Genomic DNA, 72,089 nt, shown 5'->3' on the forward strand with positions numbered 1-72,089 from the left:
GTCCGCCATCAAGAAGGGTAAATCCAAGAGAGCTGGACAGGCCCTGGAAATTAAGCAAGTAATATGTGCAAATTTATACTAATGATAATTGTACTGTAAATTCTCTTTTAATGGGTTACTTTAAAAATTTTCGACCTGGGCCCTATTTTTGCAAGTTTTTGTGTCTACGTGACTGATGGGAACAACATTTTTTGAAACTGGGCAAATATTTAAGGAGAGGCCTAGAGACGAGAAACAGGCTGCAATGTAACCGCCAGCGACATTTTTGAACCTTCAGTTTTTGTCTGGTTTTGCCACTGACAGGCTCAGGCTTATTATTCAAAGTATCTGACAACATTATGGAAAGGATCCCTACAGAGATAGAACTTTTTGTTTAGTTTTACCAGAAACTAACCTCCAGACTCCATTTAAATAATTTTAAAATCGTATATACACTTAATTTAAAGCAAAAAAAATTCTCAAGAATTCAGAAAATCTGCTGGATCTATACATGCTTAAATTACTATGTATTATGTAAATGAAATCTGGTGGGTTTGGCAATGGTGATTTTTGGGCTGTTTTGGCTTAAACAAAAAGGATCTTACATTTAACAGAAATGTCCACCTCTGTAGGGCCTTTTCCATAATGTTGTCAGATGCTTAGAATAATCATTGGCACCTGTCAGTGGTCAAAAAAGAAAAAAAAAAAGCACTTATAATGAATGTACAATGATAGTGCTAACATCAGTCACTACTGACCAATCTTAAAATATGTAATTCACCACTTAGACACAAAAAGAATAGGACAATAGGGTCCAAATAAAAACAGCAACAACACAAACAAATTTAAAATATATAAAATATGAGTATCATTGAAACTTACAGTCACACGGCAGCCGCCGGTCAACACGGTGGGGCTCAAAGTGAAGCTGATGTTCTCACCCTTGAGGGCGTCCAGAGAAGTGTGGTTGGCTCTGATAAACTGAGGGGTGGTTGCCACAAGCTGGAAAAGACAGCATCACTAAACTGTATTCATTTCTGTCACGATGACTTAATAACAGACTCAAAGACAGTTTCTTTCCCACAGCCATAACCACCCTGAACTGCAATATGCACTTACCTCAGCAATTACATTTCTAGTGCAATACATTTCTCCATATTTGCAATGTCATTCTTTCTGTTTTTTTATTCTATTTATATACCATTGCTATTTGCATGTTAATGTATGAATGTGTTTTTTTTAATGTGCAAATAAGGTCGTCTGAGTGTCATGCACCTATTGGCAAAGTTTTTTAAATTTCATTATACAATGTATAATGGCAATAAAGGCTTCCTATTCTATTTCTATTCTATTCTACTGTATTTCTTATCTATGTAAAATATAATTTACATTAACAGAAGAATAGCTCTTACCGTATACTCAGGGCTTAAGGCTAGAATCTGTTGAACTACCTTGGTGCTGATTTCGGCACAAGGCGTTGCAAAGAGCCTAAAAAAAGAGAAGCTTGACATTTTAATGCTTTACAGAAGAGAGAGCATCAACAATGCTGAGTAAAATGTTCTTTGATACATAGTACATTGAACTTTTCTCACAAAATAATCCTGTCTTGATTCACATTCAAATGTACGAGACATAGAATGACCACCTCAGACCCAGCAATCCTAACTCACCACATTGCTCTGCAGAAGGCACGGTAAGGAACAGGGACAGGAACGGGGAAAGGAGCATGACCAGGGAAAGGTCCGGGGACAGGGGCGGCAGCCAGAGAGCCAAACAGTCCTGCAAAGAGAGCAGAGGCCAACAGCAAAGTCCTCATGGTTGAAATGGAGCAGGTTTCCTCTTCCTGAGGAGCAGTGGTGGAGTGAGAATGAGTGAAGATGCTTCCCCTTTCTGAGCCAATTTATACAAAATAACAGGCTTGTCATGAGGCCCAGTAATGATCCTTAAAATTGATTTGGTTGAGGCTGTGACTTGTGTGTCTTGTGGTGATTGTCTGAGTTGACAATAAAATGCCTTGAATTGTGAAAATACTGTTATCCCTTTTATTGAGGATAATCCAGCCTGTTCTCATTCCAAAGTCATCATATACCGCCGCTTTGTCAGTGATCAATGCCAAAAGCCACCATTCACGATGGTATGATACGCCACTGGGCAGCAACAGTTTTTAACATGGCCAGACAGAACCTTTTGCGGTGTTATGATATGTTGTCAGTCAACTGAACAGCACCTGTCGCGGCAGTATGATCTGTGGACCTGTGGCATCATTTCATAACACATTCAGACAGAACCCGTTGTGGCCGTATGATATGCCACTGAATGGTGTGAAGTTTAAACGGAGCTGGTAACGATGTAATATAAGGAGCTGGAAGGCCCCAGACTTTCACCTTGAGCCTGGTGTTCGCTTCCCAGTTGACAGCTTCTATGTAGGGAAGGTGGTGGGGTCATTTGCATGTAAGTGCGTAGGGTCCATTGTCTCATAATGGCCGTGGCTAAAACATAACAACGCCTTTGGATGGTGACAAAGAAAATTCCCTTGCAAGACTCTAAGATGCCAAAATGCTTGCTGCTTTTTAGAGGATTTTGTTGGTTACAGAAAGAATTCAGGTTGCCTTGTTTCACTCCACAGAGAAGCTGCATTTCGTTACAGACTCAATGTGTATCTTTGTCATTAAGAGTTGACATGTGTCCTTACACCTCTGACCAACCGCTACTTTGTAGAAGCGGTTTTTGTGGCCCTGGGAGGTGTTGCTGTTGGAGACACTAGGCCCCTGAAAATGAGAGGGTAGTCATAAGGAGGGAAACTCTGCCTGCATGTTTGCAACAAAGGGTCTTTCAGAGTACAGTACCCTCTCAGAGTCTTTAGGTGGAGTCCTGGAGACATTGCCGCTTGGGGACTCATTATTTCTGCTTGCCTGGGGACTTTAAAGAAGGATGGAAGTGAATGATTCGGATCCAAAACCTGTGCTAGTCATGAACTGACTGCTCTCAGGAGACCATGTGTCTTCATGGCTGTTCAAAAATGTGATCCACCAGCCAATGCTTGGCCCACAGATAAGACAAAAAAAAAGACATCATCACCTGACCTGGTTCTGGTGTTTAGACACTCAGTTCTCTATGCTTACATGTGTGATTAACCTTTTGTTAGGAGGACTCTGTTAAAGATCCCATGGTGAATGCAGCTATATAATAAAACTCATTCTTTAGCCATCCCATCATGCATGATCCACTCAACAATGTCACACAATTGAACAAACGAACTAACCAACACTCATCACAAGTTGTCACAGATTGCAACTTTGTCATTGGCCTTCTGTGTCTACATAATGCTCTAGGTATCATTTTGTGTCTGTTGTTGACATTCTGGGATGCTGCTACCTATGCCAAGATGTCAATAAAAGCACATGGTGGGATTACGCTACAAATGCACATGGTTATGTTCATGCAACAAAAGTACATGGCAACCAATACTGGGACATCAAAAGCACATACATAGGATTAGGCAGCAAAGTCATAGATGGTAAGGTTTAGGCAAAAACGACACATGGTAAGGTGTAAGAAAATCACATCACATTCAGACAGGAAGCAAATACTGTGAAAGTCCAGTGTTTGTTTGACCCATCCACCGTCCCTCCAAACCACCCTGTAGGCACCCTTGCACTCCTTATATTATGGCGTTACAGGCAGCATTTCAATCTGACGCCATCCAGCGGCATATCATGTGGACACCACCTGTTTGCATATCATGCTGCCGCAGCAGGTGCCATCTGGCTGACTGGTGATGTATCATACAGCCGCAAAGGGTGGTTATTGCCGTCGGGATCTTAGGGCGAAATCGCTGCAAAGCGGTGGTATTTGGAATGAGAATAAGCTTGTTAGCTCTACTAACCAATCGGGGCAGGGGTAGACAAGCAGCTCCTGTGTTTACAGAGGTATAATTACTGTATTTCTTAATGGAGTCTGGCTTTAAAAAAAACAACAGATTAAATTTAACTTTCTGTTTGGTTACTCCCTGGAAAGGGCTGTCTGTTTTGAAAGGAGGATATGACTGATAAATGAGACTTGGATTACACTGCACAAGTTGTTTGAGAATTTTTAAATGGATGGTAAGATTATGAATAGCTTTGCTTTTGTTACATGTACCCTCAATTACTTTAATTTATCAATTTTATTTCTGAGTTTGGATTCTTAACTCACTATGGAGGCATGAGAGAAAAAGGTTTTCTTCATGAATTCAGCATAACAAGTAATCAGTTGAGTAACAGATATACAAATGTTCATTTGGGGGTAAAGTGGGCCTGTTCCTTTAATGGGACCTTAAAATTCCATTAATCATAATATTAATTTTTTAATCAAATATTTCAGGGTTACATTAGAGAGCACACAGGAAATTTGAGGAGTGAGATGACGAATAACAAGCAACAAAGGTCCACAGCTGCAATCAAGGAAGATGTGATTGTATGTTCATAATTGTCCACCAGGGTTCCTCAGGACCAGATCTAATAGTTATAAAAGGAAGACAGCCTTTATTAGATTCACATCTTAGTTACACCCACTAGTGACACATTAGGTAACCACTGGAGACGCACTGTTTCCTTGTTTCTTGTTGTTCATTTCATTTGAACTTTTAAAGGCTTCACAGCGAGGGGCAGAGTGCTTCAGAGGACAACACCTCCAGCTACAACCAGGCTCCTGCTGCTAGCTGCCGACTCAGCTGCAGACCAGCTGACATTCTCATATAAAATTAATATATACCCATACAGCAGTACTTAGATTTATAATGACAAATAAATATTGTACATTTAAAGTAAAGAGGGGAGGGAATAAGTGTGTACTATTTTTTTTTTTTTAAATCCCTAAAAGATACAATAAATGCACAGATAGACAACATTAAACTGCTGGACTACTGATATATTAGTCCAGGCCAGTCCTCTATGTCCCAATGATGAGATAAGATGAGGTAAACTTTATTGCCCCAATGGAAATTTGTCTTGAGCAAAGAAGAGCTGCACAACATTTAAACAAAACAAGACATTAACTGCAGGGCAAACAATATACAGTGGACAGTATGGTATCAAATGACTTGGATACAAAAATGATAGCGAAATATTGCACACACCCTATAATAAATTACCAATACTATAATACAAAAAACACTATAAAAAGTATAAAAACATGGATTGTGATACTGAATAGCAGCCCAAAAATGGTCACTAGATTTTTAAGAACACTGAAGGTTTGTTCTTCATCAAAGTTTTAAGTGTTTTCTGGAACAGTAATTTTTGTCTGCTACTTACACAAATTAAATGAAAAGTGTCTTTCCGGATTGCTGAGCTAGGAAAATATTCGAATCTGTGGATGATAATTTTTGTTTTCTTCCATGTAATTGAGGAATTTGGTGATTTCACCCACGAAAGACAGGATCAGTTATGGTCACTGAAACTAAACAGTTGAAGCAGAGTAATCACATACACATTATGTAGTTGCAAAGGCTATCCTAAAAATGTGTCAATAAAGAATAGGTGACATCTTAAAACTTACTCCATGATGAATTTAATATAGCCAAAAAAAATCTAATAAATGATTGATATTTTTGCAGTATGACTTCTATGTATTTACTTTTTGTTTATGTCTGCACTTTTCTTTCTCTAAATTCTTTATTGATTTGTTTATTGTCAATTGTTTAGCCCTTTAAAACCTGGATCAACATACATTTTCGTGTGCTGAGTTTAGACGCATCTCACAAGTATTTAAATCTTTGAACCCTGAGCAATTTAGTTTGATTTCTTTCACAAACATAGGAAAAAGGTTATGAGCAACTTGGCAAGAAATGTCCCTCAAATTGCTAGAAATTAGTAGATTTGGATTTTTTTTACAAAAAGGGTCAAATGTCATTTATAATTACCATACTTATTTATTTAAAAGTTATGTTGCAGTATTCTTAAGCCTTTTTCTCAGCTAATTTCCTTGTATTTTTTTTTTTTTTTTTTTTCCTTTTTTGACTAATTTTTAGGGAATTTTCTCTTTTTAACTTTAAGGGTTTTTTTTGCTAATTTTTTTAACCCGACAAAGATCTCATTAGGATTGAAATGTTATTTTAATGAAACTCTTGTGGCATGGAGTAACCAAACTGCTGAGTAGTGTGACACTCCTCTAACTGTAAATTGGCGCCATGTGAGGCTCGTCAGCTGATTGAGCTCACCTGGGCCCTCATAGGCTATAAAAGCTGGTCCATGTGTTCACTCTGCCCCTCTGTTCCTACTCTTACTGCTTGCATGCAGGCTGCACGCTTGTCTTTTGTTTTTGTACATAAACGTCATACCTATGCTTCAATGCCTGATAAACTTTAGTTTTAGTAAACAACTTTTGTTTGAAGCATGACGTTCCTAGTTACACTGACACAGTTTGTGATAGCGTCCCTCTTTTTTTCAGTTTTAGGGTGACGGGACATTCTGATACTAGAGAATTATGGGCTACAGCCTCTGACAAGGTTGTGTTCAGTCTTTAAGACAGCACGATGAAGACGTTTTGTTTCTCATCCACAGCCTTCTCAGCTCTTAAGTCACCCTTGACTCAGCACTTCTGCATGCACCGTGACCTGGATGGCTGATAACCTTCACAGTCACTTTGTTGTGCACCTAGTCCCTTTTTTTGTGCACTTTTGTACCTGTTCTCACTCAGAGAGGAAGTGACTCAGACAAAAGGCCACAGAGAAAGTAATGAGTCATTGTGCCCCTCAAAGAAAGCAGCAATGAATATGTCCTGCACACTGAGTTGTCCATTCTGCAGGTATCAATATCAAAGATTAATCTGTAGTTTCTTACAAAAAACAAACAAACAAAAAAAAAACACAACATGTCCCGTCTCTCTACAGGCAACGCCTTCAAAAATGTTATTAAACTTTAATAGTTTGTGATGCTGGATTTGTGTGCGATTGTCCTTGGAAATTTGGCTTACTTGATGTATATTGAAATCTTATTTTGTGATGAACTTTAACATCCAGTTTAATCAGTTATTTAAGTATATTTTGTGGAATAATTTAATCCAAGTTTCCTGAATAAATATTCCTTTAAAGGAATACTTCACCAACAAAATGATCATATGTATATCAGTTACTCACAACTTTTAATGTTGAATTTGTGAAGAAATCTTTTTTTATGTGCATGCCTTTACACTGGGAACAAACTGAGAAAATTCTTAAAGAATTGGAGTAAGTGGGGGCCATGTTCAACAACAGCAAAACTTTATCAAAAAATCTGTTGACAAACTCTTATAAAACTTGTACACTGTAATACAAGTCTCATTTATACAGTCAAATGCTCAGGATTTCCCTAATATGCATTTCCTCTAAAACATTATGCTTTAAAACTCTTCACATAAACAACCTCATGCACACACAAGTAGCATGGTGAAGCATGTGCATTAAAACTCTTGCGTGGGTCCAGACCTTTAAATCTGCCGACTCAACTGAGTTCGAGTTGACAGATTGTGAAGATGGAAACAAATTGAACAAAGTTGTCCAATATCAGGCAATTAGGACTCTGCTCATGCATTCAATTGAGCAGAGTTCAACTTTTGCCCCTTTTTAAATTAAAATTCATCAAGAATTTCCTGATTTTTTAAAAATTATTCTTTGCTCACTGTGGAGGCATGCAAGGAAAAAAAAAAAAGGTTTTTTCCAGACTCCGATGTAACACGAGGTGACTGATATATTTTGTGGGTGAAGTACTTAATAATGTTGCCTCTTAAGCGGCTTATTATGTTCAGGTTGTCACTTTGTTGGAGAAGAGTACTTAAAGTGAAGAACTAAGAAACTTGTTTGTATTTGTGTGTGAGAGCACGATACCAGGAGACACTCATTATGCACTTGTTTTATTTACAACACACAGCATTTTCTTTATCCATGGAATGAATGGCTTCAAAACAAAATTCTCCCAAGCAGACAATAAACACTCTGTCTTTATGTACATATTATGCAATATGTTTACTTCTCATACACCTGGAGAATATACTGCATGTATCTGTGTATAAGATCTCAACTGCACTGATTACAAAATGCTCCCTGTCTCCTCCGCACCTTTGCCTCTCTGGCATATCGACCGCTGTCTAATCTGCCCCGTCTACTTCCTTGTAACGACACTCCAAATTAGCCCTAATGCTTAGCAGCGTGTGTCAAGGCAGACAAGAAAAAAAGCTCGGAAGAGTCTGGAGATAAACAGGGTCAGGCCAGAGCACTGAGACTTCCCGCTAACACTCTAAAATGTCGCATTTCAAGTGATAAAAGTGTCAAAAAAGAGCATTTTCAATATGTAACCTTTTCAAGTTTGTGATTTACCTCTGAAAAATGGAAAAACATTCACACCAGATGAATTGTTTGTTGAGGCAGTAACAGAGGGAGGATTACTTCACTAAAACTAGGGAAAAAAACCTTATTTCAAACCCATTTTATTGACAGCTTGTTGCCCTCGGTACAATGCAACGCAAGATTTCAGGTGCTGAGCACAGAGGAATAAATACGACGATTAATACAGTACCAACTCGCCTCACTGGCCGATTTTTATTCTTGCTGGAGCTGCCAAACCCTCATCACAAACACACAAACTGATAAGACATCACACACACACACACACACACACACACACACACACACACACACACACACAAAAAAAAAACCAAAAAAACAACTGAGCCAAAGGTTGTTTGCTTCCACCTTAAATTACAGTGGTCAGATCAACATTGATGTGCACTGGCTCGTTTTAAAGATTTTATCGCCTTTAGAATGTGTACAATTTTTTCTTCATCTGTTTGACAGTCGCTTGAAGATTGGAACAGGGAGGCTGGAAGTTTGTAATTTTACATATAAATGGCAGTTGCATCCAACAGAAACCTGCAATACTGATCAATCACTTAATTTAGCCTTAATGGAAGAGACTGAATGGTACAAGTGTGTTCGAATGATCAATGGCCTCTTAGTTTAAACAAACCTTTTGTAAGTTTTTATCCCTTACAAATGATGAGATAAAACCACATCTCATCAGTCACTGGTCCTACCTTTCATAGAATATTTTCAAATCAATTCCTTCTGTGATATGGCATAAAACGGCACTGCCTCGATATAAACAGAAGATTCTGTCAGACATCCTGCACAGCTGACGACCATTTCAAGTAAAACAGTAACAAAATCAAGGAACATAAATATTTTTAAGAAGAATAAATCACATCATGAATGCTCACAGACAGGTCATCTGGCAAACTCTGACAAACGTAACGCCACACTACCACTTTGTTACACGTATGGCATCAACCAAAGACAAACTGGCGATGTATTTCATCCAGGTTGTGTATTGCATTTATGGTACAACACATGGGAGATGCAGAAAAAGCTCAGTTTAGCTTTATGTGACCTCAGAGAGAGATTTTGGGGTGGGCGGGCAAGGGACATGTTCCCCTCAATATTTAGAACATGTGCATTTTAAATGAACAACAAAATGAAAGTAACAGAGGACTTTGTTTGCACAAAATAGTGCAGAAATATTCACCAGAGTGCAGGAAGTTCATTGTATGATGCTCAAAATTTCTTGACACGCCCCCATCCCCCACATTTCATATGCTTAAATGCAGTCTGCACCCTTGTTTTGTATCACTTTATTGTTTCTTAAACAGCTTATTAAACTCTTTGGAACATATTATGGTTAATGTATGATGTCCTATATATATGCAACATCATGATATATATGTGGGATATTTGTCATCAGACTTAGTTTTGCTACTTGTGGCTTTTTGATATGTTAATTCCAATGTTTGATTAGTTCTATAAACATTATTAGTAATTTGTTAATATTACATTAGTACAGTTTTTGAATGTTGGATAATTACAATTATATTGCATAAAACAACCGAGCTAAACTGGTTTAACTTTTTTCTTGACATTCTGAATTCAGACAAGTTGATTTATTTCTGTGGATTAATTCCTGTTTTTGTTTTTTTCTCTATAATTGTTTCGCTTTGCATTTTCTCAAAATCTATTTGCATTAAGTTTAATGAGAAGATGGAGCAATCTGGGCAAAAGCACTGGCTGCTTATACAACACAGATGTGATAACTACAGGTGTGGTAATGATTTTTTTTTTTTTTTAAAAAAGAGAAATACAGTCTAAGTCTCAGGCCCTGTCAACATTATACAGATACAGACACACGCCCTTCATTTCACAAAATATTTTTATCCACACTAGAGCACAAAAATGACCCAGGCGAACGTCACCTTTTTCAAAACAACTATTGGAGATTTCCTTCCAGTCCTCATTGACAACAATCCTACTCGACAACACTTTCTCATCCCAACTTGTCAAATATTGACACTTGTTCAGTGGACAATCATGTCTACATATCAAGCCCCTAACCCTAAAGAAAATCCTGCTTTTTTTTGTTTCAGCTGGAAACCAATTTTATGGGTTCTAAACAAATTTATTTTTTGGTCGAAATGCTCCAAAGGGTTTAAAGTTAGGTGCTGGAACTGGAACTGAACTGGTTCCATGTTCGTGGAAAAGAAGCAACAAATGAACATTGATATTTAGTGACCAAAAACAACATTTGCATGTGGATGAGAAGCCAAAACATTAAAGAAAATGTCTGTTTTCAAAAATATCTGTACACGTGTAGACAGGGTCTCAGGTTCCTCCTTTCTCTTCTCTCCTGTAGCTCTCTGTGTCCTTTGCCATGTGAAATATTATGTAAACCTACAAACCTTGTACAAAAGTTGAAAAGAAAACAACAAAACATGGATTAGGGACATTGTTTAAAACACATGGACTGACACTGTTTGGAGTATTTGCATCCAAACTTGTCAGGAAAAATAGGAAAGCGGGATATTAGCTGTTCAATAACTGACACTACTGCGCAGTACAGTACATATATAGTGTGGGTAATTACTGTCTCTAACGCGCACACACAAACTCACACACACACGCACAACTAACCTTCCCGTTCTCTCTCATCCCCTCCGGTGAGGCAGTAAATGAAAGCTGATAGCCGGCTTGCTGTCAGCTATTTAGCACTGCTTAGCACATTTTCAAGAGCAATGAACCCACTGTGGATCAAACTGTCCTTAACTAGTGGTTTTGAAGTTGCATTATGGGCAGTAATGAATGCCTTTTTACACTGTTTACACTCCTACTGTGTCATTCAGTATCCACACCAGAGAAACAGAGAGAGAGAGAAGGGAGTTTAAGCAATCTGTGATTAAGGCAGTCTCATAAATATTGCAAGAGAGGTTTTTGGCCCCCATTTTTGGAGATACACTGCCACAACAGTCTTGAGTTCCCAGCTCTTACTAACGGCTGCTTCCTTTCCCCACAGATTACAGAGCAGATGGGTGGACGTGAATACCAACGGCGAAAAAGAAAATCTTGATGCCACAATGTTCGATCCATGAAGGGAAAATATCCCATCAAAAACAACATCGAGCAGTAATCCTCTTTGGAAGAAAAGGTCATATTTGGTTTGTGTATCAGTCCTCCACACAATGAATAATCTTTTACAGGGACCCTAAATGAAAAAAAAAGCACAGCTCAGAGCGATTTTTAATTAAGAAATGAAAGTAAAGTAGAAGCCTATATCTAATTTGTCCACTGAAGTTAGTGCTAGGGGCTTTTTAAGCGGCGTGCAGAGACGAGGATAGACAAAGGTCCCACTGACAGTAGCTTAACTCTGTCTCCCTTAATTGAGTTCATTCCAAAATACAGAAAAAAAGTCAAAGCAGATACATACATATTAGTAGGACACAGGAGATGTGGCTCCCTTACTGTCAAGTTCTGCTGATCGTTTCGCTTCCTCTCAGCTTGTTATGAGTTCAAGCCGTTTTAAAATCTGCCAACATGGCAATCCTTATGTAGCGCACCCTTTACAGTGCTTCCAATTACTGTACTTAGGGCTTCAAGTAATAACTAGGCCTCTATCAGAGCTTCACACTCTTCTCTATACAGTGCGAACAGCCTCACACCCACTCCTGCATGGAGCGCTTGCAGTACAGTATGTGGCGCTGCGTGCTCTTCCTCCTGAACTGGAAAACGGTGTAGAGGAGGACCATCATGCACAGCGCCAGGACACAGGGGATAGCGATGGCCACAGCTTTCTCCGTGCCCCCAGCGCTGTCCAGTTTGATGACGACGTCCACGTCGCCGTTGTCATAGTGGCGCTCCTCCGCCACCGGGGGGCTCCAGTCCCAGTCAGGGTCGGCGGGTAAACCGTCACAGCCCATGAAGTCCCTCAGGATGGACCTCGGGTAGCTGGGCTCCACACGAAGCATCTGATTGTTGAACTTCCAGTACTCCTTTCCCTTGTAGAAGTAGGTGAAACCTGGAGGGACACAACAAATTCACGTACATGAATCAACTTTGCAAAGACCAAGTGCTGTGCAGTTGCATGTGTCACTTTATCACGCAGTTAAGTAACCAGATCAGTGGTTATGTGTTCATGTCTCGCAACAAAAACATAATCTGGAAAAAAAAATCACTCCCTGCTGTGTTCTTTTGATTGCTTATAAATGAGGCTGATCTTCTGAGATGTCGAGTGTTACAGAAAAAATATCAATTTTCTTTTTTTTTTAAGTGGCACATCATTTGTAGCAAGCACAACTCAGAGGGTTGAGAGAAAAATACAAAGAAAACACAAATTAAATTCTGATTATGCATCAGAGTCCCTTGAAGGAAAAGAAGAATTCATTATTCCCAAATCAATCTTGCAGAAATATTGTGCTTTGCTGATCTGAAGTGTTGGGCTGCAACACTTCAACAAATGATGATTATTCTTTTTTTAAAAAAAATCATATTGATTGTTTGGTCCAGGGGTAGGGAACATGCACCTCTTTAACCGTCTTCAGGGCTCCCTGTGGCTCTGACGAAACAAAAATATATGGAAATGAATAACAGTTATTTTTTAAAATTTTATTTTTCATAATAATCATTGTTGTAGGCTTAAAGTGATTCTTACATTCTCCAAGTATAAAAATATATAGCCTATTCACAGAATAACATTTTTCTTTTTTAATATTTTGTCAACTAAAATGTATGTACAGCCTGGCTCCTCTTCTCCTAAATTTGCTGAACCTCAGTGGCATTGGCTGTCTTGAGTCTTCATCACTAGGCTAGCTAAAGATTTAAAATTTAAAAAGTAAATGTCTTGGGGACCAATTTAGAATAAAAAAGTGTGTAGGCAGATTTTTTTTGCTTTCACCACCAACACTGCAGAGTTTAATGAGGGCTCATTTAGAGCAATTATTATATTGATGATAGGCTAATTTAGACTTCATAGGCCGTGTTCCCTTCATTATAAGACTCAAATATGTTTTGTGGCTTCAGAAAGAGTTCTCATTTTTTATAATTAATATTATTAATATATTGACCTAATTTTAATTCAATTTAAATTTTATTTATTTATTTTTCTTTTGAAAGTAATGGTTGCTGGCCACTGGTTTAGTCGATTGAACATTTTTTAAAGAAATTTAATATATCAAATATATAATAAAAACAAGCAGCCAATCCACAAATTTAAGGAAGTGGCACCAGTAAATATTTGATATATTTTGCTTGAAAAATACTCAAACAATCAACTGATTACCAAAATAGATACCAAAACATCACCAAATACCAATACCAAAAACTATGTTTTTCTTTTGATCTACTACTTGTTGTTGCTCTAATGTAGTGTATTGCAACAGCAGTGTATGAAATTAATTCCCTTTTTCCTTCCTTATCACTCTCCTCCTGCAGTTGATGTGTGCAGATGTTCTGGCCTCTAATGTGTTCTAAACTGAGACTTTTTTATTTGCACGGAAAATCAGAAAACAAAAACAGAAAATTGCAGCAGAAATGATGGCAGATGCTTTTCACTCAACTTGTTTTTCTTCTGTTGTGTTGTTGTATTCAAGGATAAAATGACAGCAACACATATCAGACAAACTAGATCTCTCTGCAGTATTTGAAGGTGTTACGTTTGATCTTTTATCTTACAAACAACGGTTATGTGATGCCATTGTGTAAAAAGTACAGTAGTTACAAGGTCCATAAAGCTGCCATACCGTTGGCCTTATCCACAAAAGCCCCCTGTGGAGAGTCAGGGATGCCCTTCCAGACGGTGATGGGTTTGGGATAACCCTGGATCCATGGTCCTCATGTCCTCATTGTACCTCCAGTACCTACAACAGGACAAACACTGCAGTTAATTCAGAGTTTTGTGAACTGTCGGTGACATGTACCTCCTGCAGTTTGCTGATGTGGGTCAATCCCGAGAAGGAGAAAAGACACGTTCTTGTGAGTTTAAAGAGATCCCCTGGGTCATGATTTCTGGAAAGAGACATTGCAAGTTTTTCAAATGTATCTTTTGGCGCTTTGAGCAACACAAGCTGAGTGCCATCTAGTCTTATTATATTGGAGAAAAGGAAAACATCTCTCTCGGCCAATATTTCCAAAACTCGACAATTCACAACAAAACAATCTAGACTGATAATTAGCTCTACAGGTAAAAGAGAAAATATGCATTTCTATTTTGGGATGAACTGTCCTTTGAGAAGATGTTATCGCCCAACTATTATATAGCTTTTTCGATCAGCAGGAATACAATATCCAAGTCATTTAATTGCAGAGCTCTGGACGTCTGCACGCTGTTTTTACAGTGACAATCTGTTTTACTGTAACTTGCATCCAGACTTTTGACCAGAGAAACCAGAGAAAGCAGTCAATCAATCATTCATACTGTGTTTTTCTGCTTGGCAAATTTGTATCAGGGGCTGTTGTGATTGATCTGCTTTTCATACACTCGCGCGCCACACACATATAAATCTTTCTGCAGAGTGTCATTTCTTTGAATTAGAACAAACACCACCCTGTCACAGAGAGAGAAAGAGATGAAATCATGTTTGAGACGATGGACAGAACGTCCTGTTTGTCATGATGTGCAGCAGCAGGTTGAGGGATGACAGTATCATGACAAAGCATTTTGTCAGCTTTCACCAACGGGTCCTCTGACCTCTTAGGATATGATTTATCATGACAGCTGAACAAACGTGAGTCACACAGACATACTCGCAAACTTTTAGACGCTTCCGACGCACATAGATAAATAACACATTGTCTGTTATGGTTGTTTTGGATGACTCCCTGGTTTCAATTCACATCCAACCACAGGTAACTAACTACAACCACAAATAAATCACTATTTGCACGCAAGCAGACTTAATAATAAAAATACTTAGTGTGCAGGATTTAGGAGGGTGTATTAGCAGAAATGGTGTACAACAAGCATGTTTTCTTTGGTGTATAATCACACTGCACTGCCATCTTTCTGCGGTAGCTCACAACAGACAAACCAAATGCTCGCTATGGACTGAGTGACTGATTGAGTGACATCACTTTTCTACTTTCAGATGCCTTTCACAAGTGATTTAGTCTTTGAAAATTGGTGCAATTTCTTTCAAAAACAGGGGAAAAATGTAAGCAACTAGGTAAGAAGTGTTTTACAAATTGCAAGAAGTTAGTTGATTAGATGGGTCATTTCTTCTTTCATTGCTCATTGCCTTCTTCTCATGGTTTTTAAGTAATCTAGTTGCTCAGGTTTCAAGGGGTTAAATAACCCATCTATTTGTTTTGGAGAGGAAGAGACCTCTATGTGTAATTCAGCTCCTGGTTAAACCAGGTTAGACCAATGAACGGGAATTCTGTTTCAGCTGGTTGTAATGTGCAAATCTCACTGCAAGCTGCCACTAAATCCCCCTAAATCTTACACACTGCTACTTTAAACTCTGAAGTAATGCAATTGCAATAACAAATGCTGCTCTAATATCAGGTCATATTGGGTTGAATGCCAATAAGCAGCATTTTTTCAGCTGTTCAACAATGTTTTTAAAGCAAAATGTGACAGTTTACAGGGCTTCAAGGATGCCTATCTGTGCAAAAATTAAGGATGCATTGATTAACAAACCTGTAAAATTATTATAAGTCTCAATGGAGGCAGTCCTAAAAATCATAATGTTCCAAACTCAGTCAAACTGAACCGGAGGGAAGGAGTCTCAACATAGCTACAATGTTACTTGTATATACCATTTGGTAACAGAGTCAATTTATTTGCATAAACAAAAGAGTTAAATAAAGATTTCAGAGATTGGTAATCCTCAGTATGTGTTCGCTCTGAGAAATTCCAGTTCTGCCCAACTACTTAACTCCATAACTGTGCTCATGATCGTTCCACACAGACCTGTCTCCTTTGAAGAAGTAGGTTTTGGCGACATCCTCCCACCAGACAGCTGTCTCAATACTCTGAGTGGGCATGCCGCTCCCGAACAGCGAAATGTCCTGAGGGTACGAAGGCTGGAGAGTTGTGTCCTTGAAGACCCAGAAACGGTTTCCTAAAATACACACAGCAAGTCAGGAGGCTCTGGCTCAAAGACATTATCATAAAGATGACCTCAAAATTGCACAAGACAAAACACTGCCAACTCTCAGCTTATCCAAGCCTTCTCCGTGTGTACTTTTTCCCACTGAGTATGTTCATTTCTATTCACATGATTTCAAAGGTCAGATGTATCACCTCGTTTACAAAATATCTACACAGCAGAAAATCTATGCAGTGTTATCTATAATACAATAAACAGCCAGATGATGCTCTGAAGGCAGCTCCACTGAGACTTGTTGTTTTCAGTTTTATTGAAGCTATTGTTGCATTTAATTCAGTTTGATCATAAGTGCCTCGGGCAGAGTGAGGAGAGCTGCTGTGGTGGTGTGCTTGTAGTAAGTAGCTAGACACTCACATGCAGTTAAGTCCCCCTGAGTGAATAAATAAAGCATGAGGCACTCTGATCCCACTGGGTGACAGATGTCATGTTAATCTGCCTGATGGACGGATGGCCGTACTGGACCTGCTCCCGCTCTGCTACCGCACAGAATGCAAAACAACCTCTAAGTCACCCGCTCAGATGCTATATGATAAGAGATTAGTGTATGTTTAAAGAGCTCACGCATGCACATGCACTGTAAGTAAAAGCGTTATTTTTAGTCAGTTATTACATTATTGTGGTTTAAAATGTCATAACTGCTATACATTTGTTATTAAGTAAATGATATGGGTAAAGCAATTTCAGTGTAAAGTTATGTCAGTTCTTATTTTGTTTGATCTTACACTATTGTTTATTTTTTTAAATTTTATGTCTTTTTCTTTAAAAAAAAAAAACATCTTTTGTTTTTTTTTATGATTTGTACATTCCAGTATTACGACATTTTTCTGCTTTGTTGTTGTAGATTAATGTTAAAAAAAATCTAATAAAAAATCTGAAGATGCCATGTGGACTTTTTTGTAAACAAATAAAAGTTATAAATACATTCACTGTTTTAACCAAAATGTCTGTCAGATGTGTTAAATGCATTTCCCTCTCCATAAAATATTTGCAAAGCTCATTTAAAAAAAAAAAAAAAAAAAATATATATATATATATATATATATATATATATATATATGTACATATAATTTAAATACTGCATTATTTACGTCCGTGTTTTTTAGCTGCCAGTCTTTTTCTTCTTTTGTTGGTGCGTTGTAACATTTCTTGGTAAGTGATCCACCATAAATAATCAAACAATGAAACCAGCAGCAGAAATGTGTATTGTGTTGCCTAGTGTACTGTCTCGTGGGCATGTGCATCAAAGTATGTTTGCACACTAACAGTACAAAAGCGCTGTGGTCAGAACCATCCGAATCAAGTCAAAGTCAAGTCCAAGACCAGGTCCAGTCAAGACCAAGTGAAGACAGAGTCTACAGCAAATAGAGTCCTGTTCAAGACCATAATGGGCAATAATAAGTAATAACACATTTAAAAAAAAACTAAAAATCTCTTGATTTTATTACCTTTGAAAAAGACAAACTTCCCTTCACTATTTTCATACACAGCATCAATTTTGGGAGGCAAGCCTTTCCAGAAGTAGTTGATTTGCATGGGGTAGCCAGGAACGACAGAGTTGTCCCGTACCCTCCAAAACCACTGGTCCTATAGAAATGGGTAACATATAATCATCATCACTCTCATCATCATTTTCGTTATTATCATCATCCCAAACAGTTTTAAAACCAGCAGCCATGTTCACTCAGACTGATAACTACCTTGAACACAAACAGCTCCTGTCGAAGGATGGCCAGGGTGTTGAAGCCCCCGTCACAGATGTTAGGTTTGGAGTTTGGGTTGGAGGGCTTGGCTCCTTGTGGAGGGCGATGGGGTCTGGCATGGCGGTCGTGCTTACGGGGGTCTGAGGGAGGGTGGAAGCGAGGAGGAGGGACCGTAGGTGGGGGCCTGGTCGGCTGTGGTGCTCTATCTGGTGGACCTAAAAAGACAAAAATTATTTCAACTTCCTTCCAATTCTTGGACTAATACACCTTTAACGCTGGCACGGATCATTTGGCCTCTTTTAAACCCTGTTTGTTGACTCATGTTGGCTGTCCTCTTTAGCAGCTGACAAATGCTGCTTACTGGCAATCAACCCAATATGACTGAATGTTGCAGCATTTGCAATAGTGACTAAGTGATTGCAGGGCTTGGTATTAATATTTTGTTTTTTTAAAAAAGTGTTGGAACAGTTTAATACATATGTAACATTGCTCTAAATGGCTTATCTAACTCCTTCTAATTACTGCTAGAATTTACAGAAAAAAGAGCTGATTGTTTTTGTTCAACTTCTACATCATGAAGAGAGAGACTAACATATGATGCAAGGGGTTACCATAGATTTTCTGGATGCCCTGTAGGTCATCGTGAGGTAGTTTGAAGTTCTCTGTGTCCATGTACTGGTAGAAAGGAGCCATTATAGCGGTGGGGTCGTTCGAGTGTTCCAGACCGAGAGCGTGGCCCAGCTCATGCACCGCAACCAGGAACAGGTCGTTACCTGGAGAGAGCAAGAGGACGTTTTTAATGCAAAAATTACCACCTTCTTTATTAATCTCTTGTGTGCCTAAAACATACACTAACATGCACCATATTTACATACACCCATCATAGCAACAACATCAATCCCTGATGGCAAAAGCCCCTCAGCAGGACAACGCACCATGCCACACCTTAAAAAGTAATCAGGAATGGCCCAAGGAGTGTGACAAAAAGCTCCAGTCATCCAACTGTCCTCCAAATTCCTAAAATCCCAATATGATTGAGGGTCTCTGGGACATGCTGGTACTACACCTCACAACCCAAAGGTCTCAAAGTATCTACCGCCAACAGGTAGCTGGTGCCAGGATGCTCCAAGAGGTCCTATGTCCATGCCTTGACATGTTAGAGCCAACTCCGACATAAGGAGACCCCACCAGTGATCTAGGGTACCAGTATGTCCCATAATTGATGATGATGATTATTTAAAAGGAGGAAAAAAAACTGGAAAAATTACTTTAAAGACATCTATTAATTCTGGGAAAAAATGTTAAATATGTAATTATGATAATTAGCAACAAATATAGTTTTTCACATGCTTTTTTAAATTTTTTCTTCCTCTAGCCATTTTTCCCTACCTTTTCAAAAAATGATTTTCTAAATCTACTAATTTCTCGCAAATTGTGGAACATTTCTTACCAAGGTGCTCATTGCCTTTTCCCCATTTTTTTTTAAAGAAATAGCACCAATTTGCTTCGGATGGTTCAAAGGTTTAAAAACTTGTGAAATGCGTCAGATTATATCACAAGAAAAGTGATGTTGCTCCAGATTTTAAAGGGTTAAGGCTTCAAATCGGTAGTCCACAAACCAATGGGTGTCAAAGCACTTACATCCATTATTTATATAGTCTATGGCAGAGACATGTGGGAGCCTACACAATAAAATCAGTCTTGCAGCGACTACTCAATTATTCTGCCATCAGAAATAAATCAGCAATAATTTGATCACCAGTTAACAATTTAAAACATTTATCAAGAAAAGAATGCCAAATATTTGCACGTTCCAGGGTTTTACATAGGAGAATTTACTTCTCTGAGCTGTAAGTTGACTACTGTTGGGTTTTGGACAGTTGGCTGGATACAACTTTTTGACATTTTATAGACAAACCATTACACCCATAATTGACAAATAACCATTTGATTAATCAGCAATAAAAACGATCATTACTCTCAGCTCTCTGGTCCACACTTAACTTCAGTTGAGTTAATGTGGTGCAATGTAGTGAAAGTAAAGATTATTGGAGGTAAATTGAACATGCACTTTTCCTTTTATTTTTTTGCTCCATACGAGAAGATATGCCCCATGTGTGAGCTAAAGAGAGCAGAAAGCAGAGGGACACACACTCACGTTGCAGCCCAGGGCTCCAGTGAAAACACAAACATTCATGTTATGCACCTGAACACGTACAAATGTCGACATAGCACAAGGAAACATTGTGGGTATTACATTCAGGCACATACACAGACTCATGAAAAAAGATACACGCCACGGTCAGTGTCTATGCTCGCCAATCAGCTCATAGTGTCAACCTGACTTAAGAAGAAGTACACCATTTACGTACAGCTTGTGACTGAAGCTGTCCCCAGGAGATAGTTGCCCTTTAAAACATGATATCCACTCCGGCCGGCAGCGCTGCCCAGACCGACCACTGACCCTCAGCCAGAAACTAAAAGGTTACACCTGCCCCTCCCCCCATTTATCTCACACAACCAGCCTCTTCCACCAAACCAAAAATGTCCCATAAAGACTCCCAGGAGACGGGTCGTAGCTACCATTAGCGCACATGTCAACATGCAACATTTACAATTACACCGCTGTGAAAGCCCATTAAAGGTTGCACGGCTTCCCAGACACATAAGCAGAGACAGGAGCTTTTCAGAATCAGCCTCAGCGCTCCACATGGATAACCACGGGACTCTGCGCAAGGGTGAACATGAATTTGACTTGGGAGTCTGAGACAATTACCATTGGAGTATGAGAACAACAGATAGAGGGATGGAGGGAGGGAGGGGAGCTGATGGGTGGTAAGCAGTTTCCCAGAACAAACACAGTGTGAGCTTTTATCCTCCTCTTCCACTAATGGGAGGATAGAATGTAAAGCGTATGGCACATGGGTATTAGCAAAGCAGCCTGGTGGTGCTCTGACAAGCTCGGCGCCCTGTAGGTAGGGTAATTAAAGTGTGTGTGGATGCACGGCTAAGAAAGGCAATTTCTGAGCTGCTACGCCCTGCCAGGATCCAAATTGGCAGGGTGGACACATTACATGATACAGGGGCCACTAGTGATGCTCAATTATGGCACAAATCATGATCACGATTATTTAATACTGACAGGATTATTTAAAATGATTACTCATCCACTTTGAAAAAATCATGCATTTATTAAACTTTTTTTAAAAACTTTAATATTGGAATTTCTGAATATAGTTAATATAAATAATCAGAAAAACAAATAAAAAATCATGCAAAAAATGAGAAATTAAATGAATAATAATATAAACAGTGCAAGAGGAGAGGGAGAGATGCTGTGCTGTTGGCAGAGGAGCTATTGACTGCAGTTACCTTCTGTACAACATGCAAAGGAAGGAAGTACAATGTAATATCTTTTAAAATATTTCTCAGTTTTTCCCCAATGGACTGAATAAGTTGCTCAGTTTGTTACTAGTTTAAAAATAAGGTCACCATAAGGGTCTGCAAACTCATTAAATCAAGTGAAAAAAGTCAGCAAGTTTGCAACACAGAGCGAAGCGCTGTAATTATTACAAAAGACAGAACAGGAGCATTGCTATAAAACAACAATTGTTTATCTCTTTTATCTTGTCGTTGGACACCAGAATTGTAGATTTTTTATAAACTTATTCGAATATCTGATGGCTGGTCGGTAGCGGTTGATCAGACCAAAATCGGTCCTAATTCAGTCTAACTCTAAAATGAGTCGTCTGGCTCTAAAGTTGAGTCAGAAATAGGTATCATAATAACACAACACAACATTACACATAATATCACATCATTTTCACATTTTGTAATGGTGTGTTTTTGTTTTCTGTCCCCTTTCGAAGCACCGAGCTACATCAAATTTACTAAAAACAGAATAGCCATAATCATGTGCCAGCAACCAATGTCTTAAAATAGCAAAGCTTTCTATCCTGTCATCTGAAGAGCTTATTATGCAGGAAAAAAACCATCAAAATCCTGACAGATGGGGTGATGCATCTTTACAGAGCACAGCCCGATCAAAGACATCTCTGCATTCTTTGTTTTTGGTTAAGCATCCCTCGTACCCTGCACTGTGATACCATCTCTGTCATATTGCCCTTGTGCCCAGCCATCTGTATTTCCAATTTTTGCTTTCCATTAGTCCTTATCTGTTTCTCCTGATGAATGTTTGTTCTCTTTTCCCCATTGCTTCCACACCCATTTTACATTACCTACCTACAAACATTCTGCATTTACCAAGCTTTCTTTCCCTACTTTCTCACTCTCTCTATATTCATGTTCAAACAAGCTTTTTCTTTCACTCACCATCGTGGTTGGGATTCCCCAGGGTCCAGGGCTCATCTGAGTCAAAGTGCGTGTCCCCTCCTATGCCTGGGCCCGGGAAATAGGCGTGTGCGAGGAATCCCCCCTCCCCATCGAAGGGTGAGCTGTCACCATGAAAACCCGAAGCGAAGATGATAGTGATGTCCACGTCACGCCTGCCAGTCTCCAGTGCACTGTATGGAACGGCCTCAAATCGTAGAGGAGTCACACCCTGCCACACGTCAAACGCCCGCCGGATGGCATCGTGAGTCTCCCGGGGGCCCACCTTGGGTGTGACATTTTTTATGCTGTGGGAAGAGAGAAAGCAAACCAACTGAAGAGGATGCAGAGAGCTAGAGGCTGTGAGGAAGAAATACTCTGCAGGTTGTTTACTGTGTGTTTACTATGTTCATATAGTAAAAAGTCATTTTTACACTGGCGGTTCAAGGCGAGTATATCATGCTGTTAGCTTGCGTCGCCAGTGGTATGATATGCTGCCAATTGGCTGGACGGCACCTGGCGCAGCAGTATGATATACTGCTGGGCAGTGTATCATAAGAGCAAGAGCTGGAAAGTCTCTACAGGGTGGGTGGGCAGGAAGGTTGATGGATGGGTCCAACAAACCCTGGACTTTCACCCGGGAGCCTGGTATTTTCTTCCCTTATGGATGTAAAGCCAAACCATGACTTTTTTCTAAACCAAACCATGTGCTTTTGTTGACATCCTTGCAGGCATCTTGAAAAATCAACAACAGATGCAGGAAGATACCAGGGGCATGACATGTAGAATTTGAGGTCCACTGACAAAGCGGTGATACAGTATGTAACAACTTGGGCTGTGAACCTGTCGGAAACAATGAGATTCGGGGGCTCCTTACTCTCTGAACAGAGGATGAGATCAGCCACCATTTAACAGAGATGGTGAATGATTGCTGCCGACGTGTACATTATATGTCAAACTAGAGGCAGATGCTGTTGTGTTAAACGTCAGGCCTCTTTTGCTACTGCGATGCCGGCATGCTATCTAAAATCACACATTGTAGGAGAACAATGCCACCGTCATTTGGTTCTGTGTAAAAATGCAAAGGAGGCATCAAAAAATGGGAATGTGTGGTGCCCTCATAACGCTATCTCTGTGTAAAAAAGGGCTAAAGACATCGATGTACACGGTGCAGCAATCATTTTAAAGCACGGGGAACAAACCATTCAGTTAAAGTGGAAATAAAATATAGACCGCATCAACCCTGTGACTCTCAGTAATTTTGAGTGAACATTTTTCTACTTCTCAAAATGAGGAGACACTAAAAAAAAAGTTGCACTTGACACAACTATTTCAAGCCCGGCAGCTTTTACTGAACTTTTAACACAGCAGTCGTTATCAGTCCCTGGCAGGCAGAGAGGAATGGGAAATCTTCTCCCTCTCTCTCCACTCATTTTCCTGAATAAAGTGCAGTCAGCAGCAGCACTGGCTCAGCACTGATTGACATTCCATTAGGAGAGGTGGCTCATCAATTCAAATTCGGGGAGGAAGGGAGGATTTGAATAAATTGACAGTGTTATCATCTATTACTGCTGTAACCTGTCAATTTGCAGTTGTGCCAGAGACCCGTTTATCAGTTCTCCTCAGAACCTATTAAAAGCCGGAGCTTAATCAGGCGAGATAAGATGAGAGTTTGAATATTTTCTGCTGAGATTACGGACAATTTACACTCAGGATTCTCAAACAATTTCATATGAGGGCGAGGAAAGCGTTCCATCTTCATGCTACTCAGCTTAAACTGTTTGTTTTGTTTTATGAAAAGAATGAATGGAGGAGGATTTAAAAAAAAAAAAGGCTGATCCTATTTTCTCATTTTGCCAGCAAGCTATTTTTAAACAGGAAGTAAACACAGTCACATTGATGTGTGAATCTAAATGTGTGATGGTGATGATATTATCGTGTTCCACCCCATATGTGACGTATTTGTCTCTATGACAACACAGAGCATGTGATCCCAGGTGATTAAAGAGGAGGAGATGTGAGACAGAGGAAGAGCTGAGAAAATTAACACAGGCACATCTGATACCCCACAATAAGCGCTGTCGAACTCAATGGTTGCTATGACAACCGCCTCCACTATCTCTCACCTGTAGGTGATGTGTGCCCGCTGCCACCTCTGTCCTGTCAGCGCGTACCTCCGCTTCCGTGACCTCGCGGCACTTTTAAATTTGTCTGGAACTCCACAGCGAGGCTTTTGCATCCAGCTATTGAGAGGAGAGGAGAGGAGAGGAGAGGAGAGGGAAACAAAGAGAATGAAGAGAAAGGAATAGAAGAGTGAAGCAAAGATAAATGAAAGAAGTGAAGAGAAGAGACAAAAGCAAAGAAAAAAGATGAAAGCAAAGAGTAGAGACGAAAGCGAAGAGAAGAGACAAAAGTGAAGCAAAGAGACGAAAGCAAAGCGAAGAGAAGAGACAAGAACACCGGGAAGAGAAGTGAAGTGAACAAAGTGAAGAAAATGAATCGAAGAGAAGTGAAGGGACGAAAGCGAAACGAAAATAAGAGATGAAAGCGAAGAAAAGAGATAAAAGTGAAGCAAGGAGAAGGGACAAGAACAGAGGGAAGAGAAGCGAAGTGAAGAGAAAAAAAATAGAGGTGAGGATATGAAAGCAAAGAGAAGAGATGAAAATGAAATGAAGTGAAGAGAATGAAGCAAAAGAAGTGAAGATAAATATAAAGAAGTGAAGTAAATAGAGAGAAGAGAAGAGAAGAGAAGAGAAGAGAAGAGAATGTGACTCGTATTTGCAAAAATAAAGTTAGGAGGTGAACACCATCACGAGACGACACGAAGCACTGAAGTGAACTCAGTGGTTCTCTTCTTGCTACATCAGCGAAATAAGGAAGTGTTGTGAAACATACCACTAAAACTACTCCAAACCACAACCATTGATACAAGTGGAAGAACAAAATATCAGTGAGAGGAAATCAAGTGTGTTCTCATTCATACCACCATTAGATTATCACAACTACAGAACACTCGTACTGCAATACGTAGGCAAAATGTCAATCCTCACCTCAGCGTGATATCACTGCATCATCATGCAAAATAAGAAGAGGGAAAAGCGTTAAACCTTCACCTGAGGTCGTTATAGACGAGGTGATGAGCATGTCTATTTCTGTCCTTTACTAATTCATTCAAATATTCAAAGCTACTGCTTCTTTTTACTGAATGAGTATTTATGTATGTGACACAAGTGGCCTTCTGAAAGTGCAAGACCTCGGTTTGAGTTTGCTCAAGCACGTGTGTGTACTCACTCCTTGGTTTTCTCATCCAGTGTCCCTGTGACATTGAGACCGTAGACGCGCTGCATGGCAGCAATGGCTGAGTGCATGGTTTGGGCCGAGCGCAGGACGGACATTCCCGGTTCTGTGCGGGGAAGGTAGCCATACCTCTGTAGCCATCCCTGCGAGGAGGAAGGAGTAGAAAGATTTAGGACTTCATATTATGGCTATTTCAAGGCTTCTCTTAGACTCTTTGCCTTTATTAGAGAACTCGGAGCTGAGAGAAAAAAAGGGCCCTGAAGGCTGAAACTACCTCCAAGATGTTGCACATTTGCATTTGTGCAAGTTTGCTCAGATAATAAATGAGTTAATCATCTGCAAAACGTTCATTCATCAGCCGAGCTGTCAAAAGTGATAGGCTATAAAAAATATCTTCCCATTTGCTGCAGCTATGAACTTGAATCTCCTTCATTTTCTGTTTGATTAGATTTGGTCCCACAAGTAACTGTTTCAATATATTCCCTTTGTCAGCATTCATATCTCACTTAATGCTCGGAGGCTGTCTAGTTCAAAGACATTCCTCCACCGCAGCAGTTGGGGTACCTTGCACAAGGGCACAGTAGCAGTTTAACCTTTAGAAACCTGCACAAATTGGCTTGCTTTCTTCAAAAAAAAAAACAACAAAAAAAAAAACCAAGAACAAGGCAATGAGCAATGGAAGACGAAATTGCAAGACATTAGTAGAGTAGAGGAAAATTACCTTAAAATTTGTTGAAAAAAAAGGACAAGAAAGAAAAAGGGTGGGAAAACAAGCAAACAAGGCGAACAAGTCTTGGAAAATGTGTGCTATGAAAATTCTTTTAATTCTGTAACATAATTCTGAATATATAATTATGATATTTATAGATACAGTTTTCCCCTAGCTTTTTTCCTTTTTCCCTACACATTTTACACTAGCTTGTTTTGAAATAATTTTCTAAATCACATTTTTACTCAGTTGCTCATTGCCTTTTTTCACACATTTTTGAAATAAATCACACCAATTTGCTCAGGGAAAAGTGTTATTTGTTTGGTCACGCTACCTAGTTTTTTCCCAGTATATGATCAGTCCCACAATAAATAAGAAAATGGCTGCAGGTCAATATTTCTGCATCTCACAAGAGGTAGTGAGGTGATTAACAATTGCTCCAACATCACAAGAGAACAAACTGCACTGGGACTGAGCTGCGGTGGTTATAGTCCGTTGTTTGTCTATCCAGCAGTGGTTTAGCTTTGACTGTGTATATTTGCTCAGAGGCTCCCTGGACATCACTGCAACTGTTTGCATTTAAATCCCTTCCAGTGACCTTAGTCAGTGGTTGGGTCTTGCGGCTGCTGGTCAGCGTACATGTGCAGCACTGTGGCCGTGCCTCCTCATGCCCTACAAAGCTTGAGTGCGGCTTGACACAGAGGAGAGAGGTGAGGCCGAGCATCATCCAGGGGTCACTGGCAGACTCAATCCTGCAGCCAAGAGGGCCATGAGGTGCCCACACCATCCACATCTGTCGGCATGCCACCCAGCTGCCTTCCTCACCACCACACAGCCTATGAGATATGCTCCAGCTAGCTAATCTGACTAGCTGTCTCTTCTGTCCACCCCCCAACCCCCTCTCTCTTCTGCCTCTATCCCTCTTTCTGCTGAGCTAAACGCCTTGTTTATCCTTTTTTTCCCCCTCGCCTCTCTCCTGTGGGCGTGTTTCCTGTGTGTGTTTGTTCAAAGGCACAGATCTCACAGAGATATCGGGCAAGATTTCAGTGAGCCATAAAATTGAACAATGATGTGTTTGTGTGACTGTCAGCCTCAGCATTTAATTTCTTCAGAGTGTATGGAGGAGGGGGAGCCTGAGGTGAGGATGAAAATGACATCAATTAATGAAAAAAAAAGAAAATCCTATATTATGCAGATGTAAATGTTTGATTCCCTCCAACACTATGATGCTGCCAAAGCATATCTGACTTTGTGTTGGCTTGTCAGACAATATAGCAGTAAAATGCTGTTAAAATAGACCACTCATGTGAAATCATAGGTAGCACATTTAGGATCAGCAGGCTGGTTCAGCTCAGCTCATGGACCGCAGTGTAATAAAATGAGCATCCTTCTGTTTCATTGCACTCTTCAAATGAGGAATGCGCGTTATTTTTCACCGTTCAGAGCGTGAGCTGTCCTGATAGGCTTACAATATATCCATGTTATGCGTTATGGTAATTGTGCCCACGGATGGCGTGGGGAGTCGATGCATGATCCGGGCTATATTTATATGTTTTTCACAGTGGAGCAGATGATGTGGAGGAGAGAGAGGCACGGTCATTTATGATAACCAGGGAAGGCAAGGCCGTTTATCTTACCTCAACGCTGAAGTGATGATCCTCCTCTCCGGACACAGCACACGAAATCCAAAGCAAAAAATGCAAGCAGAATGCTGCCGCGTAAAAACAATCCGATGGTTTTCTGTTACTGGAGGATACTAAGGTCATAATGACCTGTTTTTCCCGAGTGTTTATTAGAAGAAGCCGCCCGTCTGCTTTGGCTCTTGTGTCAAATGAAAATCATCAGACGAGCTGTCAAGGCAGATGAAAACGAGAAAAGGCCCCCGCGTTTTGTAAAAACAAGATCCCGATGGTGGCATCAAAATGTTCCGATGTCAAGCAGAGATAACGCGGCATGTTAGACCTGCTGCCCTCGCCATTCTTATTTACATCAGGGGCTACATCTATCCAGCAGCATCAATGGCCATGTACAGTACCCAGTCTGCGCAAGATAGGCTCCCTCCCGACTCGACGCCTGCGCTTTGATTTCTCACACAGCGCAGCGCTGCTTGGCAGCATCATGAGAGCTGCCCGACAGAGTGCATGAGAGATGAAATGCCATGCTCCAGAACTGCCTGTACGTTTGGATTTTGCAATGCAAAGGTTACGCCTGTGTGCGGTTTGAAGCACACACGTGCAGTCAGATGGTTTGATCTTAAATTTCTGAGGCTTAGATCCAAATTATGTAGCCTACATTCCTCTGCTGATGCATGTATATTCAATAAAGTGAAATTATCTCTCTGTGCACAGATAAAAGTGAGTACTGGCCCTTTAATAAACTCAATGTAGCCTGAATCTTCAAATCTTCTATCAAATATTTTATACAAGCTATATTATATATATATATATATATATAATATATATATATATATATATATATAAATATATATGACTGGCAGAATGACTATCAGGACACATTACTATTTTGTAAGATGTTCTCTGTTTTATTACTATTATAACTTTTGCTCCTATATTATTATCATTATTATTGTTATTATTATTATTATTATTATTATTATTATAGTAGTAGTAGTAGTAGTAGTAGTAGTAGTAGTTGTAGTAGTAGTAGTAATTTTTTATTATTGTTATCATGACCCTCCCCGGCTTATTGCTTTTACCTGTCTTATTTTTATTTACGTATTATTTCATTTATTTTATTATTATTATTTTTGTAATTATTATTATTATTATTATGCCCCCCCCCCCCCCCCCCCCCCCACACACACACACACACACACATCCCCCTTATTTTATGCCTTAAAATAAATAACAAACAAATAAAACCATTTAAAATTTAAATTCCCTCCCCTATACCAATAAATACAATACAATAGCATAGAAAAATAACAAACAGTCCCTTAGTCATTGTGCACAGTCAGAAATCAGGATTAAAGCTGGCCAGCAGTGTCATTATGCTCACGTATATATTATAACATCTGTCCAACATTTTCCTGTGTGTTGATCTCTGGCCTGAAGACCCAGAACAGACGACCTGACAGCTTCCCCAAGACATTTATAGCTCCTCCAGCTCTTTATAGCCCAGATATACAACAAGCTGCCCCAAGCAAACAAGCCACAAGATGGCGGTGTTTCATTGAGAAATATGGCCGTCAGCTGTTTTCTTGCAAACCTCTGAGGGCACAGGACACACCGGAACCTGAATCCACCCCACGAGAACTAATGAGCCGAGACCCTGATTTGACATTGATTTGACGCGACAGGCAGAAAGGGCATCAGGGTGACGAAGACGCTCATGACAGAATCTTTGTCACAGGAAAGAGTTTTTTTTAAGCAATAGATCCTTTTAAACAGGAGCCATATATCCTCTGTCTCCATCAGGAGTCGTGCCTCCTGACTGAATCTGCCCTGGAAAGAGTGTGGCTTCCTGCAGAGAAATCTACATTTTAGATGATTACAGCCATGATCTCATTCTATCAATCACTTGTCAAAAGACAGAGCTGGGATGAATATCATCTGCCAAGCTGACACATTTGTGGTTTGGCAGGTTTTTTTTTGTGACTGTGATCCAATGTAAAAAAAATAATTCTGTACTGCTGCAGCCAGACTGCTAACGGTCAATCTTTTGATCCCTTTTATTCACAGTTGTGAATGACTCAGAGATTCCTGGCAGTTAGGGACACTTTCTCACCACTGATTTGGATGGATATGAAGGACTGGGCCAAGCTTTTACTGTAAGATCGTGGCACCAGCTGTGGGAACCCAGACCCTCACCCCAACTGTGCCACAGTCACCAAATCACCTCAGTGCACTGTGGTAATCAAAGTGCCACCAGCCATAAGGGCCACATCAAAGATCAGCGATGTCACCTTAATGAGATTAAACTCCCCTGACACTGATGATCCAAAAGCATCAAGAAGCACAGCTTGCAAGCATATTTTGACTGAGTAATATCTACATTTTCACTACCACACCTTAAGAACAAAAACGTTCAGTGCACTTTTGTCTCTATCATGCAGTTGTAGACTTTTTTAAGCACTGTGTCACGTCATAATTGTTGATATGTCTTGAGAAATGCCCTTCTGACCAAAAAATTTACTCTTTTTTAAAATAAATAAATGCAGAGGTTTGATATGCATGTCTGTGTGGGAGTTTACTTTTTTCTTTAGATTTGGATGATGAGTCTCTGAAGTACAAAGCAGACAAAAGAAGTGGTGTATATGTTTGCTTCTACTACTTTAGAGCTCTTTTTCTTTCTTAAAATTTTGGCTTAAATAATAATTGCTCAAATAAACTGTTTTTTTTAAATTCATATTCAGGTGACTTTATTTGTGCCCCTAGTTAGATTTGGTTTGCAGTATAAAATGCAAGGCAACCATTTAACACACACACACACACACTGTCAGACACCGCAGACAACATACAGGATAAAACATAACAAGACAATAAAAGATAAAACAACTGAACTGCAATCTCTTTTTCAATGGAGACCTCACCAAGACAGCAACATATGAAAATTTACAGACAACTATAATAAAAAAACATAAAAGATATACAGTAAACAACCAAAATCATTTAAACAGCTTTAATAATAAAAAAATAATATCAAATAATGTCAAATTTGTATTTTTCACACCAGCACAGTAATGCCATATTGCATTTAAATAGGGGAGAACTGGATGGGTTGTCACACTTTTTTACTTTCTTTTAAACACCTCAAAAACTGTGTCCTCAATAGATTTAGTCCATAAACAAACTGCACTACGGTCTGTTGTGTACAGACTGTTTTGCCACCAAAAAAAGGCTGTAGAGCCATGTTCAGCTTGATGACACTGTAGTCTCATTTACCAACTGCCTTAAAAATTCTCAAATGGGGTATTTACTGACAGATTTTATTCTGTAGAACAACATGTAAAAATCTCTCATGCTTGTTTTAACCACAGACTGTATTTTGGGTATCTTAACAAAAATGTCATTCAAAAAACCCTTTCACTTTGAGACAAGGTAATCTGGAGTGTTAAAATGCTAACTGATTTCCGGGTTTAGGACTCATTCCTGCGCCACTGTGTTGGCAGTTCAGAGTGCCAAAGCATGACTGTACTACATGCCTGTGGCATCTGGTGGCATTTTACACAAGTCAGTGCTTCCATTCACATAATGGATATTCAGTGAAGTAGACAACAAAAGGTATCACTTTGATGGTACTGGTACTGGCAATTTATTGCACTACATCTTACTATTTGATTAAACCTTTAACTATCCTCTTGATTTTTTTTCCATTGCCCTATTGCGTTTTGTTTGGCTTTTGTAATGAATTTGCTGATTTATAAATAAACTTTATCACTATTATATACCTGGCATGCCACACATACTATATTATTTAAAAACCCAAATTGCTAAATTACCTTTAAAACCTGAACACATAGGCCTACTTGAGGAAATCATTTACATTACTCATAACCGTGAACAAGGTGTTCCACATTATGAAACAGGAGGTGACTGGTTGAGAAGTTGAGAAAGGGATTCCAATTGGATTAAAACAGGTTCATTCATTTACCTTGAGGTGTTTACTGTGTAACCCAACGGGCTGCCATGGAGACCACATGCTCTGGCAAGTGAAGATGGCTCTGAGCCAACGACCGGGGGCCTCTTCAGGAAACGATAAAACACAGAGCAATAAGATATGCACATGTTTTATCGCTCTAAATAGGAATAGAAAACAAAGTGTGTGTGAGTGTGTGTACTCAAGAAACAACAATCCATTCATACATTCAAATATTTGCCTTCACTATTTAAGTTGAGCTGAAGGAGATTTTCTTCAGGGGGGCAGATGGTGAGATACAAGGTAATCTCATGGCTTCTCTAATTAAACCTAATTAATTGGTACTTGACAGTTTGTTTGGATCGCCCGGGGCTTTTTAGCCATACTGCTGAAAAACAGGATTTATTAAAGCTTTTATGGATTCAGTCGCATCTAATCCACGTCTTATCTCACATGTCAGAGATATGGCAGCAGTGACAAATGCCTAAAATAGTTCAGAGATTTACAGAAAGGACATCTTAAATTAAACATTCGATTGTTTAAATCTTATTTGATTACTTTTGGAAGCAGTATTGCACAATGTAGAGTTTAGAGGAAATGCACGATGTTGTCATTCTTCCAGGCTTTTGATTTTTTTTTTATATCATTTGTTCTTCCGAGCAATAATTATAAATACTTTTGCTAAGTATATTTCAAATGGATTACATAACAAAACATCAATACTGAATTATAAAGGACAAAAGGTTATATATTTCTAAAGAAGTTTAGGTTCAAGATCGTTTTGATGCAGAAAGTTGGTGATATGCTGATGGTTATCTCCTTTCCTTTGTTCTGTCTCAGCTTAAAAACACATTTAATCAACTGTGTTGAGCAAAGAGCCGTATAAAAAGTCTTGAGTCGAGTTAAGGTCAGGGCTGTAATCATCTATATTTGGAATTTTCAATATGCACACTCTGCAATTAAGTGACATCCTAAAAAATAAAGCCAAACACACAGTGCCAAAACTGCAGTTCTTTGAGTGGCCACTTGTGGGAATACCCACATGAGTAATTTTTTAGAAACTTATCAGCTAAACTAACCACTTCATAGGATTCTGAAGCAAAAAATCTTAATTCTTTATTTGGAATAATAAAGTATTTGTTTGAATATTTGTTTATGATACTTTAAATGTCTAAAGACGTTATAATTTAACATAGTGTGGACATTAACATTATGACATTTTGCAGACTTTGGATTTTTTGTCCATACCTCATGGCCAAATGTTGCTCAACTGACATCACAACTTAAATTCCACCAAATATCAACTTCTGATGATGTTAACGGCCAGCTGTCTTGATTGGGGTCCTTAAAGTTTTGTTGACTGAGAGCCATTTCAGAGAGCCAGCATGTGACTGAGGGCTGCACGACTATGTCAAATATTATGACATATTCTACTATACTAACACTTTCAGCTTTCCACTTTGTAATACATCTGAAAGTAATGAAAACAAGTGACAGTGTATTGTTTGACAGTACAGCTTCTGCTGGGTTACCACAACATCACCTGGACAAACCACATGCAGAACTGCAGCACACCGTAAAATCGGAGCCAGTGGTGATAAAATGGCAATTTATTATGTTTATTTATGATTATGATTACATTTGCTGATCATTATTTCCAACGGCGGTGCGGTTGCCTGTCCAGCACAGCAATTTTTCAAAATCCGGGTGTTCATTATTGTAATATGACATTGCTCCAGCTCTGCTGATGTTCCTTTTACATCTCTCATGTTTATTTACTGAGACACCACTAGTGTGATGTCTGTTTGGGTGGATGCAGCAGATGTTGGGCCTCTGAGTGACAGCGAGTCTTATATGATCCCATATGTTGTGCTCCTCTTTCCTGCTTCTGCGGCTCATCAGTACAATGTACAAGATTCACACATGCTCATGTTGTTAGTGGGGGGTTGGAGCTTTCCTGTGCATGTTTTTTTTCAGACATGTACAGAGATGTTGCTGGTCCATCTGGGCCCTGTCATGCAGATCAGACTGCAGACCTTCAGGACAAGGAGTTGACTCCCCTTGCAACACAGTCACATGACCTTTCTGCCTCACTGAACCACTTAATGAGAGTCCTTGTGTAAACCATATCCTCTTGTATTGTTTTGCTCTTACTGTACCTGAAAAATATGAGCTGCAGTAATTAACACATGCTGCTAATCCAAAATGTCCCTTCAGGTGCTGAACACACAGTCCTTCCTGAACATAAGAGATGGAAAATGTGAGAATATTGCGAGGTGGGACATGCTTTGCTAGCCAGTAGCTGTCATCTCTCCTCGCTCTTTCACACACTTTCTTCTTCTCTGTCACTTTTTTCTCTCTCTTGAATCCCCAGTGGTCCGTCTATTATTCTGTGTTTGTTAAGTGTTTCTGCTCGGCTGACAGACAGCTGTGGTGTGAGGCCTGCGTTAACCAAACAGAGCCTCGGGACAGTGATTGGATGGCAATATGAAACGCTGCAACAGCTAAGACATCTTCTTTCCCGCTGCGGAACATTTCATAATTGAGACGTTGACCAGCGGTGTAGAAATTTGGTGGGGAGCCAAAGTGATTTCCTAACTTCTTTTTCTTTTAACAAGCCTGCTTTGCGGCTTAGTATGTGGTGAACCTTGGTTTCAAAACATTCAAAAGCAACCCTGAGTGAGATTCAAATGCATGACCCTGAAGTGAAGCAGGAATTTGATTTTCATTAAACGTAAAACTGAAATATTTGACCTCTTGATCCTCTTTACGAGACTTTAAAACCTTGCGAAGGGAATTTCACTCAACTGAGCTCCTCCAGTTACCATTTTCCCCTTGACTTACCTAAACGATAAAGACCACAGATTTATTTTTCTGTTTCCCAATCACAGTCAAACTGGCAGCTTGCATCACATCCAAAGCAGCACACAGAAAATAGCTAACCATGCCGTCTCCTGTGAAACGTTAGCCTCACATTAGGTAATTTCTCCTCGAGGAAAATGGTCATAATTTCACCCAGCACAATAACCTCTTCCTCCAACAGTACAACCAAAGACGATTTGCCGAGCCATTAGGCGGCCATAATGAAATAAACACCAGTGTGAGAAATGATTTCTATCACTCCTGTCCCCATAAAGTCTGATCTGTGTACAACAACAAACACATTTAAGCAGCTTGACATCCAATTAGACTCGGCTCCGATCAGACGGACACTCTGTCAGCGGTCTAGACATTTCGTCCATTCAACCCCTGCATGACACTGACACTGAGTGCTGTCTTTCATGCACAAATATCAACAAATGAATGAGGGTGAAAGGGTTATTTGAGGATGCCAGAACTTACTGTTGAGTTTTGCTGTTACATTATTGGGTGAATTTCATTGAAAAAAAACCTCCAGAAGTCAGGTTTGACGTCCCAGGTGAGTCATCATCATCTTTTTCTTTACCTTTCTATATCTAGGTGTTCACCTGAAATAGCTCTAGGGATGCTTACATAAGACTGTGTGTGTGTGTGTGTGTGTGTGTGTGTGTGTGCGTGCGTGCGCGCGTTTGTGTGTATGTGTGTGTAAGTGTGTAAAAATCCAACAAATAGTAGTTATCTGTAAAAAATGTCTGTAAAATTAATGACCCTGTGGTTACAAATGTAAGTCTCTGGCCAGTCTTTGATCACACTCTTTAATAAAGCTTCATCTCAGATAATTTGTGGTGCTTTTTGTGTGTCTTTGATGTGGCGTAATAGAAAAACCACAGGTATAATTGATGATATTAAAAATTATTCTATTCCATTTCGTTGTGCCTGTTCACGGGTCCTGACATCGTGCATGCTCACTTAGTGGCTTAATGGATCTGAGCCATTATTAATGTTGTGCTTTTTCTCCAATGACAAGTCCAAATGTCTGCTGCACAAAAAGGCCTTTGCATATTGCAAATTAATCACAACATGTTTTCATTGCTTTGTTGTCCTTTTCATGTGCAAGTGCTAAAGGGGCAACATCACATCAAAAGCCTAATTCCCTATAGGAATATAATCAGAGCTTTATGCCACGAGCAACTTAATGCCTCCATCTCACTTTAAATTACAACTACTGAGCATTAAAAGCATAAAACACAGTTAAACACATTAAATCCACCCTTCTAAGTGAATAAAAAGTTGTATTTTAAGCTAATATTCATATTTTTTAGTTTATTCAGTAACTCTTGGCAATTAGTGTGAACTGCCCAACCTACCATAGGTCAATAATGTTAAATTGATGACCATTAAATAGATCTAAAGCTGGACCGATATATCAGCCGACATTAGCTTTTTGCATTTGTTTTGTGTTTATGCAAAATAAACATATCGCTGTCAGATTTTTCTTTTTAAATATCAGCATTAGCCTCAAAATCCACAACCAGTCAGCATCTATTAAATACTCAAATATTAACTGTGAATGATTAAATCAACTTTATAAACAAAACCACAACAACAGAAACCTGTTGTGTGTATATGTTTTATGTTCTTTACCCAGATGCATCAAAATTGAACAATTTCAAGAAAACAGATCTTGTGTTCACTGCATCACAAAGAGCAACTAGTTTGGGGATGACAGGGAATTAAATAAGGTGTTTATTTATATATTTTTACATGAAGTGGCCCAGGGACGCTCACCTTGCTTTCTTTAAGGGGAAAAAGCTCAGGCGCGCAGGGGCCAGTTGCAGCAGCCCCACACATGTATCTAGGATTTTAGGACATACGATTTAAGGACATTTCTAAGATTTTAGGACGTTTTTAGGATTGTGGGACATTTTTAGGATTTTAGGGTAAGTCTATTAGGGGCTTAGCTAGTACCTCTGTGTGTGTGTGTGTGTGTGTGTGCGTGCGTGCGTTAAAAAAATCTATTTTGATAATGTTTTATGCATGTTGACACCTTGTGCAATAAAAAAAACCAAAACAATTCCCAATGTGAATCATTTTATTTTTTATTGTGAATTAGAAAATGACTGGGGGCGGGTGCTGGCTCCCTTTAGGTGGCCAAGTGTGGCCTGCGAGCCATACGTTGAGTATCACTGTTTTAGCCCCTTTAATAGGAATCATGTGTACTTTTCCACACTGCCAGCCATTTCCTGAAAATAGAGTTACTTCACAACACTGCGCAAATGTTCTTCCTAAAAGTCATCCCCACCTACCTGAGCAGTTTGAGAGACACATCTATCCTCCCTCCTGATGACGTCAGAGCAGCCAGTAGTTTGTCCTCGCCGCACGAGCTCCCTCGGACTGCTGGAGATATCTGCGAGGAGGAGGAGCTGTCAAAGTTTCCCAGAGAAGGAAAAGTCTTTTACTTGACGAGAGTGAAAAAGCTACAGATTTTGTTTATTATTTTTTTGAGTTTTGATAAAGCGGAGTATCGCGTGTTGTTGGTATGGAATGACACCTTCTCACCAGGAGCGTCAAAAACACGATGGCAACCCGTTTGGTGAAGTGGATCAGTCTCACCTCTCTGCTGCTGTGCCTGGGCTGCTCTGCTCTGGCGGAAGGGAAAGGTATGTAGGAGAGCTTTTACAACATGTACGTGGCTGAATGCTAACAGCCTTTCGCTTTCCCCTTCTCTCTGTGCTTGTCCGACATTTACATAAATCTCACAGAAATCACAAACCGCTCAAAAAGCCGCAGAGAAACTTGATCCAGCGTGGTGGAAAAAGTTTCCCACCGTGTCGCTGTTCAGACGCTGACCTGGGAAAAGTTACACAGAGACTCTGACAAAAGTTAACCGAAGCGGGATTATGGTTTATGATAAGAATTGCAGTGTGCGTTGCGGAAAAGTTGTGAACAGTTACAAAAGTGCGTAGCCTAAATATGCATCCAGTGTGAAATAACGATGACCCAAGTGCGCAAATTTGCACCGCGTTGATGATGATGCTGCTGCAGGGAGGGGATGTGGATTGTGCAATTTACTGTCGTATTTTATTTTATAGTCCCCTCACGTTTCTTTTCTCCCTTCTATTTATGAGCATGCAGTGTGAGCATTTATGCAGTGTTTGACCTATTTGTGGGCAAAAATAGAATAAAAATGAGAACGATGCTGTTACCTTGAAACACACGCTAAAAGCTCTTTGATGCATCCACTAAGGGACTGTTCTTTATTTAATTTAGAATGTGGGTGGCTGGGGATGGGACTTTGTTTTGTGTATTTTTTACTTTCGTTGAAGCTACAAATATTTTTCCTCCCAAAGTGATTTGAAGGACATTGCATGGCTCCAACAGAATTTAGATTTTAAAAACTCCCACTTTGGTGTTTGAAAGTACAACGTTTTAGGACAAAATCGTGGAGTTGAAAAAAAAGCCTTGCTTTGTTTACTCTTGCAGTGCATGCTGGTTAATTAGGGCAAAAATGAGACATGTAGAATAAAGGGATTTTGATGAAATGAACTATTTTAAACTTAGATTTGTTGATTTTTTTGTCTTCTGGTAGAAGCATTTCTCCTACATGTGTCCAAGGGTCATTGGAAATTTGAAAATCTGACAATGATTCTTTTCATTGTTTTCACAGTTTCTGGCTAAATGGCATTAAGGAATGTTTTCTTTAAACTTGCAGATAAAATAGTTATGCCTACAGCCATTTAAAGGAGAGCTTGACCCATGCTGGATTCCCTCCCCAGTGCTTAAAAAATTATTTGACATATTTCCCCCTTTTTGCACCACCCTCTACCCTCACATAAATAACAGACATTCCCTAACTGTTTCTCAGGCAGAAAAGCTGGCCATGTGATTTCCTCATTTGAGATCTTCCTCATTGTTTTTACTATAGTTCCAGCATCCTCTTACATAATAAAATAACTGCCCCATGTGCCCAGTTTGCATCTGGTCCTCAAAGGAAATTACATCAGAACGTGTAGACATTCACTTTATGCACAGATGATAGAAAGCGGAGAGTCTGGGAAGTGTATATGTAGTGAGGCCGATGAAAGTATGAAAACAAGGGCAGACGTAGCAGGAACAGGGGTCTAGTGTTGGTGCTCTTTTTTGGCCTTGAAGTAAAGGTCACAGAAATGTTATTTTTTAAAATGACATGGCAGTGTTTTGACTGTTACTTCAATGCTTTCTTACCGTCTGCTCTCTAAATGAACACCTGACTTATGAGGTGATATTTCACAGAGATTTGACCGCAAAATAAGCATCTCACATGTTAGAATAAACATTTTTTATTAAATATTCCACATGTAGTTGGAGTGACTCAGACCTTGTTAAGGCCAGATGTCAAGGGGAGAAAGTGACCAGAAGTATCACTTTACTCCCTAATGACTTTGACTTCCTATTTGCATGAATCATCATTGTCCGCACTCATCGCACCGATGTTCCTCCTTATAAGCAGATAAGCGCAGTGTGTTGGGTGCCAGCAGCGCACGTGCAAGTTGCATCTTTCCTGTCTGCTCCAACAAGTAACAACCAGACAGTGCTGGTTTTCAGAGAACCATAACAAATCAAAAGTGTTTGTGAGCCAAAAAGACAGAGTCCCTAAATATTTCTGGGCTTCTAAACAAACTCGACAGCGCACATTTCACGCTGCAGCAAGTCTCCCACAGTAAATAAGGATTTCAGAATTTTATTAAGACCACAGAAGATTAGAAATGAGCAGCTGTAATGACAGTCATGTATGCAGTACAATTTGGTTTAATTACTGTTCATCTCCATTTCCAGGGAAATGTGAGCTCTGCCATATGGTCTGACAGTTTTAGTTGTTGTTGTTGTTGGTTTTTGTTTTTGGCCAGGGGCTAAGACAGATGTTTCTGTATGGCACACAGTGTTTTCCTAGCACGCAGTGTCCCTAATAGTCAAAACTTGATTTGAACAAGATGTCATGCTCCAATTATAAGACATCAGACCTCCAAACTGAAACAGCCGAATATAAATGCTTGATTATGTGAGTTGTTTAACATCTTGATAAACACAAATAACACATGCATTAATTTTTGTTATTGAATTACGAGAGAGTAGCTGGAGGCTTCCACAGTGTGCTCTTGGGGTGGAGCTATCCAGTTAACAGTCAGATTATCTATTAACTTCAAATTAAACAGCAGAGTTTGTTCCTTAAAGGAATACTTCAACCCCAAACGACCGTTTGTATATCAGTTGCTTACCCTGTATTGCGCTGAATACGGGAAAATGTGTTTTTCTCGTATGCCTCCAGGGTGAACGAAAAGTCCAAAAAGGAGAAAAGTCTTGATGAACTGAAGTAGAATGGGTCTGTGTTTATCAAAACATCCAAACTCTCGCACAACTCTTCTAATCCAAGTCTCATTCATCCAATCATGTGCTCACTTCCTAAACAGACAGCCCTTTCTGATGGGAAAGCGAACGGAAAACAGTGACAAAAACAGTAATTTTACCTTGCTGAACACAGGAGCTGTCTCGATTGGTTTCTGTGTTTGTGTAATAGTGTGATTTTGGAGAATCTAAACTAACCCTGAACCACTACTACTTCAGCTCACCAAGAATCGTCTCCATTTCTGGATTCTCACAGAAGTTTCTCTCAAGTTTTCTTCACAAACTCAAAGTAATATACACAAAGATTATCTGAGGGGTGATGTGCTCCTTTAATAGCTACAAGCCACATACAATTTTGCTAAGAAGGTTTTAACGATGTGTTTTTAGTTTGTTTGCTTTGCTACAAGAGTCAGTGGAATTTTGAATGAGGTTTTCTTTAACGCAGAAGTTCTGGTTTCACTTTGGCTCTCTCTTGGATGTTGATGTTATTGGTGTACTGATCATGACTTAGTAAGATTTGGATCCATATCTGTAAAAAACACAATAATATTTGAAAGTTAATTCAGACTGAATTTGGAAAATACTTCTCTAATAGACATTTGACAACTTTTATTTTGAAAATCTGCAGTGTTATTTTCCTGTCTGCAAGAAAAATAAAGGATTACTGCTGCTGACTGAACCTTCTGTGTGTTTGAGTTGCAAGTACACCTTAATTAAGAAACATGAACAAGATTTAAATCAAAAGTAAAAGTCCATGCTGTGATTCAACATTGCCTTCCAGCGAAGTGTATCTTTAAAATATCAAATCAAAAAGAAAGAAAAACAGTCTTGTTCTGCGCTCAGTGACAATGCATTTCTGAGATAATCCAAAGGGGTTTATAAGTCTTAAGAAGAAGGATAATTCTCTTAGCCCCACAAAGGAGCATGTAATCCTTCAACTTAATCTAAAATCACCAAACCGGGAGATACACGGTTTTCAAGGATGGACGCCTGTTGGGTCTATATGACTGCTGTAAAGTCTGTTTGACTTGAAAGTGATTTTGTTGCTTGGAGGCTGGTGAGAACATCTGGTCTGCTGTTTACACTATGAAGTGGCAAAAAGATTGTTAAGTAGAGAAAAACTTGAAATTGATGGAGATCATGAGTGAAAAACACAATCCTGATGGGTTTTGTTCTGTGTTTGGGTTTGGGTTGGCTGTGTGAGTGCAGAAAACTTGACAGGTGTAGCAAGTTTGTCCTTTAAAAGTTGACAAAAACAGCAGGACCCAATGATATCTCATATGTTTTTATTCCAAACAAAAATGAATGTCCAAAGGTATTGAATTTTAATCATAGCTGGATTCTTTGCCACATGGTCAGCCCAGTTGCGGTCCTCTTTTGGTGAAGACTTTAAAGCCTTTTGGAAATGAATTTGAGACCTGCTAGTACACCTGACAGCGAGCAGCCTGTCCCGCAGGAAGACCACCTGTCAGTCCTCTGCTCAGCGACAGCCTGCCAGGGCATGATGGCTTGTGGAGGAGTCAGACAGGACTTGCTGAATAATAGAAAAGCTCCTTGTCCCGCGCGCTGGCATGCTCAGTTTATTAACTGTCATCATCTGTGGGGAGGTCGTAAATAACGCCCAGAGCGTCACCCAGCAGCCAGCCACAAGTAATAATTGTGGTGATTTATTTCCCAGGTGCAATGCTAAATGGTATCAGAATCAATCTGACTACTTGAGGCTGGAGTTTAACCCTTTAAAATCTGAAAACAGTGGTTTGATTTCTTTCTAGTACATGGGGATAAGGCAACAAGCAACTTGACACCACATGGCTCAAAAAATAGCAAGAAAAGTTAGAAGAAAATTAACTGAAAATAAACAACAACAACTACTATTACTACTACTACTACTACTAATAATAATAAGAAGAATAAAATAAAGAAATATAAAAACAAGGAAATTACCTAAAAAGTGCTGAAAATCAAAAATCTAAAATAAAATAGTGACAAATAAGATGTATTTATTTTCTATTTTCATTTTATAAAATTTTTGACCTTGTCTCATTAGAAAATGACTAAAGATGTAAAAATGTCCAGAATATATATGTATTCAGTAAAGTGATTTTAAATATAAAATTATTGTAACCATAAATAAAGTTTTCTGGACATTTTTACATTTTTAGTCATTTTCTAATGATTCTCCCCTCTTTTTCAGAACTAATTTTTAGGTAATTTTGTTGTCACCTTGTACTAATTTCCTGCAGCTTGTGGGGCATTTTTTTGCCAAGTTGGTCACTGCCATTTTTCTGATATTTAAAAAAAAAAAGAAGGGAAAAAAAAAAGGGTCAAGTGGACATTGAAAGGCATCTGAACACAGCGCCAGAAAACTGTCAGTCCAGGTTTCAAGGGGTTAAATATATCTTCTACCTTTAAGTACTGGATGTTTCCAAGCTGCCAAAGCACAGATACAGATCTGAGGTGAACCTGCCTGTAAGCCCCTCTAACTGGGCTATGAGTTAACCTATGAAAGATCAAACTAATCTCAGGAGCATGTCAGCAGCTAAACCCTTAATCCTCGATGCGAGGCTCCCCGGCTTGCTTTGGGCACAGGATAAACCCACTTAAAAAAATATGCTTTTTCACGGTTATTGGGTTATTCAAGTTCTCGACAGAATGAGATTGGAAGATAATATATATACCTATAGGTGAAGTTCAGCGCAATCATTTCTGCATTTAAATGTGCTTGCACACCTGCAAATGCGGAGCTGAATCATGACAAAATTCACTCCTGCAGTGCTTTTCAGCATCCTGAGTAAGTGCTTTCCCCTCTGCGCTGTAGCTTTCCTCATCAGTCATCTGTTTTTTTTTCCATCGCTTTCAGAAAAAAACATGCCTTTTCTTTTCATTAAAGCTCACTCTTTGGGATTAGATGGATGTCGGTAGTGAAATATAGGTTATGATCCCGTGTAATCCTAGAATCTCTAGTCTGCGTTTCGGGGTCCGGAGTGGCTCTGGTGCTTCTACTGCTGCTGGTCCTCTGATGACCTTGCCAGACTTCCATCTGCTGCAGACATTGTTGGAAATATGGCTTTTTGGTGTGGGCCGTGGGAGCTGGAGGATCATTTCTTGCTGCCCTTGCTCCAAGCTTTGATGAACTGCACCATGTCTGAGTGGTAGAGATTTTAGAGAGCTGCTGGCGAGGTGCAAGATTTTGGTTTCACTCAGGGACAATAGTGCCTCTGTGGAGGACAGGTTATCTGGCAGCACTGATACTTTTGTAGAGCGAGTGAGATCTGTTGCGTGCAGCGGACGCACCGGAGGCTAGACGTGTATGTCATCGAGAGGAAACACAGAAGTGAAGCAGTTTTTGTTCTTCTTCTTACTTTGAACCATAAAGTCACATCTGAATACAGTAAATCCATTGTCTAGCATAAAAATCAAGTAGTTACTGCACTTCTGTACCTGTTAATTACATGTCTGCGTCCAAACAAACAAACACAAACAATAAAGTCTTATGTATTATTCTCATGTCTGCCATGAATATTTAATAAGTTAAGAAATGCTGTCCATGACATCACTGATTTCAAGTATTAAAAAGCTCTTTTTGGCCTGTTATTAAAAAAAAAACAGGTGTTTATTTTGTTGCAACTGCAGCTACTAAAGCCCCTTTTGTAGTTTGTATACATGCTCTAGGAAGCATGGAATAAGTGAGTGAATGTGGTTACTCATTGAACTGATTTGCGTCCTTTGTTTGTACATGGTAACAAAGAGATCTGCTGCATTTATGGCCTTTCCATGATCCAGTGGCTGTGCATGGAGTCTCCAGTGGAAAGAGACCCAGGAATTCAGGTTGGAAAAAAGGCCTTCTGCTATCTCCCCATCTCATCAGATGCAGTGTCGTGTTAAAAGGGAAAAGAGGCCACTGCTCCAAATGAGTTATTAAGCCTGTCTGTCTCATACAGGGTGAGGGGGTGTTGAGGAGTGCTCATAATTCTGTATGATTTCATTCTTTTTGCCTTTTGCAGTGACATTTTAAGCCTTTTTGACCTTATCTTTAGAAAAACATGACTCACCCATAATTCTCATTTTGTTTGGGGTGTACAGTATATTGATAAATCATTACTGTCAAATTAGAAAAAGGACAAAACCCCACATCAGAATCTGTATAAATAACACGAGCCGAAAATACATCAACACAACAGATAATTATTTTTTTTCGTCTAATGTGGTACTAAATTGAATATATTTAGGCTAGTGAAGTTGGCTGGTTAAACAAAACAAGCAGTTCGAGGACATCCCTGTTATCTTTAGAATATGGCAACAGGAATTTATCATTTTTTGACCAAATAATTGGTCCTGAAAATAATCTGCAGATTAATTGATTACATTAGATTATATTAATTGTTATATTTAGAATGAAAACAGTGCAATAAAGGTTAGTGTGTAAGATTTAGGGGAGTGTAGTGGTGTATAGCAGTGAGGATTGCAGATTGCAATCAGCTGAAACTTCTCCTGGGTAGAATTTTTAAGTGTTTGTTACTCAGTTGACTTATCTGCAGAAGTTTCCTCCTCTCCATAAAACATGGACTCAGTGATTTTAACTGGTAAAAACACTGAATAAAGTGGTTTCACTTTACAAGTAAGTGTTTCTCTGACGCTGTTTGGCATGTCGGGGATGGGTGGCTTGATGGTAATGTGTGCTCAGCTTTTCTCTCTGGTAACATAAGATCCAGGATGTCAGGAGGTTTTCACTGGTAGCTGAATTATCCACAGAGGTCTGTTTCTCTCCAAAACAAACGCACTAGATGATTTAAACTAATGAAAACATTTAATAAAGCAGTTTCCTCGCAAAAATAAAGTCTTTTTGCAACACTAGTCATTGCAAAGGGGCTTCTAATTGCAGAGGCCAACATGAAAATGTAAATATGTGAATGGCTCTATCTATTGGTTTGTCTATTCTGGGCCACTGTAGAAACATGGTGGTTAACACGGGAATCTCAATAAACAAGGACCAGCTCCTTGTGTCGATATAACCAGGTCATTCTAAGACAACAAAAACACAACCGTTCTTATTCTCAGGTGACTATACAGTAAAGAAAACATAATCCATTTCTTAGTCCAATATTTCTCCTTAAATCATGCACAACTTTAAGGATCCTCAAAGAAACATATTTTATTATTGATCTGTATGTACCGTGTGTCTACATCAGTACATCTGCATGCCAGTTTTAGGTGAGAGTGAACTGCACCTCATGAAAAATCATCTGTGAACAACTGCATGATTTACTTCTAGCTCAATATAGAGTTAAAACAAAGAAAGTAATGTTCTTTTTTGGTTGGCTTTTTGGTGGATGTTTGCCAATGCACACCCTTTACTGTACATTTAGCAGCAGCAAAATTATTTTTTGCCAGTTAATGTCTGTTTTGAATAGATGTCATGTTGTACATGTATTTGACAAAGCAGTTTTTGAGTCTGTCCTGTCAGGCTGCAGCTGCTGAAACAGTAAGTCAGCTCTAGTAGTGAAGGTAAAGATGGAAATTGGGCACCAAACATGTTTCCATTCCTGGAGGCTTTTAACTTGGATGAAAACCATCGCTCTAACCCGCTCAAAAGAGGATGCAGCTCAGTTCAGAAAGGACAGTGAGCAGGCGAAGTCTGAGGCCTTTTTCTACCTTGCAGAGAAATACAATTTTGTATTCAGTGCTGAGCTCAGTGGATCTTCGTGTCACGATGCAAATGTAAGAGATGTCAACAAGATGGACAGGGGTGGTGCACGGATTAAAGGTGGAATTGCAGCAAGGGGAGAAAAACAGCAAAGTTGAGGATACACAAACAAACATCAGAAAGACAGGGTGAGATCTTCGACTTTATGTATTCGTGCCCTCGCTTAATCATCAAAGAGGCCTCAGTCTGATCTTTCTAGTTGCTGTTACTTCACTTTGGCATTCATATGGGAGATGAGAGTCTCCCACCATTATCCCAAAGACCTCCTGTAGGTGTGGCATCTTCTCTAATGATCTAAGGGTCACTCTGAGGGAGAAGCATTTCAAGCAGCGCTCGCCCAAAAAAGGAATCCCCTACAGGGAAGGGAACAATAGCTTCACAAACAAATCTCCATCTCAGAATATCTCAGAGAAAGAATTGGTTGAAGGGTGGTGGCTGATCTGTGAAATTTGCTTCCCTGATAGCATTTAGCCTCTTCCTGTGTGGTCCATTGGCCTGGTAAACTAAATGGGGCAATTTAAGCTGTGACTCACTCTTAGTGGTTTGGACCTTGTGGAACATTATGGTTAATTTATTCAATTTTTGTAAATGAATTCCTGCATTTGTCAAAAGCTATCAGGATGGAGATCCAGGATGTTTAATTTGCAATCCCCTTTGCAGTGTAAAGAGGAGGGGGGGCTTCCTGCCTCACTTCCTGATTAAAAGGATGCAGGAGCTCTTCAACAGCTTTAACCTGAAGGATTAGGCTATTTTCCATTAGTGTGCTTTGGCTCTGGTCTAGTCTGTTGCTTGAAGGTTCAGCCTTTTCCAGGCTCACACTTGTAAACAGTGGAAAAGGTGTGACTGACATTGACGTTACATTGTTCTGCTTGACTTGACTTGAATTTACTGTAACTACCTGAAAACCTACTTTAAGGTGAGGTTGACAACATCATCATAAGGGCTGACCAGAGTGCTTTAAAGACTTTACCTTTTCCATGGTAATTGATGTCCAAGTCAGTATTCAAATGCGTCTGTGTTGTTCAGTGTTTCCCACAGATTTGGAATCAATATGTGGTGTTAGCTGACAATGGTGGTGGTGGTTGGGGGGGGGATCTGCAAACTTCCTGTCTTTCTTTTATCCCGTGTACTGTGTATGTGTCCCTTTTTTACCAATCTGTCTCACCTCCCTTAATTTGGATGTATTTTCAGGTCCAGTTATAGTCAGGTGGAACTCGTGGGTCATGAGTTCTTTTTTTATCTTAGCTGCAGTTTTAGAAGTTTGAGTTGCGAGTTAAACCTATTGACCTATTAATTTGGTCAAAGTTGATGAGCGATGATCAGGATGAGAGGAGCAGCTGCTGAAGAGGCGAGTGAAAGCAAACTTTCAGACCCACAATTAACGATTAAATTTAATTTGAATTGCATCTGGCATTCTGCTGCTCTGTCTGTGCCCAGAATACGCTCTGCACTCAGAGTGAAGTACATATACATATTTTAGCGGTACATATATAAAAAAATGTAGTGGCTGGTGTTTTAATCGTAGTGGGCTGCCACAATAAATGCATGGGTGGGTAACCCCGAAGTTGTTGTTGATTTAATAATTATTTATTATATATACTCCAAAAATCCCAAATAGCCCATAAAACAAGAAATACTAGTACATTATTAAACACTGTCATGTTTATTTATTTATTCATTTGTTTATAACCCTTCATATGTACAAATTTGTTTCTACAGAGTTTGGCTGTAATGTATTTAATGCCATTATTGCACATTTTGTAGCTTTTCAACTTGTCATTGTCTCTCTAGGTCCGAGTATGCTGGCTTGTTTTGCCCCCTGATCCCATCCTGCCACTCTGGCAAAGCTTTGAATATTCGTTTGTAATTCTCACTGAAGCTAAAAGTCCCTTAAAATTGTGAAAAAATGAGGGACAGCTCTAATCATCTTTAACATCAAATGGCAAATCACATATGGAATACATAATTATTTATGTGGTTCAGGGTAACCCTGATCAGGCTTGTTTTCATTGCTCAGCTACTTATAAAAGGTGTGTTGTCTTTGCCAATGTTATTAAGGCATAACATGCTTCGTTGCAAGGGTGTGGTAGAGCATCAGTCAAGACTTACAGCATGTGAGTTACCAGTATTGAAAAGGTAGTGGCAAGTAATAACTAGTCAAACAGAAACACAAGGAGTTTTGGCTTGTTTAGTCTTTGTGAACTCCGCCATTTCCTCTGCAGGTAAAAGACAAACAACTTCAGTGATGTTATAACCTTTTATCTTGCTTTCAGCAGCACTTGGATGCCAGCATTAAGAGAAGAATGGATTCTTAGCTTGCTGAATTGATTCGTACTGTAGGCGCATAATAGGAACCTTACTTTACAGAGAAGACTTTCTCACAAGCAGAGTAAACATCTACAGACATGTAGAATCACTTGTTAACTGATACCTGTATTGCCTGCAGGTTTCTTCTAGTCTAGACCCCCTGTCACATCTTTGAATGGGCCTGGTATTGACATGTTGCAGAGTCCCAAGCTTGAATTCTCAACTTACAGTGTACCTATTGTTGTAAGCTTCCTTGGGCTTTTTAACAGTGAGAGTGTTTCCTACCCAAAATGTTAGTAAGGCTGAAAATTAGCCAAAATACATAGTGGCTGGGTGGCGGGGATCCAAATAAGATAATGAGAGAACATGCATGACTGAGAAACGAAAAAGAAAAGTGCATGAGACAAATTCATCTAGCTCCTGTGTAGATCAGACATGAATAGATGTCTACTTCCCGAGAGAAACCCCAAGTCTTTGGACAAAAGGCTCTTTATTCAGGACTTTGTTGTCTTCTTCGACACAGGCTTATCTGTCTTCCTTGACCTTAACTTGCCATGTAGACATGACTTTACAACCCTGTGTCAACAGTGGGGAGAAAGGCATCCCTCTATGCCAGAAGTTATGAAGGCTGCAGGGGTAAGAGGATCCATTTAGCTGTTTGGGAGCTTTATACTGGATCAAGGCATCTAATCCTAATAGTGAAAAAAACTAATGTATGCCTTGAAATGGAATCAAGGCTGAGAAGTCTACAGCCATGATAGCAGCTTTTTAAGGCTGCATTTTGGGCAGCAGTTCTTAGAGTTTAATGCCAAAGTCAGCAAGCTGAAATGCTCTCCATGACAATACTAACATGCTAGCAGGTATAATGTTAATCATTTTCACCTAATTTTAGAGTGTTGCCATGCTAACATTTGCTAATTAATTGTAAACGCAATGTCAATAATTTTGAATGTATTTGATCATGAACTAAAAGTATTTGAAAAATGAAATTTTGACCTGATGATGGCCCAGAATTAAATCTTAAAGGGCGACTCCATTCCCGGTATATTCAAATCTAGAAATTCAAATGATGTTGACGTCTGTATGTTTTAGCCTCAAAATGTCATTTTCTCAAGCATTTCTAAAAAACTTTTAACCATGAGATTTCTGCAGGATATTGTTACTAAATATAAAACCACATTATGCTGGTGACGTTAGGTTAGTTTGGTTTCAAAAGTCGCATAATAACAAACAAACATTGTGATCTAGGCAGCGATAGACCAGCAACTGCCATGTGCTGTGAGGTAAAATTTTGTTTTGTGTCGATGGAGTTTGGTGCCTTTGAAGAGAGCATAGATAACAGCTTCCGATCCCTGTTGGAAAGAGCTGTCTGATGACAAGTTAAAGCAGAAAAAAATTCTTAATATAGCATGCACTTAAACTGGTATTGATTTTTGAGGTGGTCCTTTTTTTGTTAGGAGACTAAAATATGTTTTGCTTATGGCCCCATTCACAGTCATCAAACTCCTTTGACAGAAAAAGTAATTTTACTTCACAGAAGAGGAGTTACCAGTTACTACTGCCTCTGATTAGTTAGTTTGTTTTATTGTATTACTTTTGGGGGATCTTCAAAGCTTTTTGATAACAGCTGAGTGTGAGTTTCAATTTGAAAAACAAGGAAAAGAATGCAGATGGACCTGCCCTTAAGGGATTCAGAAAGTTAATACAGTGCATCATAGGGGAAACTTTAGTGTCTCCACCAAACTTCATGACAGTCTATGTAATAACTTTGGAAACATTTCATAGAAAATCACAAATGTCAACTTTATGGTGGCACAGGAGGAAAAAGTCAAAGTGCAAAAACTTTGACGTGCTGATGGCACTAGAGGAAATATTAGGGGATAGTCAAAAGTTTTAGGATAAATCTTCTTTGGACCATGGATATTGGCATAGAATTTTATCACAGTAATACAAAAGTTGTGATATCTCAGTGTAGAAAAAAGTAGGCTGACAGCCAACTGATGCTATTGTCCTCTCTGGAGCTGTGCCGGTAGTGTGGCTAAACAAAAAGCTCTATAAATACTTGATTGTATTTTTTATATACCCAAAAGTCTGTCTCTAAACTACATATGTCATAGAAAAAGAACACCAACAAGTAATCTCCACATAGACCAGTGAAGTATAGTTCTGGCAAGCAAATAACAGACGTCCCTCCTCATGACATAGCTGTCTAACTTACGACTACAATGATGATAGGGCTGCTGGCAGTGTATTGTTGCGGGCGGTGTTAGAAAAGGAAAAGAAGATGTCAGCCCTTCTCTCACTATGGTTCCAACATTTTACAAGCCAACATCACCTCTCAGGGATTTCATCAGCATCGTAAAATGTATTTCATCCCGGCCATTTATAGACGAGATGACAGCATAGTTCATAATACTGTGGCGATGGCACGGCTCGGCTGCAGAGTTGATCTGTGATTTGTTTAACTCCCGCAGCACTAAAACATAATGTGCTCTAAACACAACACGGCCGCTGTAGTACCTTTTCTAATTGCCTAGTAAGTTTCAACAACACCAATGCTTCGTTGAGCTCAGAATTAATTTCCTGGTGGGACTTTAAGCGGAACATCTTCATTACCACATGTTTTCATAATTGAAGCCAGAGGCCTGTAAAAGAGACGGAATTCAGCTTGCTTCGCTTACAATGTTTCCCACCGTAAAAAAAGTGGAACTGACCCTCTTATTGCAAGATTGCCCACTAAAGCCATTAGTGAAGGCCATATATTGTAAGTATATTCCCATGCAGTGCATCATATTGCAGCCCCATGACACTTAAAGCACCGCTGATAAATGATCAATATCTGCTCCCCTCCTTTCATTTTCATAACAAACCACTTCAGCTTGATAGCTGTGTGGAGAATGGGTTCCCTGCTAGAAATACCCTGGAGTGAATTGTTGGACAATTGCCAGACAGTAAGGATTAGCCCTCTGCAGTATATCCACTACATCAACAACCTCTTCCTGAGCTGATTAGAACACAGTCGGAGACTTTTTTAATATGAATGCACTTGTTTCGTTTTTATCTGGGTATTATTTCAATAATCACACACCCAGAAGATTAAAAATACTGAATACCTAATTGGGTTTTTGGGTCAAAGGACGTGAAAACAACACGCTGATTCCGTTGAACAGTCAAGCTAAAAGTATTTGAAATATGCTTTTTGGACTGACATGGGAAATTGCCTTTTCCCTCTCTTCCTAGTGTTACTCTGTCTTGTTAAGTCAGCATTTTGTATACTTTTTTTATGCACTTGTGTCTTCCAAGAAATAAAATCATCTGAACTGTCCAAGATTTATTCTGGGTTATAAATGCTTGGCACCTGTTGGTTGATTTTAAAAACATCCGGATTGAGGTCCAAGATTTGTAGCTGGAGACGTCATTGCATCTGTCTTTGTAGCTGATAACAAAACTATTGCACAACAGAAGTCCATAATTTAGATTTTCTGGAGCTTTTGATTGTTTCACATGATCTTCTTCAGCCAAAGGAGCCATGGACTGGTTTGGTGGTATTGCCCTTTTTCTATGTTGGGTTTAAATGTGAGATTGACAGTTCATTTTTGACCATGTGGTGTGTTGTGAAGCTAACAATTGCATCACAGTCATTTCTCATTCTCTCTTTATTGTTATAGTCTTTCTGCTGTTCTCTGCAACCAAGAAAAGTAAAGTTGTTGTTGTCATGATATGGCCATTTAACAGCCGTTGACTGAACAATCTCACCATAAGGAAAGGAAGATAGTGTGATAAAATCAGAAGCACCAGCTCAAACTAGGGTTTATTTATTTATTTAATTTATTTCATGTTTATTTAAATGGGACATTGCTTATAAATGAACATCAGTATGTGCCCAAAGTCATGTCTTTAATTAGCTTTTTTTGGCCAACCAAACGATTCTTAATTTACAGTCATAAATGACAAATAAAAGCAGCATATTCTCACATTTAAGAAGATGGAATCAGTAATTGTTTGACATTTCCACTTAAAAAATGACTTTTCATCAGTTGTTGATTAGTTTTCTTTTGATTGACTAATTAATTAATTGTCCAATCAGACAGCTTCTAAAGCTGACCTTAAAATGACTTTTTTTCTTGCCACTAACATATTTTTGCTGGTTGCACATAATGCAAGATAAACCAGAAAGTTTCACCCCATATCAAGGTAATCATTGCATTAAAGTTGGTTGTATTTTCTGTTTACTAACAAACTGGTAACTGGCCAGTTTTTCGTAATATTTCCCTGGATCGGACATTGGATAACTGCAGTGTTGGACAGGTTTTGTGTCCGGGTTCATGCTCTGGTTGTCCACTCTCCGGAGTAGTCATCAGAGTTGGTAATGTGTGCTTCATACAGAGTGATTCTGAGCCAGGGTCTTTGTGTTCAGCAGTGTAGCTTATAGTGAGAAAAGGGTCTGGCCTGCCAAGTCTGATGCCTTTGATGACTGATGCAAAGCAGCCAGTCCTAAGGTTGTGCAAAAGCCCCTCTGTGTCTGTGCAGTGAGGGGGCGGCCTTGAAACAACCGCCCTCCTCACTCATAATCATCTTAAACAAGCTTGCGCATTGTTTCGGAGCTTTGTTAACCATGTGTGATGTGCTCTTTTTTTTTTTTTGTCAGGAACAGGATGACGCCCCGCATGTTAACAATGGATGAAATCTGAGAAGTGGGCTTGTGGGAGAGGTGTTTGATGAAGAACTAGCACCATTTTCTGTCAGTGGTTGCTGCTCACTATTTCAGGAGTGATAGAGTTGTTTTGAAAATACTGTGCCGATTATAACCGAGCACTTTGGGGCCCGGAGTACTTGGCAGCAGCACGCTGTCGCATTTCAAACATTTCTGCTTGACGTGTCAACAGGAAGACGTGGCTAAATTCTTGGGAGCTTTCCTGCGCAAATTAAATCGGTCATGCTTTTGGCGAGTACATCGCAACATGTAACAAAATCCCCTTTCAGAGTGTTGAAAATTATGAGAGCTCCTCTGCTGTCCGAACGAATTCCCTGAGCTCCGTTTGTCCCTGACTCTTGCCCTCTGCCAGTATGGATGAGGAAGAAACTACTCATCAGTGGATTTAAGGCCCTGCTGATGTGTAAAGCAGAGGTTGAATGGTGAGTAAGGGCTGAGCAACAGAGTGAAGCTTACTAATGCAAACCCGAGGGCTTTTGTAGAATATTCCTTTTATGGGGTCTCTCTCTGTGAAGACTCCAGCGGGGAAGAAGTTGCTGGAGACATGACTAAGGCGGTAACAGAGCTGTTGGCAGGCAATGCTGCGAAACAGCGGTTGGACCTACACAGAAATGAGCCTGTCAGCAATTGCGCTAAAAATAAGAAACCCTTGAGCAGAAAGGCTGCCTCAAAGAGCGTCTATCTCCTTTGTTTAGATGAAGTGAGGAGTCCAGTGAGTGAAAGTTATCTGTCCTCTCTGTTGCTCCAATATGGGCCTGCTGCTCTGCACTGGGAATGCTTAAATCAACAGGGGATTCCCGAATCACAGCTGCTTTCTCTTGCTGGAATGATGTGTGAAATGTGTGGGTTCCTTCGCTTGTGGTTGTTGTTTTTCTTTTTCTCTTCCTCCGCTCTTCTTTTCCAGGCATGGCTTAGTGGCGGTGGGGTGGGGGGGGGGGGGGGGGGGGGGGGGGGGGCACTGAGCAGTGAGTTAGCAGCAGCTCGCCGCCCACTCCCTCTCCAGTCTTCCTCCCGTGCTTCCTGTGGGATTGAAGAGGAGTATGGTTTTAACAGGGAAGGAGAATGAGGAAAAAAAAAGGAGAGGTGGGGGTTGTCTTGGCTAAAATGGGCTTCAATAGGGAGAATGTCTGGACGTTAAAGAGGAAGTGGGTTGAATGTTGGAGCATTGCAGCTGAATGGTGGGTGCATTATTGGAATTTAAATGGGGCCGGGGCGAACGGAGGCTGTGTGAGTTTTGGGTAACAGGAGTGGGATTGTTTGCTGCCTTTATGGAGGACTAATGGACTTTCCAACAGGGCATGTGGGAGAATTGTCCGACTGATGATATGTATTGTTTGATTATTTGGGCCATCATGTTGGGCCCCTCGTATATTGGTCACAGCTGGAGAGTAATAGGAGTGCAGCTGTGTTTAACTAACTCCAATAAATCAACCTGGTGCCCAGTAATTTATGCCTTTTTCGAGGCATCTTCTATCATTTATGGTTTGTTCAGTCATGGATATTGCTATTGGGTAATAAATGCATCATTGACTATTGAGATAAATGTGCAATGTGGTGATTATTCACAGCAGTAGCTCAAACAATAATCAGCATGAATGCAATGAAAGCTTCTCTTGTAGGTCAGTGGGCACATAATAAATGAATATTTAGCTAAATTAAAGGGTTGTCTCAGTGAAAATTAAAAAAAAAACACATTTTCTCATTTACCCCTGCTGGTATGTGGCCATACAAAGTACTGCACAGATTTTGAGATATTTGACTGAGAATTTAGTCACCATGCCAAAATAATGCAAGTCAATGGAATTAAGGCTGGATGATAGGGATAAAAATCAAATACCACAATATATTTTAAAGATAAAAACCTTGATACCAATATTGCAATAACATTGTGAGTTTGTCTATTGGTGCTTTTACAAAATATTTACACGGTGAGATTTTTGATAAATAATCATCAGTAATGGGGTTATAATTACCAACTGGGTAAAGAAAAATAATATAACAGCGAGAATAGCCTGTTAAGTTCAGAAAATTGCATCACTTTACTGTAATGCATTCCTTTAAAACCAGGAAAAGACCACACTTACAATATGACAGTATCCAAAATCTAAGATGACATCCAGTCTCATATCACAATATCAATATTTTGACACTGACATAATATCATATTACACACTGAGCTGACACAGAGCAAAATTAGCACTTATTTGATGTCTTGTTTTGTCATAAAGCACTAAAGAAACCATAAAAAGAGATTTTTTTTTTTTTTTACTGAAACAAAATTGCTCAAACTGATTGATCAATTCTTAAATTAGTTGCTGATTAATTGTAAAAATTGGCAACTGAGAAATCATTGCAGCTTTACTATGTTCACCAACTTTTTCTGTCTATGGTGTTTGGTAGGTTTGTCCCAGCTTCTTTGCTGAAAACAGATGCCTGTCGCAGCTGGAAATGAAACTGATGAGCAGTGAGACTGACCCAAAACACTGAAGTTGTATACCGAAAAAAAAAAAGACAACACTGAAAGAGGCTTTAAAAATCCCTAGAATTGAGGAGAACTGCAGATTTGGGTGATGTGTCACTAGAAACGACCTCACACATAGTCATCTGAACCTTTGTGAATATTCAAATATTGATTTCTGCAGCTTTAAAAAGAAGAAAAACAGCTTTCTTTTTTCCAGCAACTTTGTCTCAGTTACTGTAAATAATCCAGAGACTTAAGTGTGAACAGTTTTTATTGGAACCGCATTGTACCGCAGAAACTATTCCTTTGAAAAATGATGACAGTGAGGTCTGTTGATTCTCCAGAGTAACAAGGATACCGTTTCTGAAACAAATGTAGTTGAGTTTCATTTTCATCATTTTTTTATTGCTGTTAACATCACAGACAAAATTCCACTTGCGACCATTGTATGGGCTGGTATTTCTTTTCATTTAGGTGGACCTTTAACCGTTATGTAGTAAGTATAAGCTGTATATTGATTTAAAGGTCCAGTGTGTGTGATTTAGAGGCATCTATTGGCAGAATGGGATATAATATTCTTGACCATGTTTTCATGAGTTTTATAATCACCTGAAAATAAGAATTATTGTGTTTTTATGCCTCCGCATTGCTGATAGCCACGGCATTATGTTTCGACTTTTCCGTTCATCCCTTTGTCGTGAACGCAATACCTCAAAAACGCCACAGGGAATTTCTTCAAATTTGGCATGAACGTCCACTTAGACTCACTAATGAACTGATAAGATTTTGGTGATCATAAGTCAAAGGTCACTTTGACCTTGTCTGTCTTATTCTTGTGAAGGTGATATCTCAAGATCTTCTTGAGGGAATTTCTACAAGTTTGGCACAAACATCTACTTGTACTTAACGATAAAGTGATTAGAATTTGGTGGTCAAAGGTCACTGTGATCTGTTTCATTTTTGTGAACACAATATTTCAAGGTCTTGGTGGAGTTTCCTCAAATTTGGCACAAATATCTACTTGGACTCAAGAATGAACTGTCTCAGTATTCTCACAGACATGGACGTATGATTCTGTAAAGAGTCTGGAAGTATGATAATAATCTTGGATTTTTCTGAACTTAATTGTAGAAATTTTGACGCCACCCAGTTGCTGATATCTGTAATGCACATGTGGAGGATGATTAATTGAATGGTAATTTTGGTGTAAAAGGAAAGATATAGTTGTGTGTCATTGGCATAGAAATGGTAACTGACATTGTTTAATATTTATAAATAACGGGATTGTCATTATGGATTTAAAGTCTTAAGAGCAACTTGACATTAAATTGTATTTATCTATTGATTTGGTCCTTAGATTAAACCTTTTTTGTCTACATACAGAGCGGGTCCTCATTGACAAAGTCTGTCATGTTGTTTCTACAGTAGCCCAGAATGGACAAATCAAACAGTGGCTCTAGACAGAAAGTTTTGATTTTTCATGTTGGGACACGGGGAAAGCTTCAGTTCTGCAATTTATCGCCAGATGCCACTAAATCCTACACACTGGACCTTTTACACCTAAGAATGTAAGAAGTGAAAACCTCTAAAGATCTCAACTGGTTCTGTCTTTTTTAATGAGGCGTTATAGTAGACCAATTTATATGCCTTTAAGGTCTCCGAAATGCTGATCTCAGTATCCAGGACTGTGAGTAGTATATTCCTGTGTTTGTGCAGAACCTAAATCCACGGTTTCCTCATGCTGAGGTGGAGAGTAAACATTATGATGGGCCCAGCCGCAGGTATCTGGAGTGTCTCACTGACTGGTAGAGAGTGCTCTTCAGGAGCGGAGAGTAAACACCAGCCTTTTTGGTCTTTATTTGGTCACTTTGCTGAGCTTTTAACAGGCTAAACTCCACTGACTGCGCTGAGGCTCAGGCCGGGCCAGTGAGTGTAGTCACCGGGGTTGAACTGTTCAGAGGCCATGTGACGTATTCACTGGGATGCTTCATTTGCTTGTGCTCTACAGCTGGCCGCTCCAATGCTACGTCCCCCTTTGTTAGCCTTCAGGGAAAGGTCAGCCACGTTCATACATCATGTGTGAGGCTTTAACACCCCGTTTCCACAGTTTGACCCACAGCCGGCTGCAATGTCCCACATCCACATCGAGTTTAGCTGAACCACAAACCACTCCCTTTTTTTTTTCTCAGTTTCTTTTTTTCTTCTCTTACTTCCTCTCCATCAAATCTTTTTCTCCAGTTGTACATAGATTCAGACTGTCCTCCTCCCCTGGAGACGACAATCAGCTACCATCTGGTTCAGCATCACGGGTAGCCGTCTGGAGCTGACCCTGTGCAAAGATCAACTTCCTGTGATGTCAAAGGGACTTGTGTTGCTGTTTCACAGGGGATAGGGAGGGAAAGTGGGGGGGTATCCTCTTGTCCTTAATGGCCCCTTTTTTCTTTTTCTGAGGCCCCAAGATGTTTTCTCCAAGGGATTGATGCATCTCCCACGCAAAGGAAGAAATGCATTTCCCCCGAACAGAGAACAGGATATCAGGAATTTAATGTCAAACTACAAAGTATGTTTAAACAAATATTGTACACACCACCAAAGAATGCACGTATGACCACTTGTACTGCTGGTGCTGCCTTTATATGACATGTGATCTCTCCTCAGCCCCTGAATTTTAGCCATAAAATATACGAGGAGGAAGTATGAGCTGCATAGAAGGAATCAAGGAAGTGGATTTCCCCCCTTCATTCACTGATAGTGGCCTTTGGGAGATTTATGCTTCCTTGGAATCTGAAGGTCTGGAAATTTGAGTCAGTGCAACCTCTAAATGAGCCCCAACTTTAAACTGAGGCCAATGACAGCAGAACTTGTTTTTTTTTCCGCTTCTCATCAACATCCTCCTACCATACGTGCAGAGACATATGAGGGGGTTAACCATAATTTACCTCTAAATGAGGGAATTAATCTTGGCATCGATTTGTTATCAGCGGAGGAACACTGCAGATTGAGTTACATGAGATACTTTGCCGTAATGCTGTTGACTTGGAGAGAGAAATAAACAAGTCATGTCAGTTAGCGTTGTTACTTCCCTTTAATTATGTATAAGTTTTCAGATAATGTGATTATCGGACTCTGGACACAGCGTAATTGAATTACAGGTAGTGAATGAGAGGAAGAGAACGCGGCAGAGCCATTTCTGATGTCTGCAGAAAGGTAGAGAGCCTGATGATTTAAATCTATAGTAAAAGCTCACTGTACCAAAGAAAACCATTAGATGGGTTTGAGAAGTTTTTCGCCATGTCCCTGGGAAGCTTGGTTTGCATTTGTGGACATTCAGTGTTTCCTCTCATGGCTGGGAATCTACAGTGTATCATCCAAACATGTGAATGAGACCTCAAAATGTGAATTTATGGCAAGCTTTTTTCCTTTTGGTACTTAACATTGTACATTTGATCTTACCATGTTTAGTTAATGTGTCTCAAATATTTATTGTAACATTTGTCTGCCGTGACTTTGGTTTTATACCCGGCTTCACTTGTTCCCCTTCTTCTCTGTCGAGTAAGTTCTTCAGCTTCAAAGTTGAAAACAGAGGTTTACGTTTTAAAGTTTGGTGCCAACGCTTCTTGCAGGGTTAAAGGGATGCCCTTTAGAAAGCGTAAAAACCAAAAGTTGGACATTTTTGGGAATATGCTTGTTTGGTTGAGTTAAATAAAATGATTGACATCACTCTCATATCAGCCGTTTAGCTTAGCATACAGACTGGAAACACTGGGAATCAGACAGGCCTTATGCTAAACATGATCAGAACGAGCCGAGTGCTTGACATGTGGAATTGCTGCTTGCAACGTTCTCGAGAACTACTCTTGAAAACAACTTCAAACTTGACACAGCCTTTTTTGGGATATGAGCAACGCACCTAGACCTTAATCAGCTTTAGAGTCATTATGATGTTAAAATGTGAAAGAATATTTAATTATGTGGCTGTTTTTTACTCATTGTACCCAGAAAAAATGTACACAAGGTCCCCAATGCACTTAAAAATATGCAACTCAGGAAAATACTTCTTACTTTTTATATATTTCTACTTCAGAGGAAAATATTGTTCTATTACATTTACCTGACATACATGTTACTCATTGTGTTGCGGATTCAGATTTACTCACAAAATCTAAAAATTCAAATATAATGCATTATTATTCATTTAACTATTCAGCGTTGTATTAGTACGGGGTAAGTAAATGGTGCTGATAATGTCTCTTTTTCACTCTTCACTTAAAGCAAAAATTTCAGTGCATTTTACTTTTATTGTCCACATCCACTTCAATGAAAAACAATATAGCGGACTACTACATTTACCTGAAAGAGACTTGTTGTTCAGTTGTAGAACATGGATTACATTTTTTATTTTATTTTTTAACTTTGGTAAATCAATATGTCAAAGAAAAACACACTCAAGCTTCACTATTAGTGATCAGTGACACCTGACAGACTCTCTGCAGAGCCCAACTTCAACAGTACACGTCCCTCAGCAATACTCCCACCAAGTGTGCAGTAGGTTGGATGAACGGTTCTCCAGATATGTGGAGGACACACTTACACATATATAGAGATTCTTTACTTTATACCTGGTTTGTTTAACAAAAAACAAAGTGTAAAAACTGCAATTCACAATTTCACGGTGGCTTAGATACGAGCTAAACTAACCACTTGCCAGCAGGAGCTTCTCATTTACTGCACATAAAAGTAGTGTCATTGCTTTCATCTGACTCTTAGCCTGAAAGCAAATAAGCATGTTTTCCAAATACCAAACTATTCCTTAAAGTTAAATTTTTTTCACAGGGGACTATATTATTTATATTTTTGGTATTTTTGTGTTGGATAACAGTATATTGTAGGCTTGCCTGTGATTTTGCACAGTGCATGCACAGTTCTACTCTTTAAGTAACAAACTTTTAAACATTATGTGGTACAATTTAAGTAATTTTTCCTCAATTAGCAGCTCTTGGAGAGAAATCAAGGTGGCTGAAACACAGATTTGACCTGCATTCCCTGTCACAGTAGCATGTGCATTCTCAATTTCAGTGTGGTATTTGAGTGTGAACCTGAACAACGAGCTAATTATCTCCCATTATTATTGGACAGTCTCTTTTTCTGTAGTCGTGCAGATCCTATAGCCTCAAGAAACAAATATCTACCCACACACCCTTGACTTCCAACACTAGTCCCCAGATAAACATCAAATGAGTGATATGCGACCGCATATTTCAACAAGCTTAGATGACTAATGATTGGGTTTATCAAGTCTTTTGTTACGCTCTTACAGGGTGCTAATCAACGCAGCGCAATCCAGTGAATACTATGTACTCGTAACAACGTTGCACACTCACTCACACACATGCCTGTGCACACACCCACACGCACATGCATAAAGCAGAGATATACCAGACCTGACACTCCTTGCTCGTCGAGTAACCTCCTGGACATTTTGTGACGACAATACAACCAGAGGAAGTGAAGCAATCTGTAATTAGTCTCTGTCACAGTATCAGTTACGTCATTGCAGGCTCCACCCTTGCGTTTAAGCAGATTGGTAACTATGTTTCTGGTGAATTGATGAGTCAAAATGAAATCAGGTGCTATGGAAAAAGCAACGTCTCCAGTAATTTCCAATCTGCTTATGCTTTTCTTCACAAGCTGTCTCGTCTAGCTGGAAGATGAATGCTCTGCAACACAACAAACTCAGACACTGAATATGAGATTGGATTTTAAGAAGGCTGTGGTTACAAAAAAGTGAAAGCAGGCACAACTGAAGCCATCTTTTAGTAATAACTTCTGTGTAGCTACAGCCTGACCTTGTTTTTTTCTCATGGGCTGTGACCTGAAGAGGAAGTCCGTTTATGGTCGTGCAATATCAGGTCATTTACCACCTGCAACCGAATTATGAAATCAACAAGTGGACAGAGGAGAATGTTTACTGCAGATATACTGCTGCTTGCTTGAGCAATCAACAGATTTCTTTTCTTCCTTATGCACCACGCTGGAGGAAGTTTGTTGAACCTTTAGTCACCTGGCCTCCTGCAGCCTTTACTGCACATCATAAATATTAACAAAACAAAACATTCAGACAGGAAGCAGGCTGGGTTGTATGTGTAGATATGCCGTATATGGTGAAACAACAAACTAATTAACCATAATTAGCGTCCCTATTAGCAAACTGTCATTCAGAATGTCCAAATCAGGTTGATTAATATTCACAGCTGCACGCTCATGACAACCTTTTTGTTTATTACAGTGCAGTTTCTCAGTCTGAGCAATAATTAGGGGGCTAATTGCATCTCACATGGCTACTCTAATTAAAACGGTCAGCTTGCCTTTGCGAGTCTGCCTCTGTTGCCTGGGCGTTAGGCTGCTGGACTGCAGGGTTTATGTCAGGGAGATCCCTCAGGGACAAACTAATGAGGACGAAGAGGAGGGAGGGCGGGAGACAGCTGTTTGTGCCTAATTCTCACTGATTCGGTGCACCATCGCTGTTGGTTTGTGCAAATTTAAAACAACAACCTGAGAAACTCATGATAAATTAAGTAGAAACTGAGAGTGTGAATTTAAAGTTCTTAGTGTAATAATAGATAATAGACTATACTGGGAACCACATATAAATTAAATGAAGTCCAAAATATCAAAGTCCTATGCAACATTATATAAAGTCAAAGATCTTCTGTTACACACGTATACTGTTCCTTTATACTCCCATATATAACTCACTGTGTGGAAGTGTCGAGAAATACATACAAAACAAGCAAAAATCCAATCTTCATACTTCAAAAAACAGCCATAAGTTTTGTAAACAAAACGTCCTACTGGGAACCAACAAACCCACTCTTTATCAAATTTAAGCACTCAAATTCAAACACTGGGTTGATTTCAAAACGGTTCAAATCATGCACGGAGCTAAAAGTCAACTACTACCTAATAGTATCCAAAAGTTGTTTCAAATGAAAAAAGGTTTGCATGATTTTAAAGGAATTTGTATGTTAAAGAAACAGTGAGTGATGCCTAACGCTAAGTATCATTGTTTTACAGTCAAAGGGGTTAAAAAAAAACATATTGAAGAGACATGAGATGGTAGAACAGAGAGGGGTAGGGTACAGATTCAGATTCAAACAACTTTATGTCCATCCATCCATCCATTTTCTTATCCGGAGTCGGATAACAACTTTATGTATTTTGTAAAAATAAATAAATTATTGTTTATTATTCATTTATTTTATTAGTATACTTTTCCTCCTTTTCGGACATGAAATACTTACGTTAATTACTGAATATTTGTAGCAGCCAGCTTTTTTTTGCATGTAAACTAAACTAATCCAAACTAAAAACTAAACAAAAGTGAGTAAGATGCACAGTGCAAGAAGCAAAGGAACTAAACTTTGGCTTTGGTCTCTGCTGCAGTTTGCCCGGTCTGAAAGATGACTGTCTCTTTCTTCAATGCAGCACATCAGGGATGACGCAGTGCAATCAAGTGAGCTGTTATATACAGTATTGTGAGATGTGTTTCAGAGTTCGGAGTGTATGTTTTGGCTTTCTTTGCAGTCAAGAGCAGACACGTTGAGGAATGTGACCCAGAAGACATTTCACCGGCACTTTTCTATCTACAACAGGAGTATTTGTTTTTTTAAAACTATTACTTAAACTAACCCTTAAATTAAACTTAAAAGAGAGAAAATCAATTATGTGCTTATTATATGTGCATGCAGAGCGTGTATAAGTGTGTGTCTGAGCATTTCGCAGCATCTCTGACTCTTTAGTGCCAGTCAGAACCTGTCCGACCAGCTCAGGAGACTCGAGAACAGAGGGAGGAAGACAACCTGCTCTCTTAAAGCTTGCACTCTTCCTTTAAAAACGGCATCAAATAAAACAGCCTCTTGTGTCTCCTGCACTTATCAGTAAAACTGCCTTCCTTATCTCAGCCCTTTATTGCATAAAGCCAGATAGGCTGCCCACATTTGTAGTCCTGTGAATCTCTCTGAATTGCTTTGTTGTTATTGGCACTGAAAACTCAAAAAAGTGCACGGATCAGCATGCGATGTAAGCCCTTAGTTGTTATTTAGTCATGTCAAGAACTTGCCCTAAAATCAGATATGCTTATACTCGGCTAAAGTTGTTGAGACTGTTATCAATTATGAGCTTTAGAAAGCTAAAGTTACCAGCAAGAAACTTACTCTCAAATCTCATGGAATCTGTGACACACCAAATCTCTTCTCTGAAATGACACAATGGGTTTGGAGAAGCTGGTCGCTGTGGTTGTTTTAACTAGCCTGCACAGCGGCGGAAAGATTCAGCCCTCTGCCAGCATAAATACAGCCAGCTCACTTTGACTCATGAACCAGAACTCAGCTTCATTGCTGAGATTTGATTCCTATTGTAGATGCAACCCACAACGGTTATTTTCACATGAAAGCTGGCCAAGTTATGACTGTGCAGACCAAATTCACAAACAGACACACACAGACAGTCATCAATTGAGCCGGGGTGTTACATAAGCGGTAAATGTTTCTGACACTGTCGGCCTCGGATAACAGCAGATGACTTACAACCAGTTTGTATCTTGTGTTTCAAGTAACATTCAAATATATCTAACAAAATTCTCCAATCTAGCTGAGGCTAGAAGCATTATGTTTTCAGGTTGTCCCTCCATCTGTCCGTCTGTCCCATTCTTGTGAACGCTATTTCTAAAAATCATTTTGAGGGAATTTCTTTAAATTTGGCACAACTGTCCACTCACGCTCAACTAGAAAATGATAAGATATTAGTGGTCATGGGTCAAAGGTCAAGGTCACTGTGACCTTGTTTGTCTCACTCTGGTGAACACAATATCTAAAAAACGCTCTAAGTGGATTTCTTCAAATTTGGCACAAACATTCATTTGGACTTAATTATGAACAGATTAGAATTTGGTGGTCAAAGGTCAAGATCAATGTGACATTTTGTCCAACCCGCTCTTGTGCACGCAGTATCTCAAGAAGGCCTTGTGGGAGATTCCTCAAATTTGGCAAATATTTAATTAGACTCAATGAACTGACTACATTTTGGTGGTCAAAGGCCACAGTCAATGTGACTTTGCGTCCATATCATTCTCTTTAATGCAATATCTCAAGAAGGCCTTTTGGGAATATCCTCAAATTTGGCACAAACATCCACCTGGACTTAAGAACGAACTGATTAGAATTTGGTGGTTGAAGGTCAAAGGTCAAGGTCATTTTGACCTGACAAAACATGCTTTTGGCCATAATTCAAGAACAAATTTGCTAATTGTGACAGAATTTCAAACTGTTATCTTTATAACACAAAATTATGAAGTACTGACATGATATAGCCGAAGGTCAAAGGTCAGCCTTACTGTGACATCATAATGTTTTGCAGAAACACTTTTCTGGCCATATCGTCAGTACTCAGGAAGGAGGGAAAGGAGAGACATTTGGTTAGACTGGTCAAACTGTTACTGTAACTTGACTGGTGCGTAGGGTCTTATTATCACTATGCAGTAACTCAAAATGTATTTTGTCTTTCTTTGCAGTATGTCAAGGCATCACCAACCGTTTAAATCTTCTGGGTACCAAAGAGGACCACTACCTGAACATGGTTAAGACCTACAGCAACTGCACCGTGGTCCTGGAGAATCTGGAAGTCACCTACATGGAGGACCACCGTGACTTGTCCTTCCTTTCGGTAAACACTGTACTCCGTTAGCAGCGGAGACTTAATGTGCACAAAATAGATGGGAGAAGTTTCCAATCATCTCTTTGGTGGTCTGAATCCAGTTTGCCAGACAATCTGTCCAGCATCTTCGCAGGCTCTACACTGCTCTTATCGCTTCAGTGCAGATAATTAAAATCAGTGGAGAGTAAGTCTTTAGTGACAGATGATTCAGTGTGTTTGTGGCGCTCCAGTTGGAGCTTCGCTTGAACCCCAGCTGCAGCGACAAGGTTGTGAACACTGGGCAGATGTGACGAGGGACCACACACACTCACATGCAAGCTTGCACACACAAACAGAATAACATACAAGTCAGCAGATATCATGCAGTAGTTGCAAGGGCCAGTGCGGAGGGGGCATGACTCCTTCACTTTTCAAAATCTCGTTTTTCTCCCTCTCACTTTTTCATCTTCAGCTTGATAAAATCTCCTTTTACAGTGTCTGCTTCCCGTCCAGCTGTCATAATCCAGACAAGAGAAGCTCTGAGTCAATAAAACTGCTGTACTCACAAGAAGGTCGTCTACACTCACTACAAGAAATGATACAAGTGATAGAGATAAATTTGACAGCTTTTTTTACTGGTGGAGGTTGTTGCTGAAGCCTGAGCGGAAGACCTGTAGGGACTAGTCAGGATTTTAAAGGGACAGTTCACCCCAAAATCAAAATTACATATTTTCCCTTTTCCCTGTAGTGCTACTTATCAATCTAGTTAGTTTTGGTGTGAGTTGCAGAGTGTTGGAGATAGAGGCTGTACATGTCTGCTTTCTCTCCAATATAATGGAATGAGGTGGCACTCGACTTATCGTTCTCCAAGCACAATAAATAATAAATACAACTCAACAGCTATGTTTCTTCTCAGAAATCATGATGCAGTTACTCAAGATAATTTGCGGACCTTGTTTTAAACAGTGTCATGAAGGAACTATTTTCTTTCTGCTGAACTACACCCACCAGCCTTATCACTGCGCAGAAGGAAATGTGCATCTACTCATGGATGAAAGGCTAGTGCTTGTGACAACGCGAGATGTATACATAAATGACGTCCTCCTCGGCTGAGCTGTAATGTTAGCTAGCTCGGTGATGCTAGGTGAGCTAGCAGCAGATGTACACTTCCTTCTGCACAGTGATACGGTTGGCAGCTGTAGATTGTGAGAAATAAAATAGTTCCTACAGAAACTTCCCATTACAAGGTGTGTGGATTATTTTGAATCATGGGTCATGGTCTCTGGATGAGACTTTTCTGTGAAGTTTTATGAATGTATTTATTGGCACTTTGAGCATTACAGGCTGAGTGCCATATTGTTCCATTATATTGGAGAGAGGGCAGATATCTCTACGGCCAATATCTTAAATATTAAGCAGCTCACAGCAAAACTATTTCAGTTAACTATTAATTATTCTAATTTTAGATTAAAGTCAACACTATATATAAATGATACAGTTATTAACGTGCATTTCAAATTTATGCCACCATTATGGGCAACAAATTTCTCCATATTATGTTGTATGGTTGATATAAATGTATATAAATGCTTGGAGAATGCCTGACTCTCTGTTTGACTTTCTGACTCTACAATTCTACAATTCTACAATTTCATTTAATAGACGCTTTTATCCAAAGCGACGTACAACACAAGCAAGAATTTAGACTTAAGGAAAAAAAACCCTTAGTAAGTGCAAAAAGTGCTTCAGGTGTGATTGGTCACAGGTATTGCCGTCTAGTGGCAGAAGAAGTGCTGCACAGCCCCCCCCCCCCCCCTTTTTTTTTTTTGTTTTTTTTTTTGTTTTTTTTTTTAAACCAAAGTAATAACCAGTAGCGATCTCAGCATCTGAGATTCAACAATCTCAGTATCACTACTTACGATGACAGTCAACATACAACATCACACAACTTTGTCAGTGCTAGATAACTCAGCTTCTTTACTTTCTAACTAGGCTTTTTCTCTTATTTTACTTCTGCACAGTCTATTGAGGAAGTGGGCGGCTATGTGCTGATTGCCCTCAACACAGCATCCAGGATTCCTCTGCAGAACCTTCGGATCATTCGAGGTCATTCGCTCTATGAGGGAATGTACGGCCTCGCTGTGCTCACCAATTATGACAAACCTACAGGTCAGGGCACCGACCAGATTCTGCTGACCAGCCTGACAGGTTAGTCCACCTCTCTGTTTCTTTAGTTCTCTGGGAGAGGATTTTTTTTGCCAAACCTTGTGTTATTATAAACCTGTAAAAAAATTTGTGTGGTAAAATTAATTATGTAGTGTTGTTGGAATCACCCAGCAGTATTTTTTTTCTCTTGCAGAAATTCTTAAAGGCGGTGTTAAGTTTGGGACTAACCAGCCATGCAATGTCGAAACAATACAGTGGTATGACATTGTCAACGCTGAGAGCAAACCCAAAATGGTGCTTCCATTGCCCATCAGTCATCCACGTTGTAAGTTAAAAACATCACAGCAAAAAGCAAAGACTGCACAGAAATAAATTCATCTTCTTTCTTTAAAATTCTTATTAAAGAATTCTTATTAAAGAATTTTAAGGTGTGAAATTCAAATTCAAATGTTTTCTTGTTTGTTTCTTGTTTTCTACTTTTACAGGTAAAAAATGTGACTCAAGCTGCTTCAATGGCTCCTGCTGGGCACCCGGTCCTGAAAACTGTCAGACCTGTAAGCATTGATTAAATTTTATCATGGAAACTAACCAAAAATTCAATACTGGATTTAAGCTGTAATCTGTAACCTATTTTAAATAATATGTTATTATTAGTATACAGTATATCTAAATTCATGATGTGCTAAAACACTAAAAACAGTTTGCCATCCTTTTAGATAATTTACATACTCTAACATTGAGAAAAAAATGTGTCTTTCTGCATATTCAGATTTCTTTGTGGTCTATTAACAAAAGTAAAGTGAATTGATTTGCATTTATGCTCCTTTCATTTTGCCATAATATGAACATGTAAAGTGTTGTGATATACATTTCAAAGGAACAGTTTACCCCAAAATAAAAAGTCCTTAATTTTCCCCTTATCTGTAGTGCTACTTATCAATCTAGATTGTTTTGGTGTGGTTTGCAGACTGTTTGAGATATCTCCCTTCTTGTGAATTTATAAAACTAAGCACTAAAAAAGTACATTTGAAAAATTCAACAGCAATGTCCCTTTTTAGAAATCATGACCTGGTTACTCAAAATAATCCACAGACCTTGTTGTGAACTGTTACATGTAGGAACATTTCATTACATGAAACAGTTTACACCAAGATTTTTCACAACCAGGTCATGATATCTGGAAAGAGACATTGTTGTTGAGTTTTTTGATTGTGTTTTTTGGCACTTTGAGCACCACAAGCCGCATGCTATCTGGTTCCACTGTATTTGAGAGAAGGACGATATCTCACCAAAACTCCTCAATTCATACCAAAACAATCCAGATTAATACATAGCACTAGAAGTAAGTTTAAAAATATGTATTTTTAATTTTGACTTGAACTGTCCCTTTAATATGGCCTCAAAATTAAAAAAAAAAATAGAAAAACTTGCTAGAGGTCATTCCAGTGACGTTGCCCTGTCCTCATGTCCAGTGACAAAGCTGAACTGTGCACAGCAGTGCTCTAAGAGATGCAAAGGGCCTTCACCCAGTGACTGCTGTAATGAGCACTGTGCTGCAGGCTGCACAGGACCGCGGCCCACCGACTGTCTGGTGAGAGAAAGACACCTTCACACAGGGGACAAGAGTCATGATATGCTAAAGGAGTTGGGGAGGAGACAAGCTTAAGCAACAAAACACACTGAATGTTTCATATTTAAGCATCAAATCTGCATGAGGAGCCTCCAACAAAACAAAGCCCTCACTCAGTGGCATCTGTTTTTATGATCAGAAGTACTGTTATTGGTTTCAGTACCAATGAGACAAATAACTGCTGATTAAATCTGTTATTTGGCAGTGCCTCCAGTATCGGCGTCTGCTCTCTCTCTTAGTGCAGTGCTGAGGATTAAGCCAGGGCTGTAGAGGAATGCAGTGTTATCATTAGTGTGGGGCTCTGTTATGGTCCCTGTGTACTGGATGACTTTTGTTTGTGCTGCAGGCCTGTCGGGACTTCCAGGACGACGGGGTGTGTAAGGACTCCTGCCCGGGCCTCATGCGCTACGACCCCAACCTGCACCAGCTGGTACCCAACCCACATGGAAAGTACAACTTCGGGGCCACGTGTGTCAAGAGCTGCCCACGTAAGAACGGATAAACTAAACTTAGTCCAAATTTTTTGTATTTTTTTTGCCAAGATTGTTCCTAAACTTTTCACCTTCCCAGACACTGATATATTAATGGTATACTCTGAAGCTGTTGTTTTGGCAGTTAAGATAAATAAAGTAAAACAAGCAGGCTTCACTGGCCAGTGTGAAACAAATCATGCATGATTATGAGCATTTTCACAGTGTGGTATGCTGAACAAGTGCCCAGGTTGTCCTTCAGTTGTTACACATTCAGTGGTTACAGTTTGTCTAAGTTTAATTATAAACTGTAGAAACATGGAAAGAAAATGATTGAGTTTCAGGGCGTGTTAATGCAACAACTTTCTTTCTCAGTTTAACTTACACAGGTCTGTCCCAGTGTTACACAGTATATACTGTAAGGCTTGCAGCATTATTATTATGCATCTATAATCATGTTTTTTGTATAACTCATACAGGTTATTAATGCTTAAAGGCTTATTTAAATGTTTTTAATTTTATTCAACCTGTAAATGTTGCATAATTGTGCAGTAAATAGCTTGTATTTTGGAATAATTCCAGATAACTATGTTGTAACTGATCATGGAGCGTGTGTGCGGACGTGCAGTGTTAACACCTACGAGGTGGACGATGGAGGAATCAGGAAGTGCGCCAAGTGTGACGGACTGTGCCCAAAAGGTAGGGGGTTAAACTATCACTCAACAACCTGGTGACATGTTTCTGACTCATATAGAGTGTAGTGTGCAATGGTGGAAGAAGATTTATTTTGTTTTACAGTTCAGAGGAACTTGAGTGCTTTCGTGTTACGCTATTCAAACTTCAGCTTCGAAACATTTCAAGCCAGTGTTACTCTGTGTTTTTTTTTGTTTTGTTTTTTTTTAACTTTTACCATTTTTGGATATGTCTTGCTTAGAGTTAGATGAGTAGATTGATAACCATTCTTAGTACAGTAATTACAAAGTGAGCTGTTACAGCCAGCAGCAAAGAAACTTAGCGACCCCCCCAATATACCACAAATGTAATTTTTACAAGTCAGTATTTGAACGAATTAAACAAAGGAGGTATAACATGTTAACTAATAAGCATTAGAGGTGCTGCTAGGTGGATTTTTTTTTCTGTTTTCTTTAAGGAAACATACTACTTGCATAATAATTACTTTTGATACTTCACGTAGTACCTTACTTTACTTGGTAGTATTGCTTATATTTCTTAAGGGTCTGAATACTACAGTACTTTTAACAGTTTGCGGTCTCTAAAATGCCCTGCTCAGATTCAGCTTAAAACCCAAATTTTGAGTACAGTCAAGATCTTTACATCAGTTTCTGTACTGATTTGTTTTCTTAATTGTTTACAGTGTGTAATGGACTTGGAACAGGAAATCTGACTCACACCCTGTCTGTCAATGCCACCAACATCGACTACTTTAAAAACTGCACAAAAATCAATGGTAACATTGCTATCATCCGCACTTCGATTCACGGGTAAGTCAAGGACATCAAAGGGATAGTTTGGATCTTTTGAAATGGGGTTGTATGAGGTACTTTCCACAGTTAGTGTGTAACATACAGTAAATGTCAGTTGGCATGCCCTCAGTTTGGAGAGGCAAGTAGGAGTACCAACAGAGAAGCGAAGCAATGTACTGCTGCAGACAGGGTCAGCAACAAAACATACTTTAGACACAGAAAAGAAGTCCCACTTTTCACCGCTTTGTCTTGACACAGACAGCAGTTTTGACAGGGAACTGTTAAGCTGTTAAATGGCTCTCCTCAAAGCCAGACTCCATTGAGAAGAACAGTAATTTTACCTCTCAGAGCACAGGGGGGGCTGGGCTACTGCTGCATTGATCAGTCAGTTTTTTTGTGTGATTTTGGCATTAAAAAGGGTTCGTTCTGATTTACTAAAGTCGCACAGTAACACAAACTAACTACCTGATCGAGGCAGCGGTAGATCAGCTGATACTGAGTTCAGTGAGCTAAAATTACTGTTTTTCTTAATGGAGTGTAGTGGCTTCCCTATCAGAGCAGGACGTCTGCATCGAGGCAAAGTGGTGATAATATTCTCAATGCAACGTACACTTAATCCATTATTGATTTTTTTAAATTGGGACTTTTTTGAGTAGGCCAGAATATGTTTTGCTGCCTTCATTACAGCTTTTCAGTGCTCTGCTTCTGTGGCAGTTCTCCTGCCTTCTTCTCCAAAGTGGGGCTGTGCTGACCATCATCTATTATATGGGATACACTGACTATGGGAAAGTACCTCATACAACCCACTTTAAAAGGTCCAAACTATCCTTTTAACAGCATTATAGCTTACAGGCCTTTGTATACCAATGATACTAAATGTAATAGATTACCGAGCAGCTAACATGTAAATTCTTGTTATTTTTAGTGATTCATATACCAAAACACCGAAGATGGAGCCTTCTCAGCTTGATGTGTTTAAGACAGTTAAGGAAATAACTGGTAAGACTGCATAACAGCTGAGTAATGCATGACACATTAAATGGACACTGAAGTGTTTCACAATTAACAATCCATGTGTTGCTTCAGGATACTTGTTGATTCAAGAGTGGCCAGCAAGCATGAGCTCACTCAGCCCATTCAAGAATCTGGAGATCGTTCGAGGACGAACTA

The 72,089-nt window shown here is 39.4% G+C and overlaps 2 protein-coding genes across 2 annotated transcripts in view; one reads left to right on the forward strand and one right to left on the reverse strand.

The window, feature by feature from the left end:
- Window positions 1–10,093: 10,093 nt before the first annotated feature.
- Window positions 10,094–28,488, reverse strand: mmp16b (matrix metallopeptidase 16b (membrane-inserted)). Its single transcript, XM_042497763.1, is given in 11 exon segments — window positions 10,094–12,329; window positions 14,050–14,125; window positions 14,127–14,166; window positions 16,221–16,371; window positions 17,865–18,003; window positions 18,117–18,334; window positions 18,731–18,892; window positions 22,452–22,756; window positions 24,575–24,691; window positions 25,740–25,888; window positions 28,092–28,488. Coding segments are annotated over 11 exon segments (1,848 nt in total). The 5' UTR covers window positions 28,221–28,488; the 3' UTR covers window positions 10,094–11,967.
- Window positions 28,489–37,300: 8,812 nt separating this feature from the next.
- The window catches only part of egfra (epidermal growth factor receptor a (erythroblastic leukemia viral (v-erb-b) oncogene homolog, avian)), a 54,793-nt gene continuing 20,004 nt past the window's right edge, over window positions 37,301–72,089 (forward strand). The window contains exons 1-11 of the mRNA XM_042497209.1: window positions 37,301–37,571; window positions 65,048–65,199; window positions 67,191–67,377; window positions 67,529–67,660; window positions 67,821–67,889; window positions 68,808–68,926; window positions 69,312–69,453; window positions 70,018–70,134; window positions 70,811–70,937; window positions 71,845–71,918; window positions 72,006–72,089. The exon at window positions 72,006–72,089 is cut by the window's right edge and continues 4 nt beyond it. Coding sequence (XP_042353143.1) covers window positions 37,490–37,571; window positions 65,048–65,199; window positions 67,191–67,377; window positions 67,529–67,660; window positions 67,821–67,889; window positions 68,808–68,926; window positions 69,312–69,453; window positions 70,018–70,134; window positions 70,811–70,937; window positions 71,845–71,918; window positions 72,006–72,089 — 1,285 coding nt within the window. The 5' untranslated portion in view covers window positions 37,301–37,489. The remainder of the gene's footprint in view (window positions 37,572–65,047; window positions 65,200–67,190; window positions 67,378–67,528; window positions 67,661–67,820; window positions 67,890–68,807; window positions 68,927–69,311; window positions 69,454–70,017; window positions 70,135–70,810; window positions 70,938–71,844; window positions 71,919–72,005) is intronic.

The sequence above is a fragment of the Plectropomus leopardus genome, chromosome 12 (genome assembly GCF_008729295.1).
Source record: "Plectropomus leopardus isolate mb chromosome 12, YSFRI_Pleo_2.0, whole genome shotgun sequence".
Taxonomy (NCBI): domain Eukaryota; kingdom Metazoa; phylum Chordata; class Actinopteri; order Perciformes; family Serranidae; genus Plectropomus; species Plectropomus leopardus.